This window comes from Sciurus carolinensis, chromosome 1 (assembly GCF_902686445.1).
Source record: "Sciurus carolinensis chromosome 1, mSciCar1.2, whole genome shotgun sequence".
Taxonomy (NCBI): domain Eukaryota; kingdom Metazoa; phylum Chordata; class Mammalia; order Rodentia; family Sciuridae; genus Sciurus; species Sciurus carolinensis.
The window spans coordinates 110,944,177-111,015,856 of record NC_062213.1 but is presented as its reverse complement, the minus strand read 5'-3'; the positions used below and the strand labels follow the sequence as shown (position 1 = coordinate 111,015,856).

The 71,680-nt window shown below is 38.3% G+C and overlaps 3 protein-coding genes across 6 annotated transcripts; 1 reads left to right on the top strand and 2 right to left on the bottom strand.

Moving 5' to 3' along the window:
- The first annotated feature begins 6,236 nt into the window (after positions 1-6,236).
- On the top strand, positions 6,237-13,496 carry Rbm15 (RNA binding motif protein 15). The gene is made up of 2 exons (XM_047546236.1): positions 6,237-9,105; positions 13,125-13,496. The coding sequence occupies exons 1-2, from the start codon at positions 6,237-6,239 to the stop codon at positions 13,145-13,147; spliced, it is 2,892 nt and encodes a 963-aa protein (XP_047402192.1). The 3' UTR covers positions 13,148-13,496.
- A 3,634-nt stretch (positions 13,497-17,130) lies between these two features.
- Slc16a4 (solute carrier family 16 member 4) lies at positions 17,131-50,925 on the bottom strand. Of its 4 annotated transcripts, none has more exons than XM_047546273.1 (9): positions 50,767-50,925; positions 49,836-49,956; positions 44,448-44,580; positions 42,815-42,958; positions 42,492-42,653; positions 39,988-40,500; positions 37,509-37,720; positions 35,867-35,960; positions 17,131-18,431 (listed from the first exon to the last, which is right to left on the bottom strand). In XM_047546273.1, the coding sequence occupies exons 2-9, from the start codon at positions 49,920-49,922 to the stop codon at positions 18,352-18,354; spliced, it is 1,425 nt and encodes a 474-aa protein (XP_047402229.1). In that variant the 5' UTR covers positions 49,923-49,956; positions 50,767-50,925; the 3' UTR covers positions 17,131-18,351. The 4 variants fall into 4 exon arrangements, with proteins under 4 accessions (XP_047402229.1, XP_047402206.1, XP_047402215.1 ...); XM_047546250.1 differs by lacking the exon at positions 17,131-18,431 and adding an exon at positions 27,617-28,288 and having other exon boundaries at positions 49,836-50,217; XM_047546259.1 differs by lacking the exon at positions 17,131-18,431 and adding an exon at positions 27,617-28,288 and having other exon boundaries at positions 49,836-49,954; positions 50,767-50,779.
- A 4,624-nt stretch (positions 50,926-55,549) lies between these two features.
- Positions 55,550-59,252, bottom strand: Lamtor5 (late endosomal/lysosomal adaptor, MAPK and MTOR activator 5). The gene is made up of 4 exons (XM_047562747.1): positions 59,117-59,252; positions 58,259-58,320; positions 56,524-56,641; positions 55,550-55,874 (listed from the first exon to the last, which is right to left on the bottom strand). The coding sequence occupies exons 1-4, from the start codon at positions 59,149-59,151 to the stop codon at positions 55,814-55,816; spliced, it is 276 nt and encodes a 91-aa protein (XP_047418703.1). The 5' UTR covers positions 59,152-59,252; the 3' UTR covers positions 55,550-55,813.
- Positions 59,253-71,680: the final 12,428 nt, after the last annotated feature.

Genomic DNA, 71,680 nt, shown 5'->3' with positions numbered 1-71,680 from the left:
TACATAGAAAACTAAAAGGAATCTATACATTAAACCAATCTGAATAACAGAAAAATTAAGCAAGTGGTTGCATTTCAAATCACTGACTATAGACAAATAGCACTTTAAAGAAATGACATCATAAACAGCAACAAGTCATCATAAAAGATATGCAAAAGTACTCATAAAACAAAAAATATTGTTGAAGGAAATTAAGTAAGACCTAATTAAATAAAAGGATATCTCTGTTCACTGAAAGACTTAATTTCATAAATGTCACCATTTTCTAAATTAATTCATAGATCTAATGAAATCCAAAACACAGACAGCTGTTCATAGAACTTGATGAATTGATTATAACATTTATAAGAAAGAATAAAAGTTTAGTATAAGCAAATACCGGTGACAGGATTGGGAAAATGAGGATTTCCTTTTTGTTTTTTATTAATTTTTTTAAGATGATGAGGATTTCTGAAATGATATAAAAAGTGTTAACTATAAAAGTTTGTTAAAATCAGTCATATTTAAATTAAGAACTTCTGTTTATTGAATGTGAGCTTAAATTAAATGAAAAGTTAAGCCACAAACCAGAAAAAGATATTTGGCTCAGATATTTGGCTCAGATATTTTCCTTAGAAAGGATTAGACTCAGGAATACATGAAACCCCTGTACATGTAAGAAAGATAAGTCAACAGATAAGAAAAAGAACTGAACAGACATTTCACAGAGGAAGAAACATATATGAATACTCACTTAATGAAGAAATGTGCAACTTCACTAGTAATCAGGGAAACAAAACATCAAAATCACAGAGAGATAGTATTTTATACTATACCATTTGCTTGGTTAAAATAAGTTATAAAATTCCAGTTACATGGATCGATAAGATTTCTTTTAATTACTAGTAAAGACTGTAAATTGCAAAAAAAGAAAAAATTAGAAAATTGTGACAAAGAAAAAAAGAAAACAGTGTGACATTATGTTGTGAAATTGAACATTAATATGCCCTTTAATCTAGTAATTCCATTGGTAGGTATACCTTACCCTCCCCGTCCCAGAGAAATTTTTGCATGTATGACTCAGGGGAGATAATTAAAAATCTTCATAGTATCACTGATCATAATAACATATGAAAACTGGATATTATCTATATGCTCATCAAAAGAAGAATGGATATATAAATAGCATATTCAACATAGAATATTTTACAGCAATAGAAATAAGCTATGGCTATATGTAATAACATGGAAAAATCAGTGACACAATAAATGAAGAATGCAAGTCCCAGATTATATGTAGTATGTTCAAATATAAGTTTGTTTCAATTCAAATATAAGTAGGGCTAAAAGAATGTATTTTAAGGAGCTTGTGTGTGCACATGTGCAAGTATTTGCACACATATATAGGTTAATTCTTTAAAATTCCTTTAAAAATTTTTTTTGGTATTGTGGTATTGGTGCTTTTATGTCCGAGTTACGTCCTCAGTCATTTTTGTTTATTATTTTGAAACAGGGTCTTGCTAAGTTGCTTAGGGTCTCACTAAGTTGATGAGGCTAGCTTTGAACTTGTGATCCTCCTGCCTCAACCTTCTCAGTTGCTGGGATTACAGGCATACACCACTGTACCTGGCTAAATTCTTTTTTAAAAAAGCAAGGATTGCTAAATACTAGATTCAGGATGTCTATGAGGGTAGGCAGTGGGTAGGACTGAGAAACAACACGTAGGTACATGAAAATTATTGCCAATTTTCTATTTCTTCGGGTGCTAGGTTGAGTGCTGGGTTCATGAATATTCATTATATTACTGGTAAATTATGAAAAATTTAAAGGCCCATAATGGACTATTGATGATTATGGGTCATGAACTAAAGATTATGATTAATACAATTCTAGGGACCCAGGTTCAGAAAGAAAACACATTAATAATAGCCAACCTCATATAATACTTACCATGTGCCAGGCAGTTTCTAAGCTCTTTATATGTTTTAACCCATTTAATCCTCCCAGTTAAGGAGATTTTATAATTATTCCCATTTTATTGATGAGAAAACCAAAGCCCAAAGAGATTAATAGTAACTCTTCTTAGGCCAATAGCAGACTGGGATTTAATCACCACCCTATGTTTAAATACATGAAAATGATAATTATATTAGGACTTAGTCATGAAAAAGTTATAGCACAGTACTTTCTGTAACAATTCTAAAGGAACCACATGCACAGTCTGTAAGTGTATTAAAAACCACTGAACTATATACTTTAAAAGGGTGAACTTTATGATATATAAATTATATCTTAATAAAGATGCTTTAGAAAAACTGTACAAACCATAAATAAGTAAGTCACTTTATATACAAACTGGGTCTCTAAATGTTTGTTTGCTATTTTAGGAGTCAAATATATGCCAATAAGTAAAATATACACTTTGCAGGCCAAACAAAACTCACTCTGTCAAGAGACCACTCGCCTAATGAAGAGACAGGAAACAGAAAATTTTAATCTATTATTATAAGTGGGAAAAAATGTTCAGTTCCCTACTTGGGTCCTTTTTACATCTGCCAGGAAATCAAATGGCTCTCAGCTCCCAAGATAAATTTCAGACTGCAATCATAATTGTCTGCGTGTGTACTGAAGCTATGCAAACAATAAAAACTAAGAAGAATGAGGGTGGAAAAAGAACATTTGATTGAAAACATACTCATATTTTTAAATTGTGCTGTATCCTTCATGTGCACATTTGCTTTTTTCTTTGAAATTTAAAATTGATTTTAAAGAAATGGAAAAAGTACTTCATAGAAAAAGCCAGCTGTGACTATTGGGAGGCCTCCTTAGGGCCTTTGAATCATACAGATCCAAAGGGCTAACGCTGGTGTCAAAAGGGGCTATGACAGCTTTTCTTCAACACCATTTTTTTTTTTTTTCTTTTGGTGGTAGGATCAGGGCAGTGAAAGGAAGAGATGGATCAATATACTTCCATGATGCTTGGAGAATCTGTTGACAACTTTAATATTTTCACATTTATTGAAAGATCCTACTCATCCAGGTCAACTGTTTTCACAAATCTGGTCATTGATTACAAGGAGACAAGATGAAAGCTTGGAGTACACCTCAACAACTCCATCGCCAACACCAAAAGAGATTTCAGTCTTAGCCTTCTAAACCATAGGTGGCTATTATCTTCTCTCAACCCTCTTCAAAGTACATGTGTAAAAACAAGCTGCTAAAGTGTAAAAAGCTTCATGTTTTAAAGAACACAAAACATTTATTTTAAACACAGCATGCATCCAACATGTTATTATTCTGTCCTGTCATGACATACACATGTACATACACTCTCACAGGCTGTATTTTGACTCTTACTTGTTATGTCCTACACAAAAACAAAACTTTACTAGTCCTCTTGGCTCCAGACAGGCTGCCAGTCCCTTTAGGGAAGACTTCCTGTTGTGGGCTATAGTGTCTGTCAAGTTACTGGTGTTCCCAAGTGACAAGCCAAAGAAGATTGGCATGCTTCATGTGTAGCAGTGCTACACATACTGATGCCTATTTGATTCCCTGAATTCTCTTTCCAACTCTTGTCCTTCTTCCTCAAGCCCCCATCATGAGGTTTGGGAAACTATGCTGATTTGGTCCTTATCTTTTCCTGTGATTAGTGGGTCACCTACAAAGGTCAGTTTAGGCCCCAAATAGTTACTCTGCAACCTAGTTTATGTGAATTGGTTATTACATGGAGTAAATAATCAGATAAAGGCTTAACTTCAATTTCCTTTTGTGTAGTATTCACATAACCTTGAAATGGATTAAACTCCCCTATGCAAAGTGTGTTTTTACAGATGATATGTGTGTTTTATCTTCTATTGTTCAGATTTTTATCTTTCAATATCATTTTCCACTAAAAGGAAACAGACTCCTTGGAGAAATGTCTGACTGCATGCCCGAGACAGGAATGTATCAGATAGACCTGGAACAAAATGATGCAGCAGTAGAGAGTGGGAAGAGGAATGTAGATAAAACAGGATCGACATGATCTGATAATAGTCAAAATCGGGTATTCGGTACTTGGGAGTACTTTATAGTATTCTATTTTTGTATATTTTAGCTTTTTCCATAAAATAGTTTAAGGAGGCTAAAAATAATAGCTATTTAAATTTCAAAAAATAATTGCATGTACCTGGTAAGAGTTCTTAACAATGTGTACAAAGAAAAGTCTCCTTCACTCCAGATCCTCAGACTCCCTCCTAAGGGCAATCCTAGTAACAATTCCCCATGTACTTATCAAGAAAATTTCTAAGAAAATATATATATTTTTAAAATGCATACCTTCGTACATGTAATACATATTCAATTTTCTTAAAACCACAATTAGTAAATTATACACATTATTCTACTTTATTTTAGTAGCTTTAATACAATGAATGTCTACACATTACAATATTGTGCATTTTTATTCTTTTCATATTGAGATCCTTTTAAATTTCTTTGATGTAATCAACAGATAAAAGGCTCATATCTTCATCTCCAGGGGGTAAAAATAGATGGCTCAGGCAGGCTAATCAGGTCACAGTTCCTAACCTTATAAACCAGGTTTTAGTTTTGGGTACAATATTACCTTGGAAAATGTCATGTTTAAAAACACCTTGCATCCTCTTCTACAGATCATATCTTGTAAGATGTGGTAATGAATATAAGAACTCTCCCAACCTCTGCCAGGCACATACATATTCGGGAAGTATACGGAAAGCCTACAATTTCCCTTCACCAGACCGTGAGCGCTAGCGCCACCAGCACCTTGCACAGTCCTCTAACACAGTCTGTGGAAAGGATGAAAGTTGAGCAAATGACGACTAAATGAGTGAAAGCAGGCGGATCTACAGGCAGCAATGCGGTTGTGCTTCTGGCTTCAAATACAGAATAACGGGTGCTGAAAGGCGACAAGAAAAAGTGACATATCCGCATGGAGCATAAATTTCATTTATTTTATGGGGAGAAGCATTATATAGTAAAACAAACACAGCTGTATCACATTACATTGGTCTTTTACAGAATACAAACCCCACACCTATCTATTCCCGCCCAGACGCTACCGCGGTGGCCCGAGACTTTCCGACAAGCCAAGCGGCGGCCACCCCTCGTTACCTGGGGCGGGAACAGGGCGCGTCCAGGAGAGCCGGGCTCGCTCGCTAGGGTTGCGTCTTGAAGGCACTTCTTCCTAGTTCTCGGGGTCCCGCCTTTCCGCGCTGCCCAGGGCGGCAGTGTGAGCCGCGGCTCTAAACCTGAACTCCGGTGCTGCAAGCCCGGGGGGGGCCAGAGACCGCGGGCGACGCTTTCTCTCGTACGGGGGTGGGGCTTTTTCAGGGTGTTCACTCAGCGGCCAGAGGGCATAAGATGGTGTCCGCTGCGCTCCCCAAGACAGCTTCCTAAGGAGGTTTAGGGCCCTAACACCGGAGCGCCTACTCAGCCCTTGTCCGGCACAGGTAGACCGGTGGGGAACCCGGAAGCTTCAGGTTTCAAGGGCCGAAGCACAGTTACACCCCGGGACTGAAATATGTTTGAGAGAATCTCGAAAGCGCGGGGAGGCGGGCCTGGTTAGTCACCATCTCGCGACACTTAAGAGACGTCGCACATCAAGTGCGTGTTCTAGTCTTTCACCTTCAGTCAGCCTCCTCAGTTTAAGCGAGTGATGGACAGTTATTTCAGCCTATCAACTTCCTCACCAACAGCCAATCAGATTTAAATATCTTTCAGCCGCCGGAGAAGTTGGAGGAAAGGGGTCGAGAGAGCGCGAGCGAGTAGACGCGCGCTGTTTGCGTCTCGCGAGATCGGTGTGTACCAAGCTCTCAAAAAACAAACAAACAAACAAAAAAACCAAAACCCAAAACAGAAAAAAAAAAAAACCAGAACTGATGGCCCGACTTCCCAAATAGTGGGTTAAAGGACAGGGTTATAAACCAATGAAAGGGATGAAGAGGTGGGATCGCTGCTTTCACCGCGCAAGAAGTACCGTTACAGGGCAGACTTTTTGTCCAATCAACGCTTCCAGACTTTGGGTCAAGTGACCATAGAGTACGAGGGGCGGGGCTACAGCCTGGCGCGAGGAACCGTTAAGATAGACAGCGAATATAACCAATGAGGTACCCGGACGAGAGCGTTGGGAACCCAATAAAAGTGGCTGGGCGGGAGCCTTCCCGGAGCGCGGGGAGATGTAAAGACAGACAAACAGTTTTCCCAATGAGACTGTAGAAGAGAGGGCTAATTGACCAATGAGGTCCGCGGGGCGGGATCCTTTGCCGCGGCGGAGTCCAAGATGGCGGCGTGCGGTTCCGCTGTGTGAAACGAGCGCGGGGCGGCGGGTTAATCAGCTCCGCGGAGGCGACCTCCGACTACCCGCAACAATGAAGGGAAAAGAGCGCTCGCCAGTCAAGCCCAAACGCTCCCGTGGTGGTGAGGACTCGACTTCCCGCGGGGAGCGGAGTAAGAAGTTAGGGGGCTCTGGTGGCAGCAACGGGAGCAGCAGCGGCAAGACAGACAGCGGCGGCGGTTCTCGGCGGAGCCTTCATCTGGACAAGTCCAGCAGCCGAGGTGGCAGCCGCGAGTATGACACTGGTGGGGGCAGCTCCAGTAGCCGCATGCATAGTTACAGCTCCCCTAGCACCAAAAATTCTTCGGGCGGGGGCGAGTCGCGCAGCAGCTCCCGGGGTGGAGGCGGGGAGTCACGTTCTTCTGGGGCCGCCTCCTCAGCTCCTGGCGGAGGGGACGGCGGGGAGTACAAGACCCTGAAGATAAGCGAGTTGGGGTCCCAGCTAAGTGACGAAGCGGTGGAGGACGGACTATTTCACGAGTTCAAGCGCTTTGGGGATGTAAGTGTCAAAATCAGTCATCTCTCAGGTTCTGGCAGCGGGGATGAGCGGGTAGCCTTTGTGAACTTCCGGCGGCCAGAGGACGCGCGGGCGGCCAAGCATGCCAGAGGCCGCCTGGTGCTCTATGACCGGCCTCTGAAGATAGAAGCGGTGTATGTCAGCCGGCGCCGCAGCCGCTCCCCTTTAGACAAAGATTCTTACCCTCCGTCAGCCAGCGTGGTCGGTGCCTCAGTAGGTGGTCACCGGCACCCTCCTGGGGGAGGAGGTGGAGGCCAGAGATCACTTTCCCCTGGTGGCGCTGCCTTGGGATACAGAGACTACCGGTTGCAGCAGTTGGCTCTTGGCCGCCTGCCCCCTCCACCTCCTCCACCATTACCCCGAGAACTGGAGAGAGAACGAGACTACCCGTTCTATGAGAGAGTGCGCCCAGCATATAGCCTTGAGCCAAGGGTGGGAGCTGGAGCAGGTGCTGCTCCTTTTCGAGAAGTGGATGAGATTTCACCCGAGGATGATCAGCGTGCTAACAGGACGCTTTTCTTGGGCAACCTAGACATTACTGTGACAGAGAGTGATCTAAGAAGGGCTTTTGATCGTTTTGGGGTTATTACAGAAGTAGACATCAAGAGACCTTCTCGTGGCCAGACCAGTACTTATGGCTTTCTCAAATTCGAGAACTTAGACATGTCTCACCGGGCCAAACTAGCAATGTCTGGCAAAATTATAATTCGGAACCCTATCAAAATTGGTTATGGTAAAGCTACACCCACTACCCGCCTCTGGGTAGGTGGCCTCGGACCTTGGGTGCCTCTTGCTGCGCTGGCACGAGAATTTGACCGATTTGGCACCATACGCACGATAGACTACCGGAAAGGGGATAGTTGGGCATATATCCAGTATGAAAGCCTGGATGCAGCTCATGCTGCCTGGACCCATATGCGGGGATTCCCACTTGGTGGCCCAGATCGTCGCCTTAGAGTAGACTTTGCAGACACAGAACATCGTTACCAGCAGCAATATCTGCAGCCTCTGCCCTTGACTCATTATGAACTGGTGACAGATGCTTTTGGACATCGAGCACCTGACCCTTTGAGGGGTGCCCGGGATAGGACACCACCTTTACTATACAGAGATCGTGATAGGGACCTTTATTCTGATTCTGATTGGGTCCCACCGCCACCCCCTGTCCGGGAACGCAGCACTCGAACTGCAGCTACTGCTGTGACTGCTTATGAGCCACTGGATAGCTTGGATCGAAGGCGCGATGGCTGGTCCTTGGATCGGGACCGAGGTGACCGAGATATGCCCAGCAGCAGAGACCAACCTAGGAAGCGACGGCTGCCCGAGGAGAGTGGAGGTCGACATCTGGATAGGTCTCCTGAGAGTGACCGGCCACGGAAACGTCACTGTGTGCCTTCTCCTGATCGCAGTCCAGAACTGAGCAGTAGCCGGGATCGTTACAACAGTGACAATGATCGGTCTTCCCGACTTCTTCTCTTGGAAAGACCCTCTCCAATCAGAGACAGACGAGGCAGTTTGGAAAAGAGCCAGGGTGACAAGCGAGACCGTAAAAACTCTGCATCAGCTGAACGGGATAGGAAGCACCGGACAGCTGTTCCCACTGAGGGAAAAAGCCCTCTGAAAAAAGAAGACCGTTCTGAGGGAAGTGCACCTAGCGCCAGCAATGCTTCATCAAAATTGAAGTCCCCTTCCCAGAAACAGGATGGGGGGACAGCTCCTGCAGCAGCAGCCTCTCCCAAACTCTGTCTGGCCTGGCAGGGCATGCTTCTACTCAAGAACAGCAACTTTCCTTCCAACATGCATCTCTTGCAGGGTGACCTCCAAGTGGCTAGCAGTCTTCTTGTGGAGGGTTCAACTGGAGGCAAAGTGGCCCAGCTTAAGATTACTCAGCGTCTCCGATTGGACCAGCCCAAGCTGGATGAAGTAACTCGACGTATCAAAGTGGCAGGGCCCAATGGTTATGCCATTCTTCTGGCTGTACCTGGAAGTTCCGATAGCCGGTCTTCCTCTTCATCGGCAACATCGGACACTGCCACCTCTACTCAGAGGCCACTTAGGAACCTTGTGTCCTATTTAAAGCAAAAGCAGGCAGCTGGGGTGATCAGCCTCCCTGTGGGAGGCAACAAAGACAAGGAAAACACCGGGGTCCTTCATGCCTTCCCACCCTGTGAATTCTCCCAGCAGTTCCTGGATTCCCCTGCCAAGGCACTGGCCAAATCTGAAGAAGATTACCTGGTCATGATCATTGTCCGTGGTGCGTCCTAAAGTCCATGTATAACCTGTATTTACTACTTTGACATGGTTCCTGTTTTGTGAAGTGTGATGGGATACAGCATCAGATGAGATTTTCTTTTTAATTAGTTGTTTAGTTGTCTTTTCTTTTTTATATTTTTATAAACCTCTTTAAAATAGAAGTCAGGACAGTTTAGTTATTATCGTAAAATGAAAGGGATGTCCTGAAAGTAGCAAGGAGATGGATTTGCTTTAATTAGGAGTTTATACTCTTGTGAGAATTTTCCACTTTTTTCTTCATTTTTTTTAACTTGATCTTTAAAAAAAATCCTCAAAGTTACAAAACCAAAATTTTGAGAAATCAAAATTTGGAGAAAAGAACCCATTGACTATAAACAGATAGTACCATACACAGAAAAGTGGCTTGATTGATGTGTAGATAATTCCAGAAATGTTACATGTGTGACAAATTTTGATCAGGGATCTCAAAAGCGTATGCCGGTAAATTGCTTAGCAGTATAATTATTTTAATCAGGTATGAATGTTTCTCTTAAAATACAGTTTATTCCCAGAGAGTTTGCTGTAACATGCATTTTTATCATTAGTTCTTGAGTTTTGTATCCCGTATTGCACTTTTGGTTTGTAGCTGTAATTGTTTGGTTAAAATTGAGGACTGTGTTACAAACCATTTATGTCTTATACTTTAGTATGCAAGAATTGAGTAGGTGCTTTTAAAAATCAGAATTCTTTGGTCAGTTATAGGTGTGTGGTGGTGTTTTTACTGACTTTTTCAGAGAGGTATAGCAGGTACAGTTCTAATTTAATTGTGTATATTTCAAAACTAAGTGTTCTTCATCAAAGATGAGTTTTTGTTTTCGAATCCATTCAATTTCTGGTTTAAATAATAGAAAGAAGAGTGGTCTGCAGGCTCGTAAGTCATCTTTTGTTTCATTGGGCATTAATCAACCGTATCTAGATTGCAGAAGTTTTTTTAAAGTCATTGTAAAATCCTGTCAATATGCTTTTTTGAAATTTTGTGCGTATTTTTTTATTTTCATATTCAAACAGTAGTGGTGATACTACATTTTGAAAATGTTTTGAATATTTTTGAAATTTCATGCTTAGTATTTTCACCACTCTCCAGCCATAGAGATTTGAAATGTCAGTTTAGGAAAGCCCTTTTTTTCATTGTTTTAATTGTCCAGACACCTATAATTAATATAATATAACCCATCTGCATGGGGTTTTTTTTTTTGTTTGTTTGTTTGTTTTTTTTTTGGTTGTTGTTGTTGTTCTTTTTTCTGTTTCCAAAGCTAAGGATGATATGACTTGGGGTTCTTAACAAGGGTTTGTGCTACTTTACAGTAATGAATGATTTTTTTGTTTGACTTTTTCATCTACCCCTCTGTCACCACCCTTTATTTCTCAGATCATTAATAACTATGGTTTTCTTTCTTGATTTAAGTGCTGATGATGTCAGCTAAGGCCCTTGATATTTAATTATGATGAGAAACTTAAGGACCTTCTGGATCATGGTCATGTTTCTATTCTGTGAAAGTGACTTATTCAAAGCCTGGCAGAACCCAACTGTTTTCTTTCTGTTATCAAATCTGGCAGTTTTGAAATAGCACCAATAATAACCCAGGGAAATGTCATGTAATTTTTATTTTCCATTATGACAGGTGTCTAATGCATGTCAGCATGAAAGCTTCATTACTACTGTGTCATCCTTTTTGGTTTTCTCTATGCATTTATAAATTTTTAAAAAATTTTTTTGGAATTTTTTTTTTTAAACTGGAAAAACTAGCTGTTTTGAGAGAAGGAAAGTACTAGGCTGAGTATGAAGGCCCTTGATGTGTCTATAGAGAAAATACCCGAACTACAACTAAGACTTTGGATGCCTTTTGCTTCCAAAAAGCAGTGATTGGAGTGGAATAGGCACCTACTTATTCAGAAGCCAGTGCAGGTGTGGAGTCTGTGTACAAGGGGTTAAAGTACAATTTGTAAGATAGATACATTTTTCCAGTTTAAATAATTTTCACTAACCATTAACTTTTGAATATCTTTTTGATAAGATAGTTGGATAAATGATTTTGCTCTCTAGAGAGTGAAGTCCATGACATCTAATTTTATATAAGCCAAATGTGTGTGGTTTTCCCTTTTTCTTTTCCTTTTTTTTTAATTTGGTATGATAGCCTATTGAAGAGTACTGTGGTTTTTGCTCCATGTTTGTTTGAATCCTTATCTGACATTGCTGCTTTTGTTAGATCTGGGCAATTTGTGCTTCAGTGTTTTTGAAACTGGCTTGATTCCATTTCTAAATGTATGTATTAAAAAAAGCTAATGATGTTTAGTTTGGTGCTTACCTATAGTGCCATCATCCTGATAAATTTCTTATTTGTGTTGCCCATTCTGTTGTTCAGGTTCATAATAACTTGTTATCTACTTAACCTTCAGAATTTGAATGAAAGCAAACGTCTAAAACTGGTTCTAATTCTTATTAGCCAGAATTTCAAAATCCCAACATTCGATGTTCTTTGTAACATCAATTTTTTTTTAATCTTCTTTTCTTTAATTACTTTAGTGTAATTGATTTTTCAGGAACTCAGTTAAAATGAATGGAAAGAAAATTTCTTATGTATATTTACTTATTAAATATTCTGGTGAAAATAAGATAATTTAAGACTTTTAAGATCACAACTTCAAAATTTATGGAAATTTAGAACTGTCACTCAATTCCTAGCAAATAGATATAGTTAATTGACAATATTTTGTTGATTGTAACTGGGATTTCTCCTGTAAGTATTTTTTCACAGGAAAACTTAAATTTCTGGTTTAAGACATGTACTTTGACTCTCATTCACTGAGAGTAGAGTTTTCATTTACAAATTACATCTTAAAATGTCCATTCTCTGGCTGATATAAGCTTTTGTCATATTTTGAAGGTAATATACTCCCTTCTTGACTCCCATGGATCATTTGATGTACAGCAGTATAAGTCAGGTATTTTAGAATCAGGCATTTCCAGGTTTATTTAAAAACCATTTTATGAGCAGGTGTTCACTGATAATACTGCTTTTCTTTTTTGAAAAATTTAAGTCCACTTTTTTTACACAGTGAAATTGCTCATTTTGCAGGCATAGTACTAAACTGAAGTTTGGGTTCATACAGAAACCATTAACCAAAAAGTTTGTGATAAAGGAAAACCTCTTGAGAAGGGGGCTTTAATGTGAAAAAAATTTTTTTGGAGAGAATTCCTTTTTTTTTATTTTCCTCTTTCTGTCCCAGTGTCTGGTTTTGAGATAGGAGTTAGGAATGAGAACAAGAAGAGAAATGAAGCTGACCCTGTTTATATTCTGGTTATAGTGATGTCCCTAAAGGGGGAAAATGATTTCAGGTAACCACAGTAAAATGTTAAGCTTAATGAAGAGTTTTTATGTGTATGATTTAAACAGTTGAAAAACAGAGTCCTGATGTGTTTGATTGTTAGCAATTGTATGAGTGTTTTCTTAATGGAAAATAACAGCTGCTGTTTTTGGTAACATAGATAAAGGTGGATTTTTAAATGGCTTTGTATCTTGACCCCTTTTAATAATAATGCTCCATATAAATTACAAAATGAAAGTAGAGGGGGTAAAAGTTTGACTAAACTCCACCTTTTTATAAATTCATTTTTAAAGTTATATTTAAGGAGATGTTGATTGATTATAAATTGCTTACAAACTTGTTTTCTGAAAATCTTTGCCACATTTTGCTCAGTTATATGAGGATAAAGGATATTTTTCAATCCTATAATCCTCAATTGCAGTCTTTAAAAAAACTTACCTTATTGTTCTACTTGTTATTTGTGTATTCATACAGTAAATTCATTTCAAGGTTTGTGCCAGTGGGTATTATTGGTGCTTTTTGAAGTTGAGGTGGACGTCCTATTCAGGAAGGTCTTGTTAATATTATGTTCATCTATAATGGCATAGGGGAAATATATATATTTTTAATATTGTAAACGTTTGTACTGAATAACCTTTTTTTCCCCCCTGCAAGCAAAACTGGTGAACAGCGGATGAAGATATGGAATTCAAAGCTCTAATGGACCTTTTTGAAGAGAAGTTGTGGCCTATGTGGAGTTTACATGGGCCTCTGATGGAAGAAAGCTAATCTGTTTAGTATTTGTGCATTTTACTAAAATGGCAGCTTAACATTGTGTATCTGCTATTGTGATGCCAATGCCGGTGTTTTAAGTGGAAAAAAATGACCTCTTTGCTTTGTGCTGTGTACACAAGAGTTCTGGAAAAGTAAAGAAAAACCCTTTTTATGGCTCACACAGCTTAAAAGTAGCTGTCACTCAAACGTGCGCTCACAGTTGAGCTGCTTTTGTTTTATTCTAAATAAATTGTTTCTTTTGAGGAAAATGTTTTTCTGCCTGGAAGTGAATTGACGGCAAACCTTGACCCCTTTGTTTGCAGCCGAGGGGGTACTTGCTGCTGCTCAGATCTTGTATGTCTTGAGCAAGAAGCAGGGAGACCATCAATTTCATTTTGACTATCACGGTGTGTCAATTCTGAAGGATCACTAGTGTTACCGTGACCCCCTTTGTTTGCAGTGAAGGGGATCCTTTGCTTCTCGGTCCTCAACGTGATGAGGGAATGGTGCTGTTTGCTGGCACACAAGAAGCCGGGGCAAGCACCCTAAGCCTCACCACAGTGCACGAGTCGGGGGCTTTGCTGGTTTGAAGAGCTGGAGTTGCTGAAATTTAAGTTTTGATTTATTTTGTCCACCCATCACGTTTGGCCTTAGTTTCATTTTTAATTTGAAGAAAAGTTTGAAATTGCTTTATCTTGCACTTTTAACATTTCCACCAAATTGCCAAAAGAAGGAGAAATGCTCCGTTTGCTTTTTAAATGTTAATGATGATGTTAATAAAGCCTTTCCTGACACATTTGAGGAGCTCCTCCGTCTCCAGGGGCTTCTTACGAGTTATGCAGTGATGGGTTTAGTTCTGAATGGATGAAGAGTTCCTGAGAGATAGCGTTTGTAATTAGAACCGTTACTTGGTATCTGTGCCTTATTTGACCTGTGGTTCTACATGCCTTGGATGTGCATGCACCGTGACGGTTTCATAGGTACGAACGCACACTCAGGCCCAGTCACTTCGGTTGGTAGTACAGATTGTGAGGAAAAAAATGGAGGCATCATTAAGGAGGAGAAAGTGTTTGCCTTTAGTTCCTGCATTATCCTGTACAGGGGCTCTTGAGCTTTGGAAGCCTGTTCCCAGTACAGGAGAACAACTCCCCTGTTTGCAGCAGGAGACTTCGGTGCTCAGTGACAACGCTGGAGTTCAAGAGGAAGCCAGCAATGCTGCACCATTGGCTTCAGACACCATGGTTGTTTGCCAGTTTTAAACTTAACTAGTTGCAGACGAAGACCTCCTTGAAATGCAGGCTTGTTGGGCTTGTTAAGAATTTTAACCTCGGATGGAAGAGCCCTAGTGCTGTCTGTCTCCATGCGGGATGATGATTGCTAGGCAACAGGTGATTATCAACCAAGGATGCCATGGTTATACTCTGCAAGGTGGTGTTCCAGTGGCAAACAGCTGTATAAACTCTTGTAAACAGGTAAGAGGGTTTTTAGAGGTCAAAAATGCATTATAATTAATAGGGTGAGGGCATTTAATGTTTTGGGTAATTTTCTGTGGTTGAAAGTTCATGCACTCTGCTGCCTCTACTAGCTTCCCTCCCCTCAGTGAGCTACCATATTTACAAAATTCCAGGCCAGAACTTTTGTTCTACTTGATATTATTGCCTGGAAAAATTATTTTTTAATAGGGAAGCCCAAGTGTTAAAATTTTGGTTATGGGTTTGAAATTTGTGGCCTTGATATTCTGTAAAAGTTTGACAATTCTCATTAGCCTTGGCTTTTGCCCTTTTTGTGATGTAATAGTGCAAGATGACTTATTGTATCAAAATGTTGCTCATTTATAAACTGATTTATACATTTCAAAGTGAAGAGTATTATGGTATAAACAACAAAAGAAAGTATGCCACTCTTGTTTGGGAATGATAGATATTTTAGCCAACATGTTTAATTTCTTTTTTTCTTGTCCCACAAATAGATTGATTATAAAATTAGTCAACTGCTACTTTATGGAACTGAATAGGCAGTGTTGAGAAGAGCTTGACGCTTGTCTGCTCTTAACATTTTCATTGTCCAGTTAATCCTACAAACCCTCTGAGCCCCACTCCCCCAATCCATTACTCAAGTGTGAGGCTTTGGCAACTTATGAGAAGCATAACTTAGGTTTCCGTGCTTTGTTTTAAATGGAATCAAATATTTGGAATAGAATTTTCCTTTTTTGTCTCCAGAAGACCTAACAGAATCTGGTTAACTACAGTAAGCTGATCTGTATTAGGTACTTTTTCCATGGGTTTCATTGAGCCCCTTGAATTGTTTAACTGGACAGCTTTTGCATCCATACTTTGACATAGTAAAAGGGACAAAACGAAGGACAGTGGCTTTTTTTTTTCTCTCTCTCCATGTTCTCTGTGTTCTACATATGTGGCTGCCATCTAAGGCTTTGCTAAATAATCTCTTTGCAATTCTTTAAAGATTTTATACCTGCTGTGAATGTCAGTTTGCAGTGTATTTTCTTTCTTTTGCAATTTCAATTATAAACCCAGTAAGTAGTTTTTCCAGTTAGCAAACAAATATCTTAAATGACTGGAGTTTTAAGAAGATTCTTAAACTTTCTACTTTATTTCTACATGTATGATATCTTTCTAAAGTCTAAGGATTCATTTCAAGAAGGTAGAAGTGTTGCATTTGTTTATTTGTGTATAAAATCATATGCAAAAACATTGTGTATAATATAATGTTTTGAAACTGCAGTACTCATGAGATTATTTATTTCTGCTCAGCTGGGTTGTGTTAGATACAGAGTTTTGATTTTATAAGTTGGAAACTGCCTATTGAATTAATTTTGTGGTTTCCCAGTGTCTTTCATATGATCAATATTTAGGGTTCTGCAAAGGACATAGTTCCAGAAACACCTCTGAATTGACTTGGGCTCGTTTTGTGAAGTTTGACTACAAGTTATTAAAATTGGAAATGAGGATCACCTGACTTCATTAAAACAACCCAGATTTTATACATTACCACTTCTATAGCATGTCATATAATTATTTAAAATCAGTGTATCTGAGGTAATAAATGTACTGCCTGTGGCTTATATAGCATCTAATTTTCTTTTTTAAAAAGTATATCTGATTATGGCTTATCTGACCATCACCTTAATGTCTCACTCAAATTTGCTCTCTGGGCTTCTCTGTTTAAAAGATCTTTTATTTAGAAACTTGAATCTAGTTTGAAGTACTTAAAAGAGAAATTTTTTGAATAACAATTTTTTCAAACCTTGGACAAGTTTGGTCTTAGCAGCATAGGAGTTTTTGATCTTGAGATAAAATTACTTCACATGCTCAAGTGACTGTAATATTCAACTTCCAGTTAAGATTTCTCTATAATCATTTGAATGTTGGCTTTGTAATTAGGAACTAAGGTGCTGGGAATAGGAAGTAAAGTATCAGATACTCTCTACCTACTTTGGCAACTTATACTGTAATTGGGGAAACTAGATAGAAACAGATAAATTGTTAAATATTGGGAAAATTTTAATAGTTCATGTCAGCTATAGGAAGTGGGTCACAGGTCATTAAGTGCTAAAACATTTTTGTATGGTGATATGGGTATATGAAATAAGTTGGGATGGTCAAGAAAGGCTTTACGGAAGAATTTGTTAAAGAAGGACGTGGAGTGGTAGGAGGGAGGTGGACTTCACAGGCTAGGGCAGGCAGGCAAGAGTAATAATATAGCAGTTTGTTGTCCATAGAAAAGATATGATGCAAACTGAAACCTGGAAAGCTAGTAAGATGGTTGAATCAACAAAAATAGGAAATCCTAAAGGGCAAGCCAGTTTGAGAAGGGTAGAGTGAAAACGTATGACCAGTTGGAACATTTTTGATAGCAATAATTTATTGAATACTGACTTCAGGCCAAACATTCTGCCAAGTATTGTATGTACTTGTCTCATTTAACTCTCACCACATACCAGAATCTGAGAGTGAGTGATAGGACTGGAGTTCTAATCAGGATTTTGTCTCAGCTAGGGCTCTTTTGGTCACTAGGCTTTATTATGTCTCACTACTTGTTTTCTGGAGACTAGGGAATGGCTAAATGTGTCAACTAGAGAAAATGGGCAGTGGATTTCAACCTATAGTATGTTAACATTTGCAATATTTGGGAAGCAAGTCAGTGGCTCATGCCTATACTCCTAGCCATTCAGGAGGTTGAGGCAAGAGGGTCACAAATTCAAGGCCAACTTGTGCAACTTAGTGTGATCCTGCCTCAAAATCAAAAATCAAAAGGGTAGAAAAGTAGTTCAGTGGTTCAGTGCCTCAGTACCACAAAAGCAAACAAACAAATCAACCTTGGGAAAACAGGCTTTTCTCTCCACTGTGGACATTTTAGAATGTTAGGACCAGAATGGTCCAGGAATCTTTATTCTTTCATAAGCTTTCTAGGTAATTCTAATACATTCTGTGGTCAGTGGGCTGCATGTTGAATAACACTGGTGCATAAAGACTGCTTAAGGAGTAAAGCTAGGATAATGTTGAATTTATGAAGAGATGATGGTGCTGGAAAAGAAACCTAGGTAGGACAGCGAGAATAGTATTCTGTCTCAGAAGCTGAGAGGAGGAACTTCCAGAAGGTAAACTCAAATCTGTTGGAGCAGATGGAGAGAACAAAACTGCAAATGCCATCAGATTATCACTTAAAATTGTCAATTAAGTAACCATTTTACAATTATGTAATTATCTCTTCAAGATAGTCTTGCTTAGTATTTAATTTTGCCTAATAACAATCTGCAAAGGGCCCATGATTTACTTTATGAAATGCTATAAGGTATGCCAGAAAAGTTTTATGACTTGGCTAAGGGATACACAACCAAGAACTGAGTAAGGTATCCTTGAAATTTTAGACATTAATCTAAAAATCATATGACTGTAATCTAAAAATTGAAAGCAGTTCTGGAGTTGAGCAAGTTCGTGTTTATGCACACATAAAAGTTGGTTGCATTAATGGGTCATAACCTTTACTACTTTATGACTAGGTTACTAACAGGACTGAGATAGAAAGGAATTCCAGGTTGAGTGTCCTTTTTCTGAAATCTGAAATACTTGAGAATCTGAAAATTTTCAGTCTTCGTGTTCAAAACGTTTCAGATTTCTGGGCTGAAGATGTATTCCTGGGCAGAGTGCTCGCCTGGTATGCTTAAGTTCCTGGGTTGGAGCCCCAGTACTGCAAAAACAAAACAGAACAACACATGATTTTCCAATTAGGGATACTCAACCAATAAAGCCTTTGCAAATATTGCAAAGTCTGAAAAACTGAAATCTGAAACACTTCTGGGCCCAAGTATTTCAGATAAAGGATGCTCAAACTGTATGGGTGAAGTTGAGTATATCTTTGTCCTCTAAATGACTGAGAGTTCTTATTTTGTATGACCTATACTTTATTGTGTTTGATAAGTAGAGCTAATTAATTATTCAGTTATTTGGTTAACTATTATTACAGTATATTGGTAAAAAAAATAAGTTTATTCTTACGGAGCTTACATACTGGTGGAAGAAGTGAGGTAGTAAAAGTTTGAACTGTAATTAAATATTTAAGGCAGTGGAAAGCCGTTGGAGATTTTCAGCAAGTGGCAGGTTAGGATTTGATCAAGATTTGACTACTTCTGGCTTGGGTGGTAGCTCAGTGGTAGAATATGTGCTTAGCTTGCCAAGAGGTCCTGCACTCAATCCTCACCACCAAAAGAAGAAGAAAAGAAAAATTGTCTCAAAGTATCATATAAATTTACTTTAAATGCCAAGTAAAATACATACATTTTTACCTTTTCAGATTCTTTGTAAGTCTATGAATATATTCTTGCTTAGAGATCAGCAGTATTCTTTTATTTAGTGGGGTTTTTGTTTTGGGGGAGGTTTTACGCAGGGAAGTAGTGCTGGGGATTGAACCCAGGGCCTCATGCATGCTAAGCATATACCTTAACACAAAGCTATTTTTTAGTATTCTTTACAATAATATAGATACTATTTCTTCTTAGGGTTCATAATTATTGATAGTTCTGAACTTTCAAAGCAGTTGTCTTTTTAGTATATACTCATTTTTTTTCAGTGTGCCACTTGATATTCTTTCTGCTTTCAGCAAATTGTCATGACAATTTTCACTGTACTCATATAAATTTCTGATATAATACACCCACCAAACTTTCTGTATTTTATAACTTGCCATTTCTCTGGTGGTATCAAACCAAACTTTCATGCCAAAAATTAATTGAGGGTCTTTTTGTGAAATAGTTTTCATCCTATGCAAAGCATCACTGAATTTGTTGTCTGACTCTTCTCAGGTGACTAATGGATTTACTTTTCACCCAGGAAAAAAGACTTAATGAAAAATTTTTACACATGAGCATAAGTTATTGTATCTGTCCACAAAAAGAACTATCATTATAGGCAAAATTAATTCTTTCGGATGCTATAATTATATGTTATTACACATTTTAAGGCACTTGGGAAAATTGATGTCCCATTAAATTGATTTGTATTTTAGCATGTATAAATTGATCATAGTTTTATGCAGCTCCCAAAATAAGTATCTTACAGGCTCTAGTTTGTGTATATTCTTTATGTAAGCAGAAATATGCACATTAGAATTACCTGAGGAACTTTAATGCCAGTAGCTGTGACTCTTTCTCAGAGATTCATTTAAAAAATAGACCTTGGAGTGGGATTCTGGGAAGTTCCAGGTATTGTTTTTTTCATTTGTTTTAAGTGCCTTTGGTGATTTTGCTGTACAGTCAGGATTGAGACCCATTGCTTTAGAGAAAAATCTTGTACATGCTAACAAATACAAACCCAATCAGATTGTTTAAAAGCCTAAACCAAAAACTTACAGAGTATAATTTGGGGTCTGTACAGTATATTGCTTAATCTTCCAGAATCCCTGCTACCAAAAGTGTGTCTCCAAACTAACAGCATTAGTATCATCTGGAAGTTTGTTAGAAACTTAGACTTGGAGGGCCTCATCTCAAACCTTTTGAATGGGACAAAGCCCCCAGGCCTTGTACATGAAGTTCATGTACACTGCTTTAAAGCATCTTAGTGAAACCCTGTCTCAAAAAATAAAAAGGACTAGAATATAGCTTAGTAGTAAAGCCCCCCCTGGGTCTAATCCCTAGTAATAATAATAATAATAGAAACATTTCTTTAGGTGTAGCTAAGAATTTTGTGTGATAAAAATTGATGATTAGAACCTTTCTCATGCATAGGACTCAAATTTGTGTATTAGTGACAGTTACAGTGTAGCATTAAAAATATTTTCAACAGGAAAAGTAGGAATAAAAGAGTTCTGAGGTAGTGAGATTCAGGTGATCAGAAAATTACCAGTCTTATTAACTAGGGGGAGAGTCTTATTAACCAGTCTTATTAACTTATTACTATTCTTACCTATCCTGGTTGGCTGGTTGTTGATTATTTGGTTATGCTTACATTTTTTCATCTCCTTCCTATTCTGCTTTGACATTGTGATATATAGAATACATATTCATCATCATCACCATCATCATAGTTTTGCTATACTGGGATCAAACCCAAGATCTTGCACATGTTAGACAAGTACTATGCCTCTGAACCACACCCTAGCCCTTTTAACAAGTACAGATGAGAATATCAGCATTGCTAATAGTTGCCCAATGATTTAGAAAATTTGTAGAGGTAGAGTTAGGAACATTTTATAGGCGGGGGTGGTGGGTGGGCTGTAGAGTAAGCACCACAGAGTACGCTCACACCCCCAGCCATAAACTTTCTATGGGAAGATAAATTTGAGCAGGATTGAGGAATGGTTCTTAATGGCCTTTGTTTTAATGGCCTATGATTCTAATTACATAAATAATTTATTTTCCTTACATAGCAATAAGAATCAAGAATCTCAATTCATATTAAATTATACAGTGGCAAAAGACAATACTGATTTATGTGTATTAGTATATGCAGTATGACTGTTTATACCTTATGTTGATATAGATACAGGAATATTTTTAAAGTGTAAATTTTTATGTTAAAAGAATTTAAAATATATTCACCAAGCATCCAGATCATTCTTGCATCCCACAATTCTTAAAAGTTTTAAACTGGCATATGTGCTTTGGAGGGATTTTTTCATTGAGCACAGCAGTGTCAATATCTCTAGAAAACTTTTCCCCCCTTGGTGCTGGGATTTGAACCCAGGACCTTAAGCATGTGAGGCAAGTGCTTTCCCGCTGACCTATATTCCCAGTCCTAGAAAACTTTTTGAGAGTTTATTTATGATTTATAGATTAGTCCTCAGAAATGAGAGATTTTAGTGGAAACTTAACTGCATCATCATTTGTTCCTCCTGACAAATTTCATTTGTGAAGTTTATCCTCTAGAGTGTTTTAATATTACAACCCATTCCACAAAAGGAAGAAGTTAATTTTGAACGTTCAAGATTTGTGATTAGAACTACTGTGTTTCTGTAATATATAGTTCTTTTTTTCTTTTAATGTGGTTTAAAGGTATTTTGAGCCTCCAGTGTCATCTTTTGTTCTATTTGCTGTTGCCTAAGTTTAGTAATAACTGAAGCTCTAGTAATTTTTTTTAACATATGGTATTGGATCTCTATCCTTTACTCTTTTAATAACCAAGTTTAAAGAGGGAGTATTTCCAAGTACAGTGATGGTTTAAACATCTTTTTTTCCTCCTGGGTTTCTTTTTAGGATCTACTGACAAAATCCTATAGCTGACTTTGGGATCTGGCTTTATTATTCAACAAGTAAAAGCTGAGTTCTAATTGGCAGACTTCTGGCACTGGCACTTGTCTACCTGTTTCTATAGAAACTGGGTTGGAAGTCAGAGCTGCACAAAGGGAAAGGGTAAGTTTCTTTTAATTCCATATTTATAAACCCATATCTTACTGACAGTGGCATGGTGTCAGTTTCTGCATAAAGATATACATCAGTGAACTAGATCTGAAATATGAACTACATATTTCACTTGAGTGGAAACTGATATCAAGTCATTAAATATAAAAAAGGGGTTTAAATATGGATTTATTTTTCTTGTGAATCTGACTTCACATTTCTTCAAAGAATGAACAATTTAATTCTCACTTATTTTTAATTTTGGGGGGATCATAAAATTGATTTTTATCCTCTTAGATCTTATTCTGTTCTATTTTTCTGATAAGGTAAAATTGGTATAAAATATGTACAGAGGACATTTTAAAAGTCTGCATGAATTAATACTCTTTGTAGCAGTCTGATTCTTCTTTTGATTATAAAACAAGAACTGTTCTACTGACCATTTTTTTTTAAGCCTTTCTCCTCTCTCAGCAAAGCAGGATAAGTTCTTCTGTTGGGGAACATACATTTGTTCTTCTCCAGGCAGAGACACCCATTGTTGGTAGAACCTAAGACAACTGCTAGTTGGTGAGTCTTCTCTTGCGATGGCTTTTAAGTGCCATGCTGCACAGGCTTGAAATATGTGTGGTAAGCAAATCTCTCTGGTTTACAGGTTGGTATATATAAATAACTTACTAAAAACTCTGATACTGAAAGAAAGACATTCTTAGCTCTTGCTCTTTAGAAGTTACCTTATTTCCTTGGTCCTGACATATTACTGTTTTCACTGTTAAAAGAACATTATTATTGGTTGACATAAACCAGATTTGGATAACTTGCCTTCATTTCTGTTCAGTTGTCACTTGTAAAAATTGTCCTTTACAAGTTCCTGGTCAGTTCATGCCCAGAAGGTGAGTTCTCATTATAAAATGTATCCTTCTATTGTTAGTTTATGTTATACTAACTGGGGCTCTGCTGAGGTAAAAATAGAACTGAATTTGTGATTTTGTTTTTGTTGTTGTTGTTAAAGGTAGCTAGAAAAACCTTAATATGCCACCTGCTATCAAGGATCCAGATATATCCTCTACCTTTGTAAGACTAGCCAACTTGTCCTGGTTTTAAAACTGAGAATCTCAGGTCTCAAGAAATCTTTCATTTCCATCCAAATTCAGACAGTCCCTTCAATCTTAGTTCAGTGTCTACTTCCCTAAAAAGGCCTCCCTAGGTTCTTATTGATCTACATTTTGGGTTGAAGGGAATTTCATACTATACTAATTTCTATTGGAATGTATCAGGGATTAGTTTCTTTTTTTTTTCCTGCCTTTTTTTAAAAATTTATTTTTATTATAAACAAATGGGATACATGTTGATTCTCTGTTTGTACATGGAGTAAAGGCATACCATTTGTGTAATCATACATTTACATAGGGTAATGTTGTTTGATTCATTGTGTTATTTTTTTTTTCCTACCCTCCCACTCCTCTTTTCCCTCTATACAGTCCCTCCTTCCTCCGTTCTTGCCCCCCCCCATTATGTGTCATCATCCGCTTATCAGTGAGATCATTCTTCCTTTGGTTCTTATTTGAGATTGGCTTATCTCACTTAGCATGATATTCTCCAGTTTCATCCATTTGCCTGTAAATTTTATTATTCTTTATGGCTGAGTAATATTCCATTGTATAAATATACCACAGTTTATTTATCCATTCATCAATTGAAGGGCATCTAGGTTGGTTCCACCATCTGGCTATTGTGAATTGAGCAACTATGAACATTGATGTGGCCGCATCTTTGTAGGTTTCTGCTTTTAAGTCCTTTGGGTGAGGAGTGGGGTAGCTGGGTCAAATGGTGGTTCCATTCCAAGCTTTCTGAGGAATCTCCACACTGCTTTCCAGATTGGCTGCACTAATAGTTTCTTTTTTTAAGAAGTGACATCTCATCCCATTGATCCTAGGTAATGCCTGTTTACATCTCATAGAAATAAAATACAAAGGATTTTAAACTGATTTTAAAAGATTGGTTCCAAGCACTTTAGTTATTTTTTGATTGTGTGTATATGTTAAGACTATAGGTGATAAATGTGAGATGGTTGGGTGACTATTTGTAGCAAATGAGATACATGAGGCAAATAGGTCGTCCTAATGCCTCAGGTTTAAGGGAAACTCAAGGCTTTTTATAAAGTACTGGGTTTTAATTTCATATTAACATCTTCAGAGAAACCACTGTTCAAGTTTTACAATATGTCTGTCTTCAAAACAATTTAAAATATGAATATGTGGGGGGTTTTCTTCATGGAAAAGGGTGATTTTATAGTTAAGTGTGTTTGTTTACTAAGGACCTAATTTTTGCAAACAAACATAACATCACATATATTTATATGCCTAGAGTAATGGGAAAATACCACAAAATTATCATTGTAGTCCTTGGACGTATACATGTCAATTTAAGTAAAAAAAAAATACCAGAAATTCACTAAAGAAGAAAACCCAGTTGCCATGATGTAATTAGCACCAATAATTAAATTTTGGTTCTTGGAGTTTTTGTGTGTGTGCCAGGAATTGGAACCCAACCTTCCATGTACCCTACCACTGAACTGAACTCTCAGCCTAGTAATTAGGTTTTGTTAAGGACTAGCTTTGTATCCTTAGGCAAATAACTTAGTCTTAATTTGCTTTTGTTCCTTAAGTAGAAGGTAGGAATAATAATACTTATCCAAACTTTGTCACAGCATTGACATGTTATTAATAAGGTAATAGATGGGAAAGAACTCTGAAAAGTTAAAAATGCTGTTAAGATAAAGCTTTAATATCAGAAATAATATTTTATGACCAACATATATAGATTTCTTCTTTTAAAAGGATGGTGTAGCATTTTCTTAGAGCAAAAAGAAATGATTTTTTTTGTTGTTGTTTTGTTTTGTTTTGTTGATACTGGGGATTGAACTCAGGGGTACTTTTACACTGAGCCACATGCCCAGATGTTTTAATGTTTTATTTTGAGACAGGGTCTTGCTGAGTTGCCTAGGACCTTGTGAAGTTGCTCGGGCTGGCCTAGAACTGGGATCCTCCTGCCTTAGCTCCCCTAGTCACTGGGATTATAGTGTGTGCTACTGCGCCAGCTTAACAGTTTTTAAATGTAACTTAGTAAGTACTTAAGAAGTAGTACATGGAACTTATGTGTTCACATAATCATAACTCTAAAAGATAAGTTTTAAAAATTTTAAGGCTTAGAATTTATAAACATTCCAACTATTTATTAAAGAATTATAAATGGCCTGTAATTATACATTACCTTCTTTGATCAGATTCAGTTAACTTTGAAAGACCTAAAAAAGTTAATTGCCTTATCAACTATGTGGTTGCATGGTGGCAGGTAAGATCTGTGATTTTAATATTTTTTTGGGGGGGGCACTGGTTCTTATGCACTTTGTATTCATTTCAGTCTGGAAATTAAAATTTTAGGCTTATTTGAGTTATAACAAATAAGATAGTCAATTTTAGCTAAATAAGCTTCATAATCTGTTACCCCCAAGAAGCAAGGGTCATATAGAAGGGAAAGTGTAGGTTCTTGTGTCAGACTGTTTAAGTTATGTCTTAACAGTTTACTGGCTTATTTAGTTTCTTTGAACTTCAGCTTATTAATTTGTAAAATGGGCATCACAGTTTCTGCTTCTGAAGATTAAATAAAATAATACTGTATATAAAATGCACACACCTTAGTGACTTCCAATATTCCATGAAAATAACAGTATAGAAAATGAATAGAAACATCAGAAATTGTTGCCAGGTAAAGTGGCACATGATTGTAATCCCAGTGGCTTGGAAGGAGAGACAGGAGGATTGCAAGTTCAAGGTCAGCCTCAGCAATTTAGTAAGATACTCTCAGAATAAAAAATCAGAAAGGGCTGGGAATGTAGTTCAGTGGGGACGGGGGAGAGGAGGAGCAAGTGGAAGTTAATTGTTAACACAATGAACACAGATATAGAAGTTTTTAACTTCTTATGGTCTAGGGATTCAGGCTTTCTTAATTCATACTACCCTTGTTTAGAGGGGCTATGACTGGATAGGATGAAGAACAACTTTGTTACATAAGATTTGTAAAACCTGTCTGAATGAGATTTCAGTTTGGAGTTCTTTAGTTGGTTCTACTTAAAATGTACAGTTTGTGTAGATGGAAGAAAAAAATCTAATTGCCCTACGTAGTTGCAGTTAGTTAAATCCCTTTGAAAATAATTACTGCTCAAGAGGGAAGGAGGAATTGAGGATGATTCCTAGACAATCATTAATATATTTTTTTCTTCTTTTTTGAAATATAAGGCAGAAGAAAGGAAGGTTGAGGCTACTGTGTATGAAGAGTATTTTGCTAGGTACAAGTGTATTTTCATTTAATTCTCAGTACATCTATGAATTCCATTGTGGTATTATCCTCACTTTACAGAGGAAATTGGGGGCTCAGAGAGGTTAAGTAATTTATGAGATCATATGGTCACAAGTGGCAGAACTGAGATTTTTTATTAGCTCACTATTTTTGGTGTCTGTGTGAGGGGGTAGTTTTCTTGTTTTACATTCATTAATTTACATGTAAATGTAAAATAAATTAGACATCTACATTTACATATTAAAAACTACATTTAAAATAAGACATTTTATGTAGAGGGCATTATTTATTCAGAGGGTATTCTACCTCTGAGCTACATTCCTTCTCTCTTTTTTTTAGGGTCTTGCTGTTTCCTTGGCCTCAAACTTGTGCTCCTCTTCCCTCAGTCTCCCAAATGTTAAGATTACAGGTGTGTGTCATCACACCTTGAAAGACCAACATTTGATAAATGAGATTTCATTCATGATTAATTTCGTTCCAAAACTCATGCTAGGTCTTGGAGAATACAGAGATGAATAAAATCTCATCCATCTTGTTGATCTTGTAGAATATTGGAAGAGATTGGCATGTGAGCTCATAGAGTACTCTTAAAGATTAGATGGGATTCCAGATAGTGGGGGAGGCTTTCCAGAGTAGTGAACCTTTGAGCTAGTCAAATTATAAATGGTAAGTGAGAGTGTAGCTGGTGGAGAGAGACAGGTGGCTGGAAGTGTAGCAGCAAAGCTTTCACAATGCTTGTATAGGGAGTAAAAGGAATGGAATCTTGAGCTCAAATCAGGCTTTCAATTAAGGATTTTTTCTTACAGGGAATCAGATGTTTAAAGCAGAGAGGAATTATTGGAAGGGTGTCATGATGATGATAATTTAAGGAGCATTCTGAAGCTCTTAAGGGAAATTGATATTGCAGAAAACTAGGATATTTTTCCTCCAAAAGACCTTAGTCACATGTAACTGCTTAATCTAAGTAAAATTATCAGTTAATATAATTATTTCACATATAATAAACATTTTAATTTAAGTATATATCCATTAAAACACCTATACAACTGTAATATGAAACTTGTAGTTCTGAAGAGAGATTTAGATCTTTAAGAATATTTTAGATAACTAGATGTAGTGAAAAAATATATTGTTTAGATGAGTAGGAACTCCCATACAGATCCTGAAATGAAAGATTTTGTGGGCTTTTTAAAGCAGTTTTTATTTTTTATTACACAGCATTACATATCATAGAAATTTAACAAAGTAATAAAAAGAAAAGAAAGATTACCTCTAGTTGATAGACAAAGATAAACTTGGGGTGGGGAGGGATGATACCATTCCAGTCAAGGTATTAATATTCATTCAGATTTCAAAGTTTTAGTTAACCAATGGCTATATTTTATGCTTCTTTAAGAAAAAAAGGTTTTCATCTTCATATAGTTTAGTGACCAAATTCTCAATGGCACAATTGAGTGGGTTAATTTATTATAGTACACTGATTTTATATAATACCTAAGGTGGCTGCTTCAACTGATTAATTTTAAAGTTACTGTTACTCTTTTCTTACTGCCAGTAATGTCTGTTCTTCAGAATGATAAAGCAAGATGGAGTCTTCCAAACTATTTAGTTTATCTTTTATTTTACAAACAAGGGAGCTTTTCTTCCCAAGCTTTGGTTTTCACTAACTTATTTGTTTATATTTTCTTTTGTTAAGTTCTCTCCATTGATTGTAGTTCTCTTTCTTTCTGGTCAGACTTTTTGCTTTTCCATTTCTCAGCCCATGGTACAAAGAAAAAGGAAACTGAAGAAAGGAGATAGCATGTGCCAGAGAAATAGAAAGAACCAGTGTAGGTCTGCATACGATCATATAACCAGCCTGGAAAGAAGGAATGGTTTCTATTAGTGAAGCAAATCTTTCCATTAGTAATTCTCAGCCATGAACTGCACTTCAGAGGAAGGGACCTTTTATACTTACCAATCTGTATTGTGTGTGACCCATTAGAAAGTTAATAAAGCTTCTTACGTGTCTTACTTCTAATTGATGAAGTTTAATGAGTTTCATATGAGTTAAGGACTTATTTATGCAAAAGTCATTGTGAACTCAACTCATCTCCAAGCTTAGAATGGCAGTTGGAAAAGATGAGGGGGCACATACTATTTCATTTAATGGTGAATTTTATTAGAATATCACTGTTCTTAAAGAGCAAGGAATTATAAATTGCTACTACCGCCTTTTCTTTTACTGAACAAACATTTGAGTACTTACTTTATTCCTGGCAGTGTACTGTGTTAAGGATATGGAGCCAGAACAGTCTCTGCCCTCACAGAGCTTATAGCTTACTAGGGAGATAGGTATTAATCATAAGTGCTATGAAGGGAAGGCTTGGGTGATAAGAGCATATGAGAAGGAACTGATTGATCAAAGTTCCTCCTGAAATCTAAATGTCTTTTTTTTTCTTTCTTTCTTTTTTTTCAAATGTGTGTGTGTGTACCTAGGGTTTAAACCTAGTGGCACTTTACCACCAAGCTACAGGGTCTTGCTAAATTGTCCAAGCTGGCATTGAACTTAGAATCCTCTTGCCTCAGCCTTCCTAGTAGCTGGGATTACAAGTGTGTGCCATTCCGGCTGGCTTAGGTTGAACATCTTTAATTCAAATTCAAAATCCAGAATGCTCCAGAATCTGAAATTTTTTGAACACTGATTCGATGTCACAAGTAGAAAATTCCACAACATGAAACTTTGTTTCATGTACGAAATTATATAAAACTTTGTGTAAAATTACCTTAAGGCTATATGTGTAAGATATACATGAAACAAATGAAATTTGTGTTTAGACTTGGGTCCCATCCCTAAGATACATCATTTTGAATATGCAAATATTCCAGTATCTGAAACTTGAAACATTTCTGATCCCAAGCAATCTGGATAAGGGTTACTCAACCTATATTAGCTATCATAATCATGCTTAAATTTAAGTGGTTCCTAGTTAACTTAAAATTTGAGCTTCGTTGGTATTAAAACATCAGTCTATTGCATTAGAATTACTAGCCTTTGTCTACCACTAAAAAAAGGTAAAACAAGATTGTATGTTTGGTCTGATTTTATTAGATCTCTACTTTTTATTTTTAACAGTCTGAAATGACTACATGCAAATGTACTTCCAGCTCTAAACAGTTTAATATTTCTAAGTACATATTTTTAGAAGAAATTATTGGCAGTTCAGAAGCCTCTATATTCTCTATATCCTCTATATTCAGTTTAAATCATAACTTCTACCACTATATAGCATAATGGCCAACCTCCAAGGTGTACAGAGATAATTGATCTCTCATCCACTGAGCCTTTGGTTGTTTATTAGCAGCTTTGTTTATATTCTGACTTTTACATGGAAGCACACATTCATGTTGGCATTCAAAAAACTGGATTTTTTTTATGATTATAGCAAAAGCATTGTGAATGTAAAAGAAGAAGATTATTTTACCAGCAGTAATTCAGGATGATACATATGCATGCAAGTGCTCACTCTGTACTGACTGTTACTTCATGTAGCCAACATTGTGAAGAGTAAACTGGTAGCTGATGCAGTTATTAAGTCAGAGCCCTATGTAAGCATTTCATTAGGGTCTCTGGACTGCATGCCTCAGATTCACCTGTTAATTCAGATTCATTTACTTCCCTCAAGCATTCTTCATCCTGGGTGGCACCCAGTTGATTCCTTTGCATAATAAAATCATTGCTTATTATGTAATAACAATAATTATTTTAAATAATTAATCTAAATCATTTCCTTATGTATGGTTGTTACCTTTGTTTTGAGCAAGAATGTCTAGCAGTTTCCTATGATAATTTAAAACAATTAAGGTTTGGTTGAGCTTTCTTTAACAGCTTTGCAAACCAGTATTCTTTTTTTAAATTTTTTATTTTTTATTTTTATTCTAATTAGTATACTTGGCAGTAGAATGCATTTTGACACATCATACATAAATGGAGTGTGACTTCTCATTCTTCTGTTTGTGTATAATATAGAATCACACTGGTCGTGTGGTCATAGATGTACGTAGGGTAATGACCCATTTATTCTAATGTACTTCCTACCCTCATACCTCCCTGCACTCCTCTCTCTGTAATCCAAAGAACCTCTGTTCTTCTCTACCTCCTTCCTGCAAACGAGTTTTCTTATAGTCAGCAGAAAGGGATAAGAATAATCTTTCAAATTGATGTTTAATATGGAATTCTAAATTCATTTTTTAAGTGTCAGTATTTAAAAATCATTCTACATCATTTAATGAGTTAAGCCATGCATCCGTAAAAAGTTTGACATACTAAGAAGTATTCATACTGCCAGATATTTCAGAATTTGGTTGTTGAGCTGAGTTACGAATCCTTTTTATGAGGTTTCCTACTGCAAACTTACTCTTGGCAATCTTGTTAAAACATGAACTATACCCAGAAGGTCCTTAATCTCAAAGTTCTTTAATGCTAGTTCAAATAAGTGTTTGAGAATTCTATAACTGGACAGTTTAAATTATAACTTCTACCACTGTATAGCATAAAGACCAACCTCCAAGGTGTACAGAGATAATTGATCTCTCATCCACTGAGCCATTGGCGGTTTATTAGCAGCTTTGTCCTTTAATTTTCAGTATGTGATACAAGTATTTTCTGTATGTGCCATGATACAAACAACTTTTGGAAATGTGAATTATCGGATTTAAACTTCAGGGCTTTTAAGATAAGAACTCACTGAAGGCCTGACATAGAAATTTGCAGTAAGATTTACTTGCAACATTGTGTGTTGCAAGTTTTATTAAAAAGATTATTTTATTTTTAATTATTAGTCTAAGTCATGTCCTTATGTACCTTATGTATGGTTGTAACCTTTGTTTTGAGCAGGAACATCTAACATTTTTCTATGATAATTTTGTGGTCGCTCAGGGTGCAGTGGTGTACACTGGTAATCCTAGCAACTAGGGAGGTTGAGGCAGCAGGAAGGCAAGTTCAAGGCGAGCATGGGCAACTCAGTGAGACCTTGTCTCAAAAATAAAATAAAAAGAGCTGGGGATGTAGCTCAGTAAAAAGTGCCCTTGGGCTTAATCCCCAGTACCACAAGGGAAAAAGAGAAGATTGTGGTCTCTGTTTGCATTTGGAAACTCAGTTTCTTGGCTAAATATGTTATATTTGCAAGGGAAGGATTCCTGTCCCACTTTTGAAAACCAACATAGAGAGTTATTTGGAATTTATTTTTTATGTTTTTGTAGGTATCCATGAATCTTAGGAATACCGGATCAGAGTGAAATTCTTTGAGGGCTTTGTTGTTTGTGGCAAAAAGTAATCACCAGATAAGTAAATTGGTTTACATTATTTTCTTTTGTCTCTTCAATGTATAATGTATTTCTCAGGACTTGTGGAGGACAGAGAACTTGACCGTGTCTTCCCACTTGTCCCTTCTTACCCCAACTTCCAAAAAAACAGATACATAGCATGTATTACTTCTTTAGGAACTAGTTAACTTTGTATTCTGGTGTACAATTGACTTGTATCTATTCAGGAATTAGAAATAGTGTTCCTAAGAGTGTGTTGAGAAAAAAATCACTTTTGTGAAATCACCTGCCTAATTGAGGTAAACTTCAACGTATTTTAAGGGTTTTATTTCCATAGCTTACAGTATCTTCAATCAAAGGTAAGAAATGGAGAGATGAGTTACAGTGGCTTAATCAAATTTCCAGTTAATGAAATAGAAAAATGCAGATTCTAATAATTCTCAGTTTTAGAAGTTGTAGACTTTTGTCCTCGGTGTGAAGTCTTGACAGTGTATATGGCAGATTGAATACCATACCCACAAACCCCAGAGTCACAGGATTTTGAGAGGGTAACTTTTATGTATCTCATATGGCATCTAGCAAAATGTTGTGCAAATAAATAGTAGCTTGATAACTATTGAATAAGTACAGTTGTAATCAAATAATTATTTATGGTGTTTAAGGGAGTTTTCAAATTATTGTTTGTGACTGATTTAAATAAATAGATACATATACAAAAGTATATACTAGCATAATATTTGCATTTGTTAGTTGGGAATGGGTAGTATTTGGACAGAGGGGAACTGCGTTCAGTTTATTTTATAGGCAGGTAATGTGGGACCTTGGTTTTATTTTAAACTGAAACAGAACTTTGAACATTTTGAGCTCATATGTCAAGTGCCTTGAATGTAAGATTAGGAATTTCAACTGAATGGTTTATATCTGATTTGTATATTGGAGTTTATGAATGTATACATACTTTAGTTCCCAAGGCACTAATATATTTATATGCTTTCTGCAGGTTTACTTTTGTTATAGAGGTCTCCTAGAAATATAATAAGATCTTAAAATAGTTAATCTGTTTCATTTTTACAACCTTCCAAGCCTTCCATCTTGGTGCCAGTATGTAGTCCTGGATGCTATCTGCCAGCAAAAAATAGCAGCTGGATTCGAATGAGCTGTGACATTCAGCCTACACTTAGGTCTGCTGACCCTTCTGGGTCTGGGAAACTAGAACAACCTTAAAACTGACCTGGTCTAATTCTAACCCTCTTGTTAACTGAAACTGAATTTGTTACTGAATATCAGAAATGGATAGAAGGGACTGTGGGTCGGAGTGAGTGGGTGGGGGTGGTGCCTTTTAGAGGAGCATGTATAGGAAGGGTTAGTTTTCACTTCCATCTTTTCAATCCCTGTTACTTTCAGTAAAGATGTGATAATTTAATTGCTACAGTGTTTCTTGTCATAGTCACAGTTGAGAAAGATGTATAAATAATTTTCCTGCACATATGATTTACATTTTTTAATAATAATGTGTTTTTAAAGTTGTTGGATTTTCTATGCTTTTTATTTCCTTGAATTTGTAAATATGTTATATAGAACTTTTTGTTGTTCATTTCCATACAGGAAGGAGAAAGATCTTGTTGACATAATCAATATTACCAATTTTAACTAGTGTTTCAACTGAGAATTTACTGTTTGCCAGATTTCTGATGAAAAAAATGTCTAATCTTTTATAGGAATCTCAGCTTTTGCATTTGGTAATAACAGATCTAGGTAAGTAAAAAATGAGAATCTCACACAATTCTGAAGTTTGGTTGACAACTCAGTATTTTATCATCAGTAAGTCTCTGGATAAATATAGACATGTAATTGCACATACCCCTTGAGAAATGAGTTAATCTGTAAGTCAACATTTCTGATGTTCCTTTAGTAGTTGCTATTAGAGTCAGAAATTATAAACAAATCTAATGGCTGTTGTAAAGTCTTCTTTGTTGTTTCACAGAGGGATGACTTTTAAGAGCATAAGGACTTTCCTGAACTTTCTTCCTTCAACAAGATGCTTAGTGGCACAACATTATAGTCAGTGAGAGATCCTGGTATAGAGAAGGAAATTTAACTAAATTATGTATTACCATAATCTTGTTTGAGATACTATGAACATTCCTGAATTAAAAAAATCTCTACATCAGTTATCAGTAGCTCTATTACTTCCTGTGAATTTTTTATAGAATTTATAAAATTTATGATTGCCTAAATAATCTAAAAATTGATAGAAATATTCATCATGAGCTCTTTTTATCTTCACATATAGTTCTAGGGTATAAACTTTGGGTAGTAAAAGGCTTGCAAACATTTTTTGCTAATTGACAATAAGAAATTTATGTCTCATTCTATATTGCATAGGTGTGTATATGGATGAAATAAAAGTTTCACAATAAAGAGATAACACTCTTTCCTAATCTCTGTTGTAGTCTATCCTTTTTCATTAAATAAAATAAAAAAGATCATGACACAACAAATTGATTCAAGACCCACATATGCACCTACTTACCTTTTTAGGCACGGGACCTCACAAAACTTGCCTTGTGTTCTCATATATGTTGAACTCTAAACACTATTTTAAGATGTATACAAGAACATGTATAACATTAAACATATTGTAATTATGTTATATGCCTTTGTCATTTGAATAATATATTCTGTGCCCTGGTATCTGGTACTTTTGACATAATGAGCTTTAAAAGTTCCAAGGCCACCATTGTAACAGCCAGTGAAGAAAGGTCCAAATTGAAAGAATGCATCAGCAAACTGTATTTGAACTGTTTTCTGCATCTCACTGTCCTGGGTATTAGCCATAGAGTAACTTTTCTGGGCAGCTCTAGTATGTTGACTGCTTTTACCAGTTCCTAGATAACAATTCTAGGCCTTTTTTTTTGTACTGGGGAATGAATCCAGAATGTTCTACCACTGAGCTACATCTTTGATCCTTGTTTATTTTTTATTTTGAGGTAGGGTCTCACCAAGTTGCTAAGGCTCGGCTTGAACTTTTGATTCTTGCCTTAGCCTCCTGAGTTGCTAGGGTTACAGGTGTGTGCCTCTGGGCTTGAAAATTCTGGCCTACTTTACAGGTGTAAAGTGTAGGCTGAGAGACAGCATGGGAAAGGGTGTGTTCATCAATGCAAATAAGGCAGTTGATTGTATAAAATTTTCCCTTAGAGTATACTTAAACTGAACCTCAGATAATGGCATATTTTTTTCCTCCTGTTATCCTAAGTTTACATTCTTTTTCTTCTCTCTCCCTTTTCTAATAGTAAGAGGGACAAATGTAACATCATTATAAAATTTATTTAAGAAATGATGGAGGGCAAGATCAGATAGATTCCTTCTCTGTCTCACTGTAGGACTGAAAGCAGCAAAAGTGAATTTTAGGCTAAATTCCTTTTTGTGGGTAAAATATTACTATGTCAGTAGTCAAAATTTTAGTGGTCTTGGATTAATTGCTCATTAATCTAGTTTAATTTTTATCTAGTTTCTTAAAAGGTGAGTATAAAATCACACTTCAACCCTAAAGTTAACTTAATCAGAACTCCCTGAATATATACTGTATGAACTTGTATATAATTTTTACTAGTGGCCCAGATATCCTCTCACAGAGATTTTGCCCTTTAGGCCAAGTATCTTCCTATTATTGCTACAGATAGAATATGAAGGGCCTTCCTCTCCCATCTTTTTTGAAAATACAGATCCTGGACAGCTATATGACATATCAAAGAACAAAGGTATTAGGTTTGCAGCTTTCAAAGTCTGTGGGAGCAACTCCTATTTATATAAAAGATGCTTGTGGTGATTTTTTTTCTCGAGTTTCATGAGTCTTTGAGACTCTTGACAAAACTCTGAACTGCCTCCCTAGATACACAGACATACTTCCTGGCTCAAAAATTCCCAAGAGAACATATGAAATTTCTCAGGGGACAGCTGTTGGATTAACACTCAGATTTTCCTATATGAGTGATGGAGCAGATTAGATACAGGAAAGCTAAAGATTCCATTTCTTTAACCTGATACTGTCATTACATGTTAGCATTAATTCTGGATCAGTGTTTTCTTTTATTGCTTTTTAAATTTGCTCAGAATGTGGCTCAGCTGTTACCTGCTATAGGTGGTCCAGAAAGGACAGCGATCCCAGCAAAGAAACCAGCAAGTCCCAAAAAACTGTGCACTCTAGAATTCTTACACAGATCAACCTGTGGGCATTGGAATTCAACATTAGTCATATTAAGGATAAAATTCTATAGAGACCTGGACCTGCAAAGGGGCAAGTACTGTTTATGTTATCTCAGACTATGAATAGTTTGACTTCTGAGGTAGTTTGGATGACCTTTTGCCCCCAGTATTATGAAAGCAGAGATCAAATAGGGTATAGTAACTTAGCTAGGTAGGCAGTGTCTTCAGTTTATTAGTGAAGGGACATTAGTTCTGGGTGTTTTTATTTTTATTTTTTGGTACCAGGGATGATTGAACCAGGGAACTTAAACACTGAGCCATATCCCTAGCCTGTTTTTATTTTTTGTTTTGAGATAGGGTGTTGATAAGTTGCTCAGGGCCTTGCTAAGTTGCTGAGGTTGTCTTTGAACTTGGCGATCCTCCTGCCTCAACCACCTGAGCCACTGGGATTACAAGCATATGCCAGTGCCTGGTGGTTTTGGTCTTTTTTTTTTAAAACATTTGTGTAGTTCCAAGAGTATTTTTCTTTCCGAGTCTTACTAATCTCTGTAAGGAAATGATAATTTACAATCTGAGCTGACAGTGATTCTGAATCTACCTGTACCTGAGTACCATAAGTTTATAAAGAAGTAAGAAATTACAAGGAGTCAATTTTGGCTTTAGGAAGTTGGAGTTTCAGCTCAGCCTCCTCCAGTGTCCTGTAGACTTATGCTAATACTGATATCAAGCTGGAAATCTCCTAGGGATTCTGTTCCAGCATGTTGAGGACCTGGTTTTAAGAAGAACCTGTAGGTTCCCAGCAATTCCAAGAACAAAGAAGTGTTATAATTTATAAGTATTTCACTTCCATTTGAGGTGAAAACATGAGGGCCAGGTGCAGGGGCACATGCCTATAATTCTAGCAACTTGGGAATCTGAGGCAGGAGAATTACAAGTTCTAGGCCAACTTCAGCAACTTAGACCCTGTCTGAAAATAAAAGATAAGAAAGGGCTGGGAATGTAGCTTACTGGTAAAGCACCCCTAGGTTCAATCCCCAGTACTTAAAAAAAAAAAAAAAAAAAAAATATATATATATATATTAATAAATATCAATAAATATTTATTATTTTTATTTATTTATTTATATATACATATTTATTTATATATATATATATATATATATATATATATATATATATATATATGGCCTCAAAGTACACAGGACCAAGGCAGTAATCTTACCAAGAAAAGCAACACTAATCAGAAAATCCCTTTTTCTTTTGAAGTGTTCTCAGGGAAACTTAAATTGTGCTTAGGTGTCAAAGACTATTGGAGCTGAAGGAGAGGAGTGAACACAAACCTTACCTAGGAGATGGATAAGCAGAATGGAATCCTTCTAAGCCCTTTCCTGCTTTCATTCTTTTTCTGTCCCAACTAACTAGTTCTTACCCTCCCTCAGCACAAGGTAAGAGGAATAACTAGACAGGATATAGCTAGCTTCAGGGTTTCTGAAGCCTTCTCTTTTGGGGAGATTGTTACTAGTACTTGTACTAAATGGTTTAACAATGTTAATGATGTGTCTACTCACCAGTACAGGAAGTATCAGTGCCAGATAACCGCCAGCAAAGATGGCAAAGAAGATGGTGTAGGTCATAAGTAGTGGAAATGTGGTGGCTAAAGGAGCAAGCAGGTTAGTGATACCACAGAGGATGAGGTAAGATTTGTGGTATTGGTACTTCTTGATCCAGTTTTGATCTGCAACCCATCCAGAAATAAGCTGACTGATTGTTTCAATGATACCTGGAACAACATAGAAAGTCTTAGGAAATCCTGATTTCATTTCCTAGCCCCTATGAAAAATGTGAATTATAAGGCATCTTTCCTCAATAGGACCCCATCTTGACTCCAGTATATGAGGAGTGAGGGGGGAATTCATTTGTCTTCCACAATAGGATCTTAATTTACACACATTTTAAACACTCCAGACACATATAAAAATACCAAAAAGTATTCTCCAGATTTGAGTAGGAAACCATTAAGTTAGCAGGTGTTGTTTCTGATTGTGTTTAGAAAAAACATAACACCCAACTGTGAATTCCTGGTTAGAGGACCCTGGGCTCAGGAGGCATTGCAGTTCCTTCCTCTTAAGAAGTCTCACAAATGAGGAAGTGAGATTTCTAAAAGACTAGTCGACTCTTAGGTCAGTATCCTGAGGAAGTTAAATGGTAGAAGATCGGAAAATAAATAATAAAGTCTTAAGTTTAAAACAGCATACATGTTGGAACTCTTATTGATCATGAAGCTTTAGGGATTAAGATCTCCAAAGTCATTAGGCTTAATTTGAAAATATGTAGGAAGTTTAGAAATGGGAGATTATATTTGGAATATTAGAGCTATCATATGATGAATAAAATTTAAGAACCACAGTTTTTTTCATTCAGTTTCATTGTACAGCATTCTGTACAATGAAACCCTTTATTCTGTTAGAAGCTAATATAACAAATACTGAGAGATTTTCACCCAGAATAAATGGCATGAACTCCAATTGTTTAAATTTCATTCTTTCCTGTGGTTCAAATATAAACTCTTCCATTAAAAAGGGAATTAAATAAGGGGGTACTATCACTTATTATTTTCTAGGATACATATTGGGACTGTATATTAAGACTTGTGGTTCCATTGTTTAGAGTTACACTGATCTAAATTGATTTTGCCAGACATTATAGTAGAAAAAAGATTTTTTAGCCAGGTATTTTCTCTTGTGCACACAACATTACTTGACTGAAGCAGAGTATCTGCAGTTATAAGTCTTGGTAAATTTTCAAAGAAGTTAGTAAGAAGAATTATTGTGAATTTCCAGATAATTAGAGCAAACTAGTTCTTTCTCATCTCTCTTCATTTTTTAAGATCCCTATTTTGTTAATTGACAGAACCTATAACTTCTGAATCAAGCATTCAGTCTGTCTCCAAACATTTTTACAAATGCTCAACTAAAATGATTGTTTTTATTTTTAACTTGCCTTCTTATTTAAGTACTTATTTTCCCTGGGTCTTGAACACACTGGGCAAGTACTCTATCACTGAGCCACATCCCCAGCCCTTACATTCTAATGGAATGTAAGCTAATCCACTAGTGACTGTCCTCCATATTTATCTGTCTTACTGTTATTTCAAGGGGAAATATACTTAGCTACAACTTTTGCCCCTAGGAGACAGGGGGTTGAACACAGGAACTTGTGCGTGCTAGGCAAGTGCTCCACTACTGAGCCATACCTCCAGCCCTACCTGCAAATATTAACAAGATAATGAATGCTAACTATGGGCCAGGCATCATGCTAACCTCTATGTACATTACATTTTTAATCCTGTCAACCTTAAAAGCGCAGGTATCATCATGTCTGTACTACACATGAAGAAATAATTGAGGCACTGAGAAGGCAAGTAACTTGCCCAAGGTCAAATACTTAGAAAATGCTAAGCACAAACCTGGATTTGGAAAGTCAAACTCCAGGACCAGTCCTTTCAATTACTGTATTATCTGGGTTTTTCTGCTTCTAGGAGTAACTGTTGCTACTGAGCACCTGTTCTTTTATGTTTTTATTTTTGGTACGAGGGACTGAACCCAAGGATACTTTACCACTGAGCTACATCCCCAGATGATCTTATTTTATATTTTGAGACTGGGTCTTGCTAAGTTTCTGAGGCTCGTCTTGAACTTGTGAACCTCCTGCCTTAGCCTCTGGAATTTCAGATATGTGCCACCATGCCCAGCAAGCACCAACTATTTAAAATTGGATATTTATCCAATAAATAGTGAATGTCTCTTATGTCAGACATATAAGAACAAGTAAGACTTCGGTTAGGGTCCACTAGTGAGAGGAGTCTAAGAACAAAGTACAGTGATAAATATGTGCAGGGGAAAGCCCTGATACTCCGCCTAGCTTAAAAAATTAGATTTTGGGAGAGCCCTCCCACAGCTCATCCTTTTTCTTGAGCTTTTTAGTACAATTTTATTAAAACTAAGTTCATTTTTTTTCTAGATAGCAAGTTGAAATAGGCTTTCTTACCAGCTACAGAAACAAGGTAGGAGGCATCCATGATGTCAATCCCTAGTGTTTTGGCTCTGGCTACCAGATGAAAGGTAGGGATGAAATATGCTAACTGACTGAGGAGAAAAGACCAGGTAAATATATAGAAGAAAGGATTGCTGAAGACAGAAATATCAAATAGTTGTTTGCAATTCCATGAAATAGCCTTTTTCTTATGACTTTCTTCATTATTGGTTAATAACAGTTGGTTCCTGTTAGGCCCATTATTGAACTCTTCACTTCGATTTTGTGAAACTATTAAAATTTTATCAGGTTGTCCAGCTTTCTGCATAGTACTATTCTTGATGGAAAACTCTTCCTCATTGAAGCATGATGTTTCTGTCCCACACAGTATCTCTGGACCACTTTCAGACAAACTGCTACCTGTATTTTTAATATCAGAATTGTTCTCTCTTTTGACATGAATAGGTCTTAAGAGCATACTTGAAGGCACCAAATTCAATGCGATTGCTCCAAATAATATAAGGGCACCTAAATAGAAGAGAGAAATTGAGATGTTAAAAACAACCTCTCAGTTCACAATACTTTTGTTCATAGGCTCAGAAGAAGCCCCACTAATAATTTTTGAAAACATACTCTGCCTCCCCAATTTAACTGAAAATGTTTAAGTCTGTTGACTTAGTTATCTGCCATATACACTGCTGTATCTTTGTAACAGTGGAGTCCTTTGGAGGTAGAAAACCAGCAAGTGCACCAATAGGAGAGGAGGAGCTCTTTCCTAAATGAAAAAAGAATAAAATAGAGTTTGGGGGAAAGAAAAGTGGTATTTCTAATGTTACCATGTTATAATATGCCTTAAATAGGTGTTTTAAATATCCTAGACTGAGTATATAGATCTAAGTACAGAAAACACAGAATTAGATGACAGGAAGCATTTAGAAACAGTATTAGAAAAGGTGACAGCCTTTTGTCCTTACATTTAAAAACATTTCTTTGAAAGAGAATAGATAACTGGTCTTACTTTTAAAGCAGTACACTTGATTTTAGCATTTTCTAACCAAAGCTGTGACTTTATGTATGGTTCATCTAGAGTAAGGACAGGCCTTAAGCTCTTCTATCTGATCTTATGGATTTGTCAGCAAATCCATGAAGAAAGGAAAGATTGAACTGACCTACTATGTAGATAAAATATACACACATATTAACTAGCCAGGCAACAGTAGCCTGTAATTCCATCTGCCTGGGAGGCTGAATCAGGAGGATCACAAGTATGAGGCTAGTTTTGGAAACTGAGAGCTTGTCCCACAATATAAAAGTAATGAAGACTGGAATGTAGCTCAGTGGTTGAGTGCTCCTGGCTTTAGTTTTTACTACCACAAAATAAATAGGTAAGACTAACTACTAAAGAACATTATGTTCTATTTACAAAATGTTTTTTTTTTTGTTTGCTCTATTTTAATCGGGTAGAAGAGGGATTTTTTAAATGCAGATTTTTCTTCCTTGTCCTCCCCCATCCCACCAGCACTGGGGTTTGAACCCAGAGATGCTCTATCACTGAGCTACATCCCCAGCCTTTTTATTTTCAGATCATGTCTTGCTAAATTGTCCAGTCTGGCCTTGAACTAGAGATCCTCCTGCCTCACTCATCCTGAGTTGCTGGAATTACATGTGTGCTCCTTTGCCCAGTCAGAATTTTTTTTTCTTTTTAAGGGGAAAATATGAAAAGCAAATGTTTTAGGAAAGGGGGAAAGGAGGAAGCTTTGTTTCTCTGGGATGTCACTGCCATTGCAGGTTGTTTCTAGCTGCACAGTGTCCTCCATCGTCTCAGAGATTGAACTCTGAATTGCTTATGTGAGCTGACAAAGCTGGCAAGTTGTCCAAGATCTCATCTTTTATTTCATTTTATTTTTCTTTTTGGTACTGGGGATTGAAGCCAAGGGCACTTTACCACTGAAGTATATACCCAGTCCTATTAATTTTTATTTTGAGAAGGGATTCTCTAAGTTGCTGAGGCCAGCCTCAAATTTATAATCCTCCTGGCTGAGTCTTGAGTCACTAAAATTCCAGGTATACACCACCACACCCAGCTTTAAGATCTCTTCTGTTGCTTATTCTCTAAGGAAGAGGAGCATCTTCACTGTAGATATGCTCGTTTCTTCTCTGGCAATATGTTTCAAGCTTTTAGGGATTTGTTTTGTTTTGGGGGTTATTTTGGTTTGGTTTGGTACTGGGGATTGAATCCAGGGATGCTTAACCACTGAGCCACATCCCCAGTCCTTTTTTTGTATTTTATTCAGAGACAGGGCCTCACTAAGTTGCTGAGGCTGGCCTTGAACTTGTGGTCCTCCTGCCTCAGCCTCCTGCTGCTGGGATCACAGGTGTGTGCCACTGCACCTGGCTTAGGTTTTTTTGCAGTGCTGGGATTGAATCCAGGGCCTTCCACGTACTATGGCAACATCATCAAATGGATAAAACTGAACATTAAACCTTGCAGAGCTGTTTAGAAACCTAGACTGACTCACCTGTCCAGTCATAAAGATCGATCAGGAATTTTGTAAAAGGTGCCAATAGAAATGTCAGTCCCATTCCGGAACGGGCAATAGCTGTAGAAAGAGCCAATCGTTTTTTGAAGTATTTGGTAATTACCACAGCAGCTACTTGGTACAAGAAAGCAGAACCCAAACCTAAAAGAAGAACAGTAATTTGGAATTACTTTTACATTAAGTGATTAAGTGCAGTGAAATGTTCTGGATCTCATAATGAAACTAGGTGTTCAGACCCATAGGTAGTAGAAGGGAGTGTTCCTGATCCATCTCTAATAGTCTTCTGTTTACAGTTTACTCACCAGGTAAAAGTCCCATAGTCACACAAAGAAAGGGAAAGCTTGTGGCCCAACTACTGATGAGATAGCCACCAGTAATAAGGAAAGTTCCCAGAATGGAGGTAGTTTTCTCTCCAAGTATTTCACAAATGATTGCAGCCAGGGGACCTTAGGAGAAGAAAAAGGCAAATGCTAGGTAAACATGCTGTGGCATCCCTTATCCTCCGATGTGTGATTTAAATGAAAGAAAAACAAGAGGACTCTACTTTGGAGTATTGTGTATGCTTTAAAATGTTTGTAATGGGTCTCTTAATATTACTAGCCCACATTCCTTTCTTTTTTTTTTTAAAGGATCATAAGATGGTTTGTTGGGAATCTTATTGAAAATGCATTATAAAACTGCCACAATATGAGGTTGCACTAAATGGCTTTTTTTTTTTTTTTTTGTAACCATAAAAGACTGGCTTATTTTATCACATAATTTTTAAAGCCTCTGTAGATTTTTATGTTTAAGGATTAAAGACACATACCAAACACAGATAAATTTATTACAAATCAGAAAATAAAAATTCTTCAAAACTGGACAAAGGAAGTTAGCAAATCCCTAATCACTCAATGTTTAGTAAACGAGTAAAATTCAAACTAATACCTACAGAAACTCATCTAAAATATTAGGTATACATTTCTTTAATTGTGATATGAACAAATATTTCTGAAGGAAAAAAGATATTTTCCAGTTACTGACAAAGTCTCAGAGAAATAGGTACTTTTATACCATGCAAGTGAAAAAACGAATTGTTACTTTCTATGTGATTTGTCAGCAAATATTAAGAAAAATCTTTAAAATATATCATTCAACCTAGGAATTAAGTGCATAGGAATTTATAATTTATCTGAAAAAAACAATGAAGAATGTTAATGCACACTTTTTATTTTTATTTATTTATTTTTTTTGCAGTGCTGGGGATTGAACCCAGGGCCCTGTGCTTGTAAGGCAAGCACTTTACCAACTGAGCTATCTCCCCAGCCCCCAAATGCACACTTTTTAAAAGACCAAGTAACTTCTAAGTGACTTCTAACTAGGACAAATTTGAATACTAATCATAAAGGAAGAGAAGTTGATTCTGTTTTGTTTTGAATGTGATTAGATTATTAATTCTCTAACTTTAGGTTGAGGGCCTGGTTCATTGGAATTATAATAAGGTTTTACCAGACTGGAAAGAAATAAGGCATAAAAAAAATTAAATACTTGAAGGTTGGGTACAGTGGCACATGCCACTTGGGAGGCTGAGGTAGGAGGATCTCAAGTTCAAAGCCAGCTTCAGCAACTCTGTGAGACCCTGTCTCTACTAAAGTATAAAAAAGGGCTGGTGATGTGGCTTGGTGGTTAAGTGCCCCTGGGTTCAATTCCTGGTACCTAACAATAATAATAATAATTGAATTCTTCAATTTTCTTTGAATTCTAATTTTCCCGAATTAGTACCAAGTCAAATGCATGATAAACACTGCAATTACGTGCTTACTCAGCATTACATATTAAAGTATATTAATAAATGAACCTGAATGTTAGCAACATGTCAGTCTTAAAGAAAATAGAGTCTTCATGGAGTAGCTGTGGTCCTTCTCTATGGACAGCAAGCTTATTGCTAACTTTTACCTGCAGAAAAACGAAGTGATGACATGATGGATCCAATCCAACCAGTTTGCTCAGCGGTGCCTTCAAACTGTTCTTGGAAGACCACAAAGAAAATTGCAAAAGTCTTGGTCATTCCCATTACAAACACATTTACCTAAATCAAAACAGATCAAAATATCCAAATTAGGTGATGAATGAGCCAGTAGAGGAGTTTGCAGCTGCTAGAGATTCTGTTTTCCTAGCTCTCTGGTATTTGCTGGTTTGCTTTATTGGTTCCTCATTATATATCTTGTATTTTGGGGGAGAGTCATTCCTATTTAGAATGGTTAAGCATGCCACATGAAAATACTTCATTTAATCCTTTTTCAATGCAGTTGATTGAGTGTGTCAATATTTGAAAATAGAAAGTTGAAGTTTAGAGAGAAAAAATTTGTTAGGTGGGGTTACAGGAGCTGAGGCGTGCGTACTTAGTTGGACTAACTCCAAAACAACAACTGCTTTAATGTCTGGTTCCCATGGCATGTGTTAAGGCCATACTTCAGTTATCTTTGTAGTAACTCCTGAACAGCAATTATACCTCAGTTCTTTTCTAGCTTTACTTTAACTCTGCTCCTAAGCTAAGTACCCTCCTTTACATGATATATAATTAGATTGACCATATACTTTTATCATCCAAATTGGGACACTGTGTGTGTGGTGGTACTGGTGATTGAACTGAGGGGGTGTTCTACCACTGAGCTACATCCCCAGTCATTTTTGAGACAGGATCTCACTAAGATGCTGAGGCTGGCCTCAAATCTTCCTGCCTCAGCTGGGATTACAGGCTGTGCTATCATGCTGGGCTCCAAATTGGAACACTCTTGAGAATGAAAGAGTTTAGTTATGGCAATACAGCAAGGGTTAACAGATGTATGGTCACCTTATAGTTGGGTCTTGTACCCCATTCTTTTTCTTCCACCTAACCCTTCTTGCCTCTCTTCTTCCCTCCATTAGAAACACTCCTCTTGAGGCCAGTTTTCTGTAGAGTCTTAACTTTTTGTTAGAATTATGATTACCATCGAGGCAGTGAAGAGCTGTTTCTCCTCCTACTCCTCCTCTTTTATGTAGTACTGGGAATTGAACCCAAGGATGCCATGCCACTTGAGCTACATCTCCAGCCTTTCTGTTTGAGACAGGGTCTCCCTAAAATGCCCAGGCTGGCCTTGAATTTCTAATCAATTTCTGTTTGAGACAGGAGGTGTCTTGGTCTCCCAAACTTCTGGGATTACAGTTATGTGCCATTGTGCCCAGCCAAAACTTTGTTATTTAGAAAGCACAGTGTTATGCACACCAGGGTTAGATATTCAAAAGTGGAGAAAAAAAAAAAAAAACTTAATTGGGCCACCAATTCAGGCAATTTATAACCATAATTTTTTTCCAAGACACTTCTATGAAGAAATCAAGCTAGGAAATACAAGTATCAATTTGTTTCTTAGTTAAAAATAGAGATGATTGTATTCTTATGAGCAAGGAACACTAACATGAGGTGTTGTTTGCAAAATAAGTTTCTTTTTTCCTGTGAACGTGGGTTCTATACCAATGTCCTTGGTGTTGACCTATGTTCTTAGCTGCCCGAATTTAGCTAGCTACAGGCCCCTAGTTTAGTATGTTTCCTCTTTAGTCAGTACTTGATGTCTGGGTGTAACAACTATGAATAGATATGAACTCTTTATTAACTGGGTTTGTCTCTTTTACTGTATCAGGAAGGTCAAGGGCAGAACTCTTGCATCCATCTGTCCTACTCCCTTAATATCTTCCTCGTTTGTTTCTATTTTGACTCAAAACTATTAAAGACCTTACCCAAGGTCTGTGTTTCCCTTAATTAACAAAGCAGACTATGTAAATCTGAATTGTGAGCTTAATCACATGCCTTGGACCAGGATTGGTGGGTTTTTGTTCCTTTACCAGAGCCCATATGAGATGTTGAAATAATGGCTTACTCCCAAGTATAACAAAAACCCTAGCTGGACACAGTGGCACATACTGTAATTCTAGTGTCTTGGGTGGCTGAGGCAGGAGGATTTCTCAAATTTAAAAAAAAGGATTGGGAACATGGCTCAGTGGTTAAGTGTCCCTGGGTTCAATCCCTGGTTTAAAGAAGAAAAAAAAACCAAACAAACAAAATAGAAATTCTCCATTCCCTCACTGCCTTTTTCTTTTAATTAAAAAAAAAAAGTTTTGATTTGTATTTGTTTATCTTTTTGGACTGGGGATTGAACCTAGGTGTGTTTAGCCACTGAGCCACATCCCAGCCCTTTTTGTTTTTTTATTTTGAGACAGGGTCTTTCTAAATTGCTGAGGCTTGCTTTGAATTCACAGTCCTTCCTCAGCCTTCCAAGTTGCTGGAATTATAGGTGTGCACCACCATTCCTGGCTTGCTTTTAAGAGACTAATTGAGTTGATTCCAGGAGGAACACCTACAGGTTTTCCCCAACCCTCCCATTCTAATTGACTTTGATAGGAGTTGAATTAGTCTCAGTAACCCATTCTGGAATCAGCACCAGGCTTTGTCAGAGTTACTTTTATTCAACAACAAACAGCTTCTTTCTACCCTTTGTCTCCATTTAATATCATCCTAATTTATCCTGACCTTCACAAACTTTTTAAGGAGGAGTATTGGCGTTTCCACTTCCTCTCATGCTACCTCTCCTTTGAAGGCTGAAGTTCTAGCAGTCCCATCACTCTAATGGTTCTTATCAGGGTTACCAGAGACTTTTGCTGCTAAACCAATACATAGATTTGGTTTATGTATTTTATCATATTTTTTCTCTTAGCTGCTTCTGCACGTTGTTTTCTCTAAAAATGTCTGGATTAGTGCTTGTTTCTCTGTTTGCTCAGTGGGCTATCAACCTCATCCTCTACATCAGGTTTTCCAGAGGTTTTGTTCTAGTCCCTCCTTTCCCTCATGTTTTTACCCACCTAGCCCTCAAGTTAAAAGTACCATGTATGCTGTAAACACATATTATACAGATCCTGTGTACACAGATGGCATGCCAAACACATTCTTGGTTATAAATTCTGCAAACTGAAGTGTCCAATATTAAATCATCCAAGCCATCTTCAGATTTTCTCCTCTTCCTATGTTCTCTAACTCATTGAATTTCATTCATCATCTGCTTAGTTTTTCAGGCAAGCAACCTGGGACTCCTTGACTCCTCCCCAACATCAAGTTCTGCTTGATTTGCTTAGATTATATTTTCTCTGCTTTTTACTGCCTTTACTCAGGGCCTTACTGTCTTCTCACCTGGATTACTGCAGCATCCTTCCAATTGATCTTGATTCTAGACATAACCTTCACTAATCATTATCCACCTAGCAACCAGAGCTATATTTCTGAAATGCAAATCTGATCCCATCACTCCCTTGCTTAACTTTCCTCATTAGCACCTTATAATTTCAAGTTAAGAAACAACATTCTAGCATAACTTATGAGGCCCTACCCATCTGTGATTTCATGCGTCCTCATTTGGTTATTCATAACTGTATTATCAGTTCATCCATTTACCAGAATGTATATAGTGAGTACCTACTATGTACCAGGCAGATGTAGGGCTGGATGTACAATAGAGTAAACTTATGGGCAATGTAGGCATGGTCCCTGTCCTCATGGAACATTCAGTATAGTGAGATAGGTTGAATACAGAAAATAGTTACATATACAAATATTTATAAATAGTGTAATAAGTTAGCATTCCTAGCCCCCTTTTTAATTAGAGAATTCCCTAAAGCATGTTAATTTATTTTTGACTTTTTGGAAGTTCATTTGTTACAGAAAAGTATTCTTGTGATTCATATGGAAATATAAGCATAGTCCTCTAAGGATCCACATTACCACTGAGCAGTTAGCCCCTAAGTTCATTGTTAACATCTGGGTATATTTTGTGCATCACTCCCAAAATAATATTGTTTATTAATCTGGTTATTAGGCAGTTTTAGCAATTAAATTGGTCAAGTAATTTCCTGTCCACAGAGGATAATGTACAAAAGGGTGGTTCCTGCGGAGAGAGGTGGAAAACTAGTGACCCTTGCCAACAATGTACATATAACTGCTGAACATGATTTAGGAGATGGTTCAGCCAGAAAGGACTCTTAGACTTAGGGCATCCTTAGTTTCCTTATTAGTAAGTAACATTCTATATTCTTTGGTAATTAAGCTATATTTAGTAGGTAGTTATACATTTGCTATGAATTTTATATTACATAAATCTTGCTGGCTATCTCTGCTCTCTATCCCCTTCTCTGTCACTAGGGAGGGGGCATGATGTTTTCCATCTGAGTTTATGGATCTCTTAGTTGTCCACAATGTGGATATCAGTTGTCACCAGAGCTGTACTCCCATGGCTAGGGGCTGCTTTCTATAGAAATGAGTAGGGGAAGAGCCTCAGGAGAGAAAGGGCACCTGTATGAGTGCATCTCCAAAGTTAATAGAGCAGAATTTGGATATTTTTAAGAATTATGGAAGCCAGGCGTGGTGGCATGACTATAATCCCAGTGAATTAGGCTGATGCAGAAGGATCACAAATTCAAGGCCATCTCCAGCAACTTGAACCCTATCTTAAAATTTAAAAATTAAAAAGGCTTTGGGATATTGCTCAGTAATAAAGCACCCCGGTGCCCCAACCCCCCCAAAAAAAGTTGGGGTGCTGCTGTGCAGGGTTGTTTGGGGCACAGCTATGATAGGATTCACCAACTTTCTAGAATAGACATGGATGGCATACAGTATCACTGTCATGTAACAACCCCAAGTGTCTGGAAGGATGTGGGAAAGAAGTTATAAGATAGAATGCCTAATCTAGTTGCTTATGGATGCAGGAGAAAAATAACTTATCCTCCTCAGAATCCACATTCTTCTCCCTTTTCATACACATCAGAAGTATGCATTGGGTCTAATTCTAGTTTAAGTTATGGTTAATAGGGGTGGGAAGTAGGTAGCAGGCTGAACGGAGATGTTCCCACCCCTACTATCAAAAGGGGCTGCTGTCAGTAGTGTTACATGTTCATGCTGGGCTGAGCCAGGCATTTTTTTAACACTACTCTGCTACGTCTGTGATGATTAAAAGTACGATTGCCCCCAGATCCTAACTGCCATGCAGCTTGGACAGAGCCTGCTGATCATGACTGATTTATTCAATTTCTAGGTTTAAGGAATGGTAGGAAGAAGAGTACTAGGTAGAAGCAATTTGCTTTCACTCAAGGGGAACGTTTCAGTTTTTTCTTGGGCCCAGCATGGGCCTCTTGACTTTAGCAGTATGGGCAGTTCCTGGCACTCGGTCCACTCAGATACCAAGGATTTTCTAAGTGATCTTGTTAGGCCACTCTCAGGCTTTCTCCAGAGAGTCTAGGCAATTGGAAAAGAAAGCATATACTTACCAAGAAAAAATGAAACACAATCATCCATCCCCATCCTCCATCCAAGGTTTTAGTGTAAGACAGGGCTTTCCCCTCCCTCTTCAGCATGATGCTTCCTCTGTTTTAAGTGCAGAGAATGTCTCTGTGACAGATCCAAGACAGTTGATTCAGTTGATAAGAAACTAAACGTTTGAACTTTTGTTCTCTATGATAAACAGTAAACTCACTGTTTACATGTGCATGTCTGACATAACTAAGGATTTAGTTAACTATAAAGCCTGACTTTCCTGATGGTTGAGCGGCCACTCCAATTGTGCACAAGGTCCTTTCTTGGGCTGCAAGCCAATTCTAGGAGAAGCTGTGTGTCACCCTCCTGGTCCTCTCCTCATGCAAACTCTTGACTCTAGAGAAAGAAAGGGCAAGGTGGTGGGGTGAGGGTAGGAAGGCCCTTTATAAAGCACTTGCTAAATTGTTGCTATTCTAAGAAATTGAATAAACATGACAAGTTCAATACCTGTTCTTTTAATGGATCCTGGGTCAGGGGAAAAAAAAGTTGAAAAGGGCAGTTGGGGATACTGAAATTTGACCTGTGTAGTAGAGGGTACTGTATTGAGGTGGCTCTCTTGGGAATGATGGTGGTCTCATGGTCCTGGAGACGGTTCTTGTCCTTAGGAGAGAAATGCTAAAGCATTCAGGAGTGAGGTATTCTCTACCTCCTCATGAAGTGTTCAATAAAATGTATATAAAGAGGGCAAAATGTAAATGTTCCGAGGAAGAGGTACAGCACTTGTTTCCTACTCAGTTTGAAGGCAGGCTGGCTGTTTATGGAAAGGAGAATCAGTCAGCAGTATGTGGAATGGCTGTCCAGTGAACAGGCTGGACAGGAAGAGATGCTGGTCATCACAAACCTTGTAGAAAACCAACTCAGTATATGATCCCATTTCCACCTTACCTTCGATGTTGTGCTTTCCAAAGGACTCCCCCGAAGACAAGTCCAGTTAGGAGGAAAAATAAATCACACTTATTTCCGTAAAATGTTACTCTTTTCTAAGGCATTTCATTCCGTTGCACTGTGAAAACAAGTGAGCATTGTAGGGCAGAGCCAGTAGAGGCTCTCCTGCCAGTGGACTTTACTTCCTGAGGGGAGGAGGAAAGGCTGTAACTTGAGAGCATCTCAGGCCCGCCCTCCACCCGCCCCTGCTTGGAAGGTAGACTTTTTCACAGTAAGATCAAAAGTAATTGTCAGTAAACCGAGGGCAAAATCCTTCCCGTGACTCTGGGGGATGGGGCCTTAGGATTCTAATACATGTTCCAGAAGTTCCTCAGGGAGATTCTCAAGACGTGAACAGAGGTGGGAAATATATTTCCTGGACCACAAATGGCAATCTTGGAGGTCGGAGTGAGTGCTTGGTTTGTGTAAGGCCTGGGCTCAATACCTATCACTAGAGGGGGAATAAAAGGCAGTCTTAAGTAAGTTCAGACGTGTGATCCTTTGTGTTCATTGACTAAAGATTCTGGTAACAAATTTGGAGTCTAATTTTAATCTTTTTTGTTTTTAATAAATTTCTTAATTTCAAATAACTCCCATAAAAGGAGTGTATTTATAATAATATCAGTGAAACTTTTTCTTATTGAATTTTGGATTAAGGCTGTCTCCTAGAAAACTACTGGAACAGTTCAAATTTCTACTCCCATTTCCTTCTGCTCCACCCTACAAATAAGAAAAAAGTCAACAGGAAATTTCCTTTCATCTCCCCACACTAACATTTCAGATTTTAAATTAGAGTGTATTTTAGGCCAAAGTATTTTTCTTGTATCCAGAAAATCTGCATGTTCCCTTCTAAAAAGCAAGGGGCTTCTCAACCTTTTAAACTATAACATTTTTTAATGAAAAAGCTTAGTTGTTTGGGAGAATGCTCTGTAAGTGTAACCATGGAAAGATTATGCAATTATGTGGTACTGGTGGTAGGGATCAAATAAACATTCAGCAAAAGGCAAAACCCAAAGGAAAAAGGGGAATGCCTTGAGCTCTTCGTTAATCACACACTCCAGACAACATTTTTAGTAAACATCTGTAGGACTGTATTTGACTTTTTTTTTTTTTTTTTTTTTTTTTTTTTTGGTGGCGCACTTGCTTTTTTAAAGCAAGGTGCTCTGATTCTAATCACAAGATGAGATCAAACTATGCTTTGTATTGATAGAGAGCTCTGATCCCCAGGGCTGCGACCAGATTTGAAATATGGCAAACAGGTAGTCTAAGAAGGCTGCAAAGTCCCAGAGATGGGCCCTTCCAAACCTAAGGAAGCTTTTAGGTGTAGTAGGAAATGTAAACTTGGGTAGAATGTCAGCTTTGCCATATTTTTAAGCCTTAAAGCTCTAGAAAAGTTACCTTCACTATGTCCATTTCCAAAACTAAAATGTGGCAAATACTATTTTGCAAGGTTGTTGTGAGGATTAACAATGTATATGTAAGGTGACTATCTTATTGATGGAGCTGCCACCGGCAGCCATCGGCAAGCATTCTTAAACTATTCAGGGTGCAATGGTGCATGTCTATAATCCCAGCAATTTGGAAGGGTGAAGCAGGAGGATATCAACTTTGAAGCCCACTTTCGCAGTTTGGTGAGGCCCTGTCTGGAAATTTAAAAAATGAAGAAAAAAGAAAAAGACTAGGAATGTAGCTCAGAGGTAAAGCACCCCTGGGTTAAATCCTCAGTACACATACAAAATCCACCTTTGGGTGATTTGTTAACATCTTGGCATCTATCTGATCCACAATCTACTTAAAGCATGTAGGGTCTTTTACATAAATAATTCCCTCAGCTTTTAACCTAGCTCTTGGCCCTAAAGCTATTCAGCATGAATGCAGCATGGTTTCTTAAGTTACCACAATTACCCTGATTTCTTTGTCAGAGCCCATGAATAACTTTTAACCCTTAGGAACTTGAGCATTTAATGCAGTGCTAGAATTAAGAGATTTTATTTTTAACTGAAATTCTCTGTCCTCCTTATGCAGAAAAGAGTTAACATAGTTGGCCTGAGACTCCTATGCTGTGAAAAGTCTTAAAAAGTTGGCCTCTGCCTGGCATCTGGGAACTTAGAATCTTTCAGTAGAGTTCCCACTGTTCCCATATGATGCACTATGCCTAAAATGTTCAAACAGCAAGGCTTATGCTAGACAGTTGCTTTCCTTCTAGGTCTCCGGAATTTTAGCCTGTGCTAAGCAGAAAGTGTTTCTGTGACCATCCCCCGTTGGGCACTGAATCTCCAGTAAGCTTCCCTGGTTGGTGGCATTTCACACTTATCATAACCCATTGCTGGGGAGAATAACTGCATCCTGTGATTTCACTGAAAGAGGATTCTTGGAAGTTTGTGCCTGGTTTCTTCTTGACTTTTCACTTGGTTGAATCTGCTTTGTATCCTTTGACTGTAATAAACTACATAAGCACAAGTACTCAGTCCTTTGAAGGCCTAGTGAATCAAACCTGAGGAAACCATGGCACATACCTGCAGTCCCCACCACTCAGGCTGAAGCAAGAGGACCTCCAGTTTGAAGCCAGCCTCAACATCTTAGTGAGAGCTTGTCTCAAAAAATGAAAAAGGGCTGGTGATGTAGTACAGTGGTAAAGCACCCCAGGGTTCAGTCCCCAGTACTGCCAACAAAACACAACACTTGAGGGATTGTAAATTTATCTGTGTTTTCTGGAGAAAAATAAAATATTCTCCAGAACCAACTGGCAGTGAGGGGTGGAGATATTGATTTACTGTAAGGAATTAACCCACATGATTGTAGAGGCTGAGAAGCCCAAGATGTATACTCAGGAAGCTGCAGACCTAGTGATAGTATAATTCCAGTTCAAATCAAAGGACCTGAGAACAAGGAGGACCAATGACGCAAGTTTCAGTTCGAGTCTGAAGGCAGAAAACCAGTTTCCCAGAGCTCAAAGAATTATTTCCAAGCTCTGTGTTCTATTCAGGCTTTCGATAGATTACATGAAGCCCACCCATATTGGGGAAGGCAACCTTTACTGATTTCAGATTTAATCTCATCCAAAAATACCCTGGCAAGCACCCAGAATAATGTTTAACTAAATACCTTAGCATCTCATAACCCACTCAAATTATAAAATTAGTTATTGAAAGGGTGGTCTTGAGAAAAACCATATTTCAGCTTTAGTTCTGTACAGACAAAAAAAAAAAAAAATCAGCCATCTTCAGCTCTGAGCTCTTTCCAGTACAATCTTAGGTTTTATCAACGAATTGGTTATATGATATCCTACCTCATGGGCTTGTTACAAAAAATAAATCAAAGTATGCTACTCATTTCACTGAATAAACAGTTACCACCTTTGTGCCACTGTGCTGGACAAGGGAGTATGTGGTAGGCAGAGTGGTTTGTTCCTAAATGCAATGGATGACTCCTACAGAAAGGTTTAGAACTATGCCTGGTACATAATACTCAATACGTTTGCTAGTGAGCATGAGGGATGCTTTCAAAAATTAGTTTCAATTTAAAAATCAAACCTTGTTACCTTTTCTCTAATCTTTCCATTTGACTGCTTCTAAAGCACCTAATTTTCCTTTCAGTCATCTTGAATTCTTCATTCTTCCTTGTTTCCTGTTTGCATTATCTCTTATATTTGATCCTGAGCTAATTATCTCACCAGGTCTACTTCTCAAAAATGGAGATAAATCATAAAATCAAGGACTAATTCTACAAATTAATCCTAAAGTTTCCCATTTACTCTTACCTGTTTCAAAACCCACCTGCTAACAGGAAAAGGCTCAGGATTCTTAAGCAGGTGAAGTCCTTGAGTGAGCTGTCCTTTCAGGTTTTTTTTTTTTTTAAACCTCTTAAGGGACCAAACTAAAGCATTTACTATTACATAAATATTACTTTTGGTGTATCCTGTCTTTGTTTTGCCATTTCCTCTGCCTGGAAACCCCTTATTTCTTATTGCAAGCATCCATTATATCTTTAGAGGCCAAGTTCATACCACAAAACCCTTGTTTTAGTTATATATTTATTCAGCAAGAATTCATTCAGAGTCTGCTGTGTACAAAGAACTGTTCTAGATTCTTGCTCATCCCCTCAAGATATATATATTATATATATGCTAACAGGGAAGAGAGATAAAACAAATATGTGCACACACACATGATATGGAATATGGCATACATCCATTTCCCTTCAGTGCAAACTTAAGGGTTTGAGCCATGTCTCATTCAAAATCTGTTACCCTTCACATAGCACCTTATACTGATATTCTGAGTATTTTTTATACTGTGAACATATAAACTGCTGAAGAACAACCAGGGCTGTATTCACATTCAACAAATTGAGGTCCTTTGTACCTACTTGTGCACCATTCTGTTGTTGAGACTTCTCTGATGGTATGGGTAAAGATCATAGGCTCTGAGTTTGGAGTACTAAGTCTAAAAGGTGTCTTCTAATCCCTTAGCTTGAGTTATACAAACACAAAATAGGGCAAAATGAGGAAGAAGTTTCTGGAGTATAATAAGTACTTAGTGAAGTTAGCTATTATGTTATTGAGGTAGAAGAATATGCTTGATTTAAATATTCAGACACTTCTGTTAGAATACAGGCATTTGGGGAAAATTCTGAAAGAAGTAAATAATCTGGAACAGACCATTTTGAAAAATATTATAATTTGATAACTGAAAAAAATGAGCATTTTGATTAGGATTTTAAAGAATTCAGAAAATCCCTAAGCTTTCCTTCAAACAGATTTATTTAACCTAATGAAATTTTATATACAAAGTAACCTTGACATGCTGCTTCAAAACATGATCCTTTCTTAACAGCATCCTGATAGGCTAGTTAAAAAGGAACTCACTCGAAAATAAACAGACTAATACCTAATGCAATGCACATTGAATGAATGGCTTCACCACTGCAACTTAAATAGTTCTATAAGATAATTAACATAGTAGAATTGAATCCCTGTGACAGGCTGCTGGAGAACTGATGAAAGAGATCAAGAGGCCATTTTGTGCACTGCCACTGTGATGCCATCATGTTTTTGGATCATAATGTTCCTGAAAGAAAAAGAGGGAAATATTCAATAAAATGTTAACAAGTAGAACTTCAGTGTAAGACTGAAATAACATAATTTTTCTATGTATGACAGCAATAAATTACACAACATAACATTTGGGAAATAGGTAAAAGTATATTTATGAAATATAAAAATGAAAGTAATCCTTATTCACAATCAAATACTGTCAATATTTTCCTGGTTCTTTTCTTGAAGTGCTGGCGATTAAACCCTGGAGCATCATGAATGCTATTTTCTGACTCTTTCAATTTAATACATACGTTTTTTTCTCTTTTTACAAAACTGCCTTATTTTGTATGTATTCTGGTTTTTTTTTTTTTCACACACTGTTAAGGAATACATCTTTAGTATTTCTATTACTATAGAAGTTACTATTCTTTTATCAGTCTTATTTTGTGCTATTTACTACTTTTTCTTGGTAGACTGATAATTCATGACATTCTTATTCTTTACTGAAAAGTCACTGTGGCCTGAAAGCACATTAACTTTAGAGGTCAACCTATCTGTTCCTATGTTTCTAAAGGTGAAGAATTCCCTCTGAAGTACTTTGAGGAATCACTGACAGGGCAGACTTTCCAGGGATTTTTCTGAATAAAAGGAAAGGAAGAGATCAACCAACATCTACTCACCCGTTATCTGATTCTAGGCACACCACAGGAATGTCAGTGGGGTCAGAGGTTAGCTTAGCTGCTTGCTGAGCCAGAACAGATATCACCCCAGCATGTTCATCTGACAGTGTCCCACGACCTGGAAAATAGATGATGTCATGTTACCTGACTGTCTAAGAACAAGTATAGCACTATAGTAGTATCTCTCTTTGAATATTCTCCCTATGAATTAGGAGTGCTGACATGAAATGATTCTTCCCTGATATTCATCTGGTTATTTCAGTGAGAAAGTCAAGCAACTGTCCTTGAATCAAAAAAGTCATAAATGACAATCTTCAAAGTCATTCCCATCACTATCTATAAACATCATCTTAAGCATATAAGGAAGCTGTAATTCAAGGCAATCTGAAAGTCACACTGGCTTTATACAGTTAAAATGTTTTAACAAGAAATTCAGAGGTGAGATTAACCAAAAGCAGTCAATAAGAACAAGAGACCTGGCAAAACTAACTCCCTATGGGAAATCTGATTTTCTTTTACTAAGTTCAACCTCAAAGGACATAAAATTCTTTTCTCAGAGATCAGAGGTAAGATCACCTTGGTAGCATATTCTATAAACAATTCTTTCTTTTTTGCTCTGGTACTTGAAATGAATCCAGGGTGCTTAACTACTGAACCACATCCCTATCCCTTTTTATTTTTTATTTTGAGACAGGGTCTTGCTAGATTGCTGAGAATGGCTTTGAACTTATGATCCTCCTGTCTTAGCCTCCTGAGTAGCTGGGATTATAGGCATGGGCCACCACATCAGGCCCCCATGACTCAGAACTTTTTGATAATGTTTTATAATATAATTAAATTCTGGGTCCCAGATACAAAATTTAATTACTAAGTTTACAACAGACTTCTATACATAAAAGCAACATATTGTGCCTGAAACTGAGAGAATAGACATGCCACCATGACAGACTATGGATTCACTATTGTTATATAAAACATTCACTGACACAGTTCAGTCTTCAAACTTTGAAGTTTCTTCAGAAAATGATTCGGTTTTAGATTTCTACACTTTGAATTTCTGTCTTTCCATTACTGAGCCTGGCATATGCTTCAAAAAATTTGCCTTTTTCCTCCAATGACTGATTATATAAAAAATGACTGAGTTACAGGTTACCAAAATGGTACAAGGCACATTAGAGCTCAGCAAATGTAATTTTACAACCATTCCATTATTAAACAACAACCCAGTTGTTATAATAGACAACTGGAAACTCCGAGGCTCTGAAAAGTTCTTTTTGGTCCAAGTTCACATTACTAACAAATGGAAGAATGGGGATGAACTCTGATGGGTCCAATTTTGAAAACCCTATTTTGACTGCCTACTAATTTAAGTATAGTTGGGCTAACAAATGGCACCACCTATCTTGTAGGGTTATTGTAAAAATCAGAAAAAATGTATATAAGGCATAGCTGTTCCTCCTGTATAAGGAATTCCATAAATGGTAATAGCTGTCATTATCTGAAGTCTTCTAGACCCAATTTAAAATTATTCAAATACCATTTAAGTAGACATCTATTTTGTACTAGAACTGTAAGATATTTCTATTTGTGTGCCAATTAAAAGTTTCAATTTTTAAATCTTATTTACAATCTCTACTCTCACAAAAGTTCTCAGAAACTTTTGGGGAAATAAAAGAGAATAGTAGTGTTAACAGGATTCATGTTAACCTTGATGGGGGTTGGACAAAACACTTACAGCCCAGATTAAGTCCTTGTGAATCTGTGCATAGGACTCCAACAATGGACGGATTCTTCATTCTAATTCCAGGAACATATGAAAAGTCAATCAGATGATGTGAGAAAATATTTAAATAATTATACCAAGTACAGGCTTTAAAAATGCTTGAGTATTTCCCAACCTATTACCACACCCCTGAATCAAGTTATATAATTTATTTAAATAAAACATTTTCTAAGAAAAGACAGTGTCAAATACTGCTGAACTTTCAAGGGCCACAACATTGCAATAGCTAGGATTTTTTTTTTTTTTTTGCCTTTGTTATAGATGTATGTTTTAGTATACTAACTCGTTGAAGTTGAAAAACTTATCAGGAGTTCCCTCCCAGAGAGAACTGAGAAATTGGGCACTGGCGGCGGGCAGGTGTCTCTCACTATGCCGTACACTTTTCCAATTTTGAATTTTACATAGATAACTAGTAAACTTTAAGGGGTGCTCAATTCCCTTAAGTACCAAGTAACTGGAAGATGACACACGAGAAGAGATACGTGTGTTTGTTACACTGCAGAGCTCAAATATGCACACCTGGTATTCTACCCAAAAGTTAATCCGTTTCCCAAACTCTTGAAGAACCACCATAACCATGCAGACATTTGAACACCACAGGTGGCTTGGGCCCGGGAGTCTTGGTGAGGAAGTGTTCGGAGTCCAGCGCGATTTTAATTCCGGGTCACCCACCCATTCTGAGTCCCGGGGCTCGCACAAGTTCGGGGCGTCCCCAAACTCCCCGGCCGACACCCGCAGCTCTCTCCATTTGCCCCACTCAAGTACCCCTACTGCGACTTCAGGACAACAGAAAGTGCCCGCACGACTCACGTATCCTCCAAGTGCTGCTCCAAAGTCGCCTCCATTCCGCTCAGTCCACCCCGGCACAGGACCCCGCAGTGCGTCCAGTCCTCTGCTGCAGGCCTAGGTCACATGACGCGAACGAAGCGCGCATTTAGACGGCGCCTCCAAAGGGACCAAATTCATAGCGGCGCAGCGTCCGAGTTCTTCACCGGAAAACATCACTGCGCTCGCGCGGGGCAAGGACCCAGGAGCGTTGTGCTGTCGTGTGGTGATCAGAGTCTGACTCCGCTGCGCAACCGGGAAGCGCGGATTTCGCCCCAGAGGCAAGAGGTCCACAGCTGGACCCCTCTGGCACTTGGCTTCGGCGATTTTTAACCTTTGGATTCCGGTTTAAACGACTCTGAGTCCTAGCTCGCGACAGCTCTTGGGCAGATTTTACTGTAACCGGTGGATCAGGCAGGGTCTCTTCTGGGTGGAGGGGCAGGTACGCAGAAGAGGCCGGACTGCAGGGAAGGGGCACAAGGTTAAAACCGCAAACTGGGTGCTGAGAACGTGTCGGAACTTTAGTTAGTGATATTTATAGGAGAACTCAAAGTTTTGAGAGGCATAGTGGCTTTCAAGTCATAACTCTTGAGACAACTGGGTAGGACTACCCAGTTTAAACATAACTTTTACTTATTTATTTATTTATTTATTTATTTATTTATTTATTTATTTATTTATCTTTTGCGGTGCTGGGGTTTGAACCCGGAGCTTTATGCTTGACAGGCAAGCACTGTATCAACTGAGCTATATCCCCAGCCCCTATTTTATTTTTTTTTTTAATAAGGAAAGAAAGCTACCCATATTCCCACTATCCAGAGATGACTGTTAATCCCTTGGAGAATATCCTTTTCAGATGGCTACCTTTGCAAACGTATGCTTTCACCGTTTTGGGATTTTTTTTTTTTTTAAAGCAAGTTTGGCATACATACTGGACATAAACTTCCGTACCTGGGCTTTTCACAGAATTTAGCGTAAATTATTTCTCCATGACAATAGTATTCACTTGCATCCTTTGCAACAATACCTAACAAGTTTTAAAAAAAATTTTAAAAGATAGTGTTAGAAACTTTCGAATATGATGACTTGAAGCATTTTGTGCCAGTGTCTAGGGAAGTCAGCCTGCTTCCTGCCAGAAGTCCTGCCAAAGAAAATGCATATCTGTACCACCTTCCTTCCAGTTCCATTTGGTAAAACTTTGCTGAGCTCTAGTTCTCTAAACCTTCACAATCTATCCAAATAGAAATATAATGTGAGCCACATTTGTAATTTTAAATACCCTGGCAGCCACATTAAAAAGTAAAACAAATTAATTTTAATAACATTTTTTATGCAAAATATCATTTTAACATGTAAATCAATAAAAATAAACTGAGATATCTTACATTTTTTTCTACTATAGTAAGTCTTAAAAATCCAATATGTATTTTTCACAGCACATTTCAATTAAGTTTAACTGCATTTCAAATGCTCAATAGATGTAGGTGGCGTCTAGTGGCTAGGACCCTGACCAGTATAGCTCCAGGGTACCTCAGATGATCTCAAAGCCAGATCAGTGATTAAAGGACTCTCTGAAGGGCTGCTGATTGCTTTTTAATTGTAAGGAATGTCTTTGAAAGGGAAAGGAGAAAGTTAGGAAGAGAATGGCAGATGACTCATAGCCTTGCCATGCAGGAAGTGATGAGGGAGGGCAGGCTTTCCACGTCAGCCCCTCTTTCTCTGCCCTGCTGTTCTCCTGCCCCTGTGCAGGAAGGCAGAGGGAAAGGAATAGTGAATAGAAGCTGGTCCAGTGCTAGAGGACTGGGGTGGGGTTGCAGGAGTCATCAGACCCCTAATTGTTTTGTACTTTTCTTCAGCTTATATGATATTTGATGAAACTATTCTTTTTTTTTTATTCTATTTCACTTTATTGTAAAAGGTGAGGTGTCCTACTAAACTGAAGAATTAAGAAAAGTCAATAAGCACTTAGCGAAAACATGGTCTTTAGGAAACTGTTCTTGAAGAAACAACATCAAAAAATGCCATGAAAACTTAAAATTAAGCAATGCTATGCAGAAGAAAAAACTTTGCTAGCCTTGTATTTTAGGGATAAAGCCACATGCATAAGGCCATAGGCATCTATAATTAATTTTAAAAAGGCAAGCCATGCCACACTAGATGAATTTTTTTAAGAACAGTACGGAAGGAGCTGCAAAAAAAAACAAACAAAAAAACTTCTCACCTGTCATTCAATAGAAATAAAACAAATCTACCAATAAAATCTAAAACAAGCTGGACTTAAAAGCTTGCATTTCTGAACTAAGGTCATGAAATTACAGTAGCAGAGAATACAAAGTAAATACTATATATGAATGCCAAGTCAAGAAAATTTGAAATAAAACAACAAAAAATAACCTTTTAATATTCCAACTGTCCTAAAACAGATACCAGAACTCATAAATGAATTTTTCAAAGTTTACATGTTGTGGGTATATTCAGGACATCCATTTACAGGTTTGGAAATGACTGATTTTTTTTTTTTAAGGTGGGTTAGTAATAACTTTAAGACCCTTTAAAATATGTGCAAGAATGATTTAAGGTTCTCTTCATTCTTGAAGCCTGAAGAACTGTCTAAATAAAACTGAACAAGTTCTACTTAGTAAGAATTAAAATTTCTGGCATAAAATGATATTATAAAAAACCCAGCCCTTTGCCATGTGTAGGTACACCAAGAAGTTACATCATCAACCTGTAAACATTTGTTCATTTCAATTCATATTTTTAATTATTTATATTACTAACTTAAATTATTATTTTTGGTTTTGAATGCTAGTAACAATTTCTGAGGTAATAGTGTTCCAGAGCAAGTCCCATCTGTGGAACCAACATGATTCCATGACCAGTTGTTCGCAGTCCCACAGAAAAGATGTCAAAAAAGTCATCAATAGTAGCAGATGGGAGTTTATTAGAAGGGAAAGGAAGAGGGAAAAAAAGGGACTCTCAAGGCAGAGAGTGGATTCTCTCAGAAGAGATGGACAGCAATGGCCCTGTCCTCCACTTATATTGGGGATTCCAAGGGAAGTTTTCCAACAAGTTCTGTCCAAGCCCATTTCTCAACTACTTTTTTTTAAAAGACAGGGTCTAAGTTGCTGAGGCTGGCCTCAAACTTGTGATCTTTCTGTCTCAGCCTTCCAGATTGCTGGGATTACAGGCATGTGCCACCACTCTGAGACTCTGCTACCCCTCTACTGAACTGTGGTCACTCTCTCAAGTGCTTGGGGTCACAGGCCTTCAGCGGAATAAGCCCTTTTAAGCCACCAGAGGGCACCAAGGCCACAGAAAGTCCTGTTCAAATGAAGGGTCTCGGGTGAGGGAAAGGAATCTAAGTCTATTGAGATATCTTTGATAGAAAATGGTGAAGAGGGCATCATGCTATGTGGGTGGACTTGGAATCAGATGTAGACTTGAATCCTGTCTTAGCCGCCGACTACCACATGATTTCTCCGCCTCAGAGGGTGCCTCAATGATGTAGGGGTATATCAGGGTGTGGGGAAGAGTATAGAGATACTTTATGAAGGGGCTGGTACATTGTGGACATCAATCTGAGTAAGGAAACTTTTTTCTTTAGGTTATTTATAATTTAGGTGAAGGCTAGGAGTGTAGCTCAGTGGTAGAGTTCTTGCTGGGCATGCAGGAAGCCCTGGGTTTGGTCCCTAGCACCACAAAAAGAAAAAAAAGTATATAATCTAGGTGAGGATGGACATAGAAAATAGCAGTACAAAGTAAGAGCAGAATGATAGATATAGGTGTCAAGCAGTCTAGTGTTCATGAGAGAGGCTAGGTTTACATAGCTTCTCTTTAGAGTGGTGTTAAATGAGGTTGTTATGGTTTGGATGTGAGGTGTACTCTAAAAGCTCACCTGTGAGACAATGCAAGAAGGTTCAGAGAAGAAATGATTGGGTTATGGAGTCTTAACCCAATCAGTGAATTAATCCCCTGATAGGGTTAATTGAGTTGTAACTGAAGGCAGGTGGGATATGGTTGGAGGAGGTGGAGTGTTGCGGGGTGGCTTTGGGTATATATTTTGTATCTGGTGAGTGGAGTTTCTCTCTCTGCTTTCTGATCATCATGTGAGCCTGTCCCTCCACTATACTTTTCTGTCATATTCTGCCTCACTGCAAGCCCTGGAATGGAGCCAGCTGCCTGTGGACTTAGCCTCTGAAACTGTGAGCCCCCAAGATAAACTTTTCCACCCCTAAAATTGTTCTGGTCAGATCTTTTAGTTGCAGCAGTGAAAAAACTGACTAAAATTAGAATTAAATAGACTTTTTGTATATATTTTTATAATAATAGGCTTTTCCATAGTATAAAAATTATAAAATATGGTGAGGAAAAATAGCTGAAATTCTAGCCCCAACTGTAATGTAAAATAGCTAACTAGAATGGAGTAGGATTTGGATAAGGTGGTGATGGGAAAGGCACTTTCTAGGATCACAAGCATCTTGCCTACTGAATCCTCTCACCCCATTGGAGCTGCAATACAGCACGCTGGTGGGAGCAGCTGGGGTGGGAGCCCATCCAGTCTTCCAGTAGGCACCACCGGGACCTGAGTCATGCATCTGAAGCCGGAGTCCTTATGATAGTAGTATCAGTATCATTAGTTGCTCTTATGTATGGAGTGACAACTGTGTACCAGGCAATTCACAGACCTTATTTGTCCCCACTACCTTTCCAAAGCAGCTACTATTATATCTCCCTTTTACAGTTAAAAACCCCAAGGCTTAGAAGATCAGTATTTGCTCAAGATCATTGTGCTGGCAAGAAACAGAACTGAACTATTACCTCCCTCTGTCGTTTCAGCCCCAGCACAGTCCTAGAACTGGGGATGGGGGGAGAGGGGCTGTTTTGGAGTTCTAGTCTGGGCCCTTTATTCTGCAGCGATGAAACCTGAGGCTCAGAGAAGGGAAGTGGCTGATTTAGACCTTTAACTTCAGATTTTTAACTTTCTTTTGGAATTCAACTATATGATACTTTCAGATGCTGCCTCAGAGCTTTAGTTAAACCAGCTCCAGAGATATTCATTGTTACGGATTGAACTGTGTCTCCCCAAGATTCATATGTAGGACCCTAACCCCCAGAATCTCAGGGTATGACCTGTGAAAACAGGGCCTTTGTAGACATAATCCTGTTAAAATGAAGTTACTAGGGTGGGGCCTTACCCAGTACGACTGGTATCCTTATCTAAAGGGAATACTTGGACTTGACATGCATAGAGGGAAGACAACGTGAGGACCTACGGAGAGTAGATAGCCATCTCTAAACAGGGAGAGCAGCCGAGAACAGATCCTCCCTCATAGCCCTCAGAAGTGAACAAACCTGCCCACACTTTGATTTTGGACCTTGCAGATTTGTGAGACATACATTTCTGCCACCCAATTTGTTATAGCGTTCCCAGGAGACCAATATGTTCACATACCCATAAATCTGCAAGTCGATGCTGGTAGCCCCTCATTATTAGAAGGACTGGTTGAGAAGGTCACCCTCCCAGAGGCAAAAGGAGAGAGTAAATAATTTGTCCAGCTTGCCCCCAGATTTGCTATTTGGCTAAGATATTTTTCTTTTATTGGATATTGGCCACCATGGTGGCATGACACTTCTTTGACCTTGAATCTTTATGTCTCTGAATTTGACCTATAGAAAGCGCTCAATAAGTGTCTATAGAAGAAGTGAGTGGGAAAATAGGCTCCTGGCCACTCTGATTCTCTTCAAGTAATGGATTGGGCAGGGGAGTTGGGTACAGTCTGTCAGTGGCTGGAAGTTGAAGTTGGGCACTAACACAAAGTTTAGAGCTGACCTCAAATTTTGGAAGACACAGTATAATATATTTTAGATGACTCAGGGTGGGCTAAAAAAAAGTTCCAGTACAGGAAACTATTTTCCCACTGCTTTATTAATTTTGCTACTAAGGATAAATGAGATGCAGACTTCTATATCCAAATCTTCATTAGATGCCCAGTTAATGCAGCCATGACAAATGAGAGTGAAACCCTTATGAATAAAAAAAAGATCAACCCAGTATAAAAAATTGCAGACCAGAGAAAAGAAAATTTAGAGGAGCTGATAAAATACCCTAGCTTTAATTAGACTGTCTGCATCACACATCAAATCAGACTTAATGCCAAGATTTATTGGTCTTGGAATTGGGTAAATGAAATAAGTGCTTGAAAATAAATGGAAAAGAAATCACCTATATTGCAATGTATTTGTAGTGCAGGCCTGTATGCAGGCTTGGCCAAATGTGGGCACATAGCTGCTTTGCTGTGTACCACTCTACTGGACATGCCTCCCTGGAGCCCCAGGTGGGTGTCAAGACCCTGCTTATGGGGCTGGGGAGATAGCTCAGCTGGTAGAGTGCTTGCCTTGCAAGCATAAGGCCCTGAGTTCGATCCCCAGTACCGCAAAAAAAAAAAAAAAAAAAAAAAAAAAAAAAAAAAAAAAAAAAAGACCCTGCTTATGGGGGAACAAGAGTTGCTATTGGTAACTGGCCCTGCTGTTGCCCTGGAAAAATCATCCTTGGGCAGTGAAATACCTTTGTTTCTTTCTTTTCTTTTTTTTTTTTTTTTTAACCACCTATACATTTAGCAAGGAGTTACTACTGGTTCTGACCTCGGAGAAGAGAATGTGAAATAGAGGTGGCCCACTCAGTTCTCCACAGCTCACCACAGAGCGTAGCATGAACTTTCTTTCTGACTGCCCCCTCAGAATCCATATGTAGATTTGAGAGCTTATTTACCATCACAACATGTAACTGGCCTCTTGTAAGACTTTGGACAAGTCCGCTTATACCTTAATATCTGTTTTTTTTTTTTCCATGCTAGATGAAGATACCAATAGTACCACCTCATATAGTATTGTGATAATTCCATGAGACAGTGCATATAAGCCCCTAACACAGTCCCAGAGATCACTGGAAGCACAGAATAAATGAAAGCTATTTTTGTTGTTAGGATCTCAAGAAGTGAGGAACTGAGACATTTGAATTAGGCTATCACTGTTCTTAATTTTAAAGCAATAGTTGCTGACCCTGGCTTATGGAGGAGTATGAAAAGAAATCATTAACATGATATCAGATAGCTCATGGAATTGGAAAGGGAAAAGAGCTCTGTCTAAGCTTCCAGTGACAATGTTCTAAATGCCCATGCTGCCCTTACCACTGGCATGAATGTGCCACACCTGCCTGCTGCACAGGGGCCCCTTCTGCAGTAGGAAGGTAACCCCATGCCCAATGCTGCCCTTGCCATCCAAGTGGAATTTTCCCAGAGCCTCTGAACTGAAGGCGAGGTAAACTTGAATGTGGAGGCTGAATCACATGTCTGGCTTCTGTTGCAAATTTGGTTGGGGAGGAAACCTGCCTTCTGTAACTCTCATAAATGTCCAGACCATAGCAAAGCTATTCATGGGGGACTGGGCATAAGGAAAGCATTCCTAGTGTCTCTTTGGAGGGCTTCTTGCTTTGCAAGGAGGAGATACAGCTAGGACACACACTGCCCCTTTCACAACTTAAAGAGCAACTTTTCTGGGCAGCATCCATGCCCTGGCCAAGGAGAGGGATGCATTCTGCCCTGTCTGAAGTATGAGTCCAGTCTTAACAGGAAGTTCAAGAGCATTGGTCCTTTTGCAAGGTGCACCTAGAGATAAGGGCAGTAAAAATGTGTGCCAGAGTCTAGGTGTTAGCTATGGTCTCACTGGAGATCCACAATTTCATTTCTTTATTGTTCCCTTAGCCCTAGTTTGCCAAATACTGTGCTGGAAACAACAGTAAAGCAGGCAGTGTCCTCACTCAAGGCCTTGTGGTCCATACAGTATGAAAGGAGGAGAAAATAATGAAAAAGAAATCCTGAGTTGAATTTTTGGGTAAGAGACACTTTCCAGACGTGATGGTGACCGCAGTCTATACATCTGACCATGGCCAGAGCCTGTGGCCGGTGCTCCTGTTTGCAGGCACCAGATTCTAAGGAGAGGATTCAGGGGTAGGCAGCTGTCCCTCTCCACAGTGGGTTTTTAGGGGGAGAAGAAAAGAGGGAGTGGAAAGAGGATGAAAAGAGAAATACCCATCATCAGGATCAAGTCCTTCTCAAAACTTGAGTGTGTGTCTTTACCCTCCATGATGCCTAGACAAGCATCTGACTCTTGGAAGGGGATGGGTACATGTCTGTTCTGTTAGTGAAGAACTCCACATTGGAAATGTTGACCCTCTCCAACACTTCATCTTTATCCATTCACACACACGATTTCATTTTAATCCTGTGGTCATCCCCTGGGAGATATCTATCCCCATGTTATGGATGAAATAACTGAGGCCAAGTTCATAGTTCATGTAAGTTCTCATGGCCTTGGGATACTAAGGCTGAGGCCACCACTCTTCAGGATGATGATCCCAGGTATGCTGGCTCCTCTGTAAGTCTGTCTTTGCAACCAGTTTAGATAACAGCCCTGTGAACCAGTCCCACGAAGTGGCTGAGGGCTGCCTTTTTCCCAGCCCTCCCCGCAACCCCTGCCACCAACAATGGGAGGACTTGTCCCTATGCCTTCAGCACAACACCGTATATCAACTGCCACATTAATTCTGGGCCATCAGGATTCTCTCCCAGGAGAATGTCAGAGGAAAGGAGACTCATATCTCATTGGAATTTTCATTTGCCAGAGGGGAAATAAGATGAATATAATGTATCTGTCAAGGTGGAGAAGGGCTAATCTGAAAGCAGCATAGATCACTTTAAGAAGAGAGCAGTTTCTCACTCTCTGGACAAGAGAATGTGATGAGGACCAACTTCTTTTTTGAAAAAGAGCTGAGAGAATGTCTAGGGACACAAACTGCAAGTTCTCTGGCTCTCTCTCCACTTGCCTTCCCCAGATGGTCATTACGTTTCCTATGTACACCCACAGGACAAAGTCTATTCCCTGTTTCTGGAGAAATAGTTAACCTTTGGTGAGGACTGATTATTGCCAGGCAGTGTATGAGTGTTTTATACAGTCATGTGCTTGACCAAGGGATACCTTCTGAAAAATGCATCATTAAGTGATTTTGTCCTATGAATATGAAGTGTATGTTCACAAAATAGATAAGCGAGATTTTCTTGGAGGGTGGGTACTGGGGATTGAATCCAGGGGTGCTTTACCACTGAGCTACATTCTTAGTCCTTTTTATTTTTTTAATTTGAGACAGAGTCTCCCTAAATTGCTGAGGCTGGCCTTGAACTTGTAATCCTCCTGCCTTAGCCTCCCTAATCAGGGATTACAGGTGAGTGGCACCTGGCAATCTCTGACTTCCTGCTGCTCCTGTCATGTACCAGTATTGTGTATTTAGTGACATGCATGCAGGCCCTGGGCTCTCATTGTGTAGTTCACAAAGGTTTCAATTTGCAGCCTGCAACTTCACTCCCAAGCAAGATGGTAGTTCTGTTCTTAGAAGTCTGGAAACCTGGCATTGACTTCACCTCCCAACGTGTGTGAAAGTCCTTCAGGTCTTGAGTAGGGGTTTTTCATCTATATGGAGGATTTGTTCTGGTAAATAATTTCCCTCCACAATCAGTTCATTTGAAGTTTTCAAATATTCTTCAGCTGTGTTTGCATCAGTGCTCACAAACTCACCACTGACTCTCACATAATGTAATGTATAACATCATTATAAATGATTGAATCTTTTTTTGTTTGTTTGCAATGCTGGGGATTGAACTCAGGCCTTGCACATGCTAGAGTTGGCCCTTTCTATTTTTATTTTGAGTTGAGATTTTGCCAAATGGTCCAGACTGGTTTCGAACTTGTGATCCTCTTGCCTCAGCCTCCTGAGTCACTGGGATTATAGGTGTGAGCCACTGTATGGAACAGGCCCAGCCTTTTCTTTCAACATCACAAACTCTTTGCTTTGGCTCTAATCTTTGTGGTGCTGAAAAGTATACATTGGTCTACAATCCAGATCATTAGACGTTTCTCCGTATCTGATACAGAACCTTCTCAGATTTGTATTAGTATTGCTGCCTTTAACACAGCAGATTCCTTAATAGCTTCTGTCATTTTGCTCCTGTTCTTTCAGATCATCCCTATAGTGCAAAGGGATGTGCTTGACTGGAGAGAAGAAACTATTGTTGATTGTTTTCAGGTCGGTCACCACATGGCCTCTTACTGGTCACCTTAGCAGAGGATTGTGTATGTTTAGGGACCATGATGAACAAAACAATGTGGGATTAAATCATGAATGAAAGAAAGTGATGCCATCGAGAGTGAGATAAACATACTCATGGGTGCAGTGGTGCACCCCTATAATCCCAGCAACCCCAAAGGCTGAGGCAGGAGGATGGAAAGTTCTAAGGCCAACATCAGCCACTTAGTGAAGTCCCATCTCAAAATAAAAAACAAAAACTGGGGATGTTGCTCAGTGGTAAAGCACCCCTGCACTTACTCCCCAGTACAAAAAAATAAAAATAAAAATAAAAAGAAGAGTGAGGTACACACAAGAGGCATGAGATTGAGCCAGGACACCAACCACAGCAGGGTTACAAAGTAAACTTTTTTCTTTTTTAATAAATAGAAAGAGCACATGCTAAAATAATGATAGAAAGAATAGGAAATACATAAACTGGTAAACCATTTATTACCTAGTGCTGGATCCTATACATAACTGTATGTGCTGTCCTTTTATATAAATGGTAGTATAGCTATTTACACCAGCATCATCCCAAACATGTGAGTAATGCCTCATGCTAGGATGTTAAGATTGGCGCACACCTGTCATCCCAATGACTCGGGAGACTGAGATAGGAGGATTGCAAGTTCAAAACCATCCTTGGCAACATAACAAGGCCCTAAGCAACTTAGTGAGACCCTGTCTCAATATAAAAAGGACTGGGGTTGTGGCTCAGTGGTTAAGTGCCCCTGGGTTCAATTCCTAGTTTAAAAAAAAAAAAAAAAAAGATGGCTATGATGTCTATGATGTCACAAGATGATAGAAAATGTTTGACTCCATTATAATCTCCTTGGGCCACTGTGGTATACTAGGGCCATGGCTGACTGAAACATTGTTATGTGGCACATTACTGTGCTTACTATCCAGAGACCTAAAGTCTTAAGTGAGCTAAGTGCTGTGATTAGTGCCATGTTACACATATGGAAACAGAGCTTCAGGAGGTTGACTTGCCCAAGGCTACCATCTAGTGAGGGTGAAATCAAATGCAGATTTACTGACCCCAAGCAATGCAGATGCCTCAGCCCCTAAAGTGGCCTGTGCATCCCTGCTTGAAGACCACTGTGCCTTCTCTCCACCCCATTCATGTGTCTTTGGCCATCCCCTTAGGGATCCCTGCTGACCCCAAAGGGGACCTGCCCTTTACTAGTTGTAGAGGCTGGGTCCAGTTGGGGGCCGGAGTGACTGGAGACACAATTGAAACCTGGGGAGTGTTGGGGTTGGTAAGCCAAAGGCAAGGGTCCCAACAACACAGGTGACATCAGCAATCAGGGCTCAGTATGCTGAGGACCTCCTGGCTACTTCTGTGAATGAACTTGCAGTGAAGAAGACCTGAGGCCCTTCTTGGTCAGTCAGAAACCAGGTCATCCAGCATCTGCCCATCTGTGGCGCAGGCTGCTGTGAGAACCTTAGAAATGCCATGGCCTTGAGTTAGGAAGGCCCTGGGGACCACAATGATGTGACTTCAAAAACCCAAGAGGAAGTGCACAACTGGGATGCTCAGAATGCATGAATCTCAGTGTTAAATTCTGACCCTTTGTACCAGCCAGGGGCAGAAGCACCCTCCATAGTAAAGAGCCCTGAATGGGGTCAATGTCAAGGTCACTCCAGGGTTGCAGGTCTCATCCTCTGTGACCAGAGGCAGGTTTCCTAATTAATATCACTCTGGCTCTGACAGAGCTGGCTGCTCTGTCTCAGGCCTTCTTGCTGTTTATCCCTCTGACTGATGCTGGTAACATTTAGAGTCTGTCAGGGAGATATTTCATGGATGCCCTATGTCGTGGGTGGAAACAGCCAGGAAATGCTATTCTCTAGTTAAGGCAGCACTGGAGATGACAGGAGTGTTGATGGAAAGGCCCAGGCCCTTTCCAGGCTCTCTTGGGGATAGGGGAAGGAGGCCATGTGGGCTGTGGAGGGGCTGGCAACCTGGGGCTGGAGCAGGGACCACTCACGAAAGGCCTGAAGGGAACAGCGGGGGAGGGAACCAAGGAGCTTTTTCCTGGGCTTTTTCATGTAGACATATCACATCTGTGTTGGTGCTGGGTAAGGTACACAAAGGAAGCAAAGAGGAAGGAGAACATTTTCTTGCCATCCCTAGGGTCTGAAAACTCTGCTCCAAACCACCATTTCTCCCTACCAGAATTCCATGCACTAATCATAAGACTGATCTCAAAAGGGACAAGTATTTTATGTCCCCCAACAAGAACTGACTTTCACTGTGACCCCCTTAACACTTTGTACATTACTGTCAAAGCCTAAGTCTCAAGAACTTAAACACATGACTCCTCCATATATAGAATGGACACATGCAAAGACTCAGTGATTCATGA

Bases quoted from the DNA above. Each gene is read 5' to 3' on its own strand.
- Rbm15 (XM_047546236.1), top strand. From the start codon at position 6,237: ATGAGGTCCGCGGGGCGGGATCCTTTGCCGCGGCGGAGTCCAAGATGG. The intron at 9,106-13,124 runs GTGCGTCCTAAA...CCCCCCTGCAAG, and splicing joins GGTCATGATCATTGTCCGTG to CAAAACTGGTGAACAGCGGA.
- Lamtor5 (XM_047562747.1), bottom strand. From the start codon at position 59,151: ATGGAGGCGACTTTGGAGCAGCACTTGGAGGATAC. The intron at 58,321-59,116 runs GTGAGTCGTGCG...TCCTGGAATTAG, and splicing joins GAGCAGCACTTGGAGGATAC to AATGAAGAATCCGTCCATTG. The intron at 56,642-58,258 runs GTAAGTGTTTTG...TCTATTTTCCAG, and splicing joins ACAAGGACTTAATCTGGGCT to GTCGTGGGACACTGTCAGAT.
- Slc16a4 (XM_047546250.1), bottom strand. From the start codon at position 49,922: ATGCTGAAGAGGGAGGGGAAAGCCCTGTCTTACACTAAAACCTTGGAT. The intron at 40,501-42,491 runs GTGAGTCAGTCT...TCTTCTATTTAG, and splicing joins CGATCTTTATGACTGGACAG to GTGCCCTTATATTATTTGGA. The intron at 28,289-35,866 runs GTAACAGCTGAG...CCTTCTTTCCAG, and splicing joins TTCTGGACCACCTATAGCAG to GCTGGTTATATGATCGTATG.